We start from the raw sequence: 72,089 nt of genomic DNA, 5'->3' as shown, positions 1-72,089 counted from the left end.
AATATGTAATAAGCTCAAACAACTCAATACCAAAAAACCTCCAGAAAACCAAAAAGAATCTGATTTAAAAATGAACAGAAGATCTGAATAAACATTTTTTGACACATGGAACTAATGGAACTCTCTCAGCCCCTGCTAGAACTAGAATTCAGAATGGCCACTATGAACACCTCTTAGGCAATGTTCCTACATTCATGAATGAGAAAATACATCTAAACCAGAGAAGGCCTCAAGATAACCTCCAAGGTTCTGACAATCCTCACCGCCTCTGGCTCTCTTACTGGCTCCCTGGCCAGCAGCCTAGGCCTGGACCCCTCCCTCAGGACCACAGGAGGTGAAACTCTTGATAGTGCACCCAACCTGCTCCCCACCATGGGCAGCGCATCCACAGATAGCACCCCTAACCAGTTGCCCCACCCCCCGTGCCCTGGATAGCACCCCCAACCCACTCCATGCTGCAGGCATTAGGTGCCCCCAAGCCACCCCCCACCACAGGCACTGCAGCCTCTGATAGCGCACCTACCCCACCACCTTTCTACCACCCTGGCCATGCTGCAGTCTCTGTCGCAGCCAGCAACTGCAGTGAGGTGAGCCGTGATGCCGCAGGCTACAGCCTCTAGGGTGTGGCAGATGGTTCCTCCTCTTCCTCCTCTAAGCCAGGCACAGAGTAGCTGGGCTACACCTGTAGAAGAGCCTGGAATGGTGGGACGCCCCCTTAGCATCCTTCACATTCTGAAAATATGCAAATGAGGTTCCTGGACTACATGTTCTGATTGGGTGAGACAAAAACCTCTAGGCCTATGCCCCATGGTGGGGGACAGGTTAGGGATGCTACTGGGGGCTATACTGCCTGTGGCAGGGTGGGGGTGGGGGTGGGGGTTGGTTGAGGGTGCTATTGGGGGCCAGACTGCCCCTGGCAGGGGGCTGGTTGAGGATACTATCTGGGGTTGCACTACCCACGGCAGCTCATCAGGGAGTGGATTGGGTGCAATAACTTGGGCATAATTGCCTGAGGCAGATGTTGGGCTGGGGGTGCTATTGGGGGCTACGAGGATTAAGGGCGCTATCAGGGACTGCATCGCCAGTGGTGGGTGGCAGAGGCAGCAGTGACAGCAGTGGCCTCCAAGGCAGGGGCTGTTCTCCTCTCCCCAGACTCCAAACTCTAGAGGCTGACCTCCTCCTGCTGCTGCTGCTCGAAGCCAGTGGGGTGCATAGCATTTCCATAGGAATCCTGAGCATGGCAGGGCCCCCACATCTGCTGTGGGTCCAGGGTTTGTGCCCTCTTCCTCTGTGTTGCAGAGACAGCCTGGGATCTCTGGGCATGGAGTCAGGGGGATCACAAGGGGACAGGGCTATACCCATTTACCCTGTTATCAACAATGCATGAGAGCTCCAGGGATCTCCATTGTCTATATTTAATATTGTCAGGTTTTTCCCCCTTCATTTTGGCTATTCTGAGTGTGATGCCATAGCTTCTAGTGGTTTTAATTTGCATTTTTCTGAAGACTAATGAGGTTGAGCACCTTTCCATGTATTTATCGGCCAGTTGAGATACTATCTGTTTTGTGAAGTGCCTGTTCAAGTCTTTTACCCAATTTATTTCTACTGGGTAGGTTTACCTTTTTCTCATTGGTTTGTTAGTATTATGTTGCAAATACCTTTCACATCCTATTGGCCTCCCCCGAACTCCTTTAATGTTGTTTCTTGATGACAACTGTTTCTTGATGACAGCTTCTTATTTTATGCTTAGTGCCTACATCCTATTTTAAACAATAAATGTTGAGGATAATTCTGCTTGAATTTAACAACCCCCCCAAAATGAAGTAAAATGATAGAAACTGCTGAATTTCAGAGAAATATTTCCTCATCACAAAATATACTAGTGGTCCCAGGTACTTGGGAGGGTGAGGCATGAAGATCGCTTGAGCTCAGTAGTTCAGGACTGGCCTGGGCAACATGGCAAGACCTTGTGTCTAAAAAAAAATAAAAATAAAAATAATTAACCAAGCATGATGGCACGTACCTGTAGTCCCAGCTACTTGGGAGGCTGAGGCGGGACTGCTTGAGCCCAGAAGGTTGTGAGGCTGCAGTGAGCTATGATTGCACTGCTGCGCTCCAGCCTTGGTGACAGAATGAGACCCCGTGTCAAAACAACAAAAACAAGAAAAAAGAAAAAATACTAGTTTCTAAAAATAACCTGCTAAAATTAAGGAGTTTATGAAAAATATTAATAAGTAGTAATTATTTTATGTGTTTTAATTACAGATGGTATCTACTAACTCCTTGTTATGAATAAGGAAATTGACATTCTTACATTGCCTCTTCCCTCCTCTCCTCGGCCCCCTGAGTTTGCTAGCTTTCTCCCGTCAAGATTTACATTTTATTCTGAAACCACAATTTCTTCCATAGTCTAGCTTTAACTATTTGCTTACATGGAGTCATCTCTCTTACCAGTCTTTTCCCCATGGCTTCTCCCTCACTTCATTTCTCATTTTGCTTCATCTCTTAGTTGGCCAGACTTCATTTTCAGCTACTTTTTTTCTTTTAGAGACAGGGTTTCTCTCTGTCACCGAGGCTACAGTGCAATGGTGCAATCATTGCTCACTGCAGCTTTGAACTCCTGGACTCAAGGATCCTCCCACCTCAGCCTCCCAGTAAGCTCGACCACAAGCATGTGCCACCATGCCCAGCTAATTTTGTATTTTTACTTTTTGTAGAGACAGGATCTCACTATTTTCAACTACATTTTTAAAGGGCCCTGGGTGCTGTCTCCCTCTGCCTGATCTTGGAGAATGTTTGTCTATCACAGTTATACTCAAAGGACAGCTTGGCAAAGTGCAAAGTTCTCGGACCAGGCTCACAGGCAAGGTCTTCCTGGTATACTAACAGCACCACTTTCTGAATTGAATCCGCAGAGGCAGAGGCCAAACCCTTAGCAGAGATGGAAACTGTGGCAACTGGCCAGGTGCAGTGGCTCATGCCTGTAATCCCAGCACTTTGGGAGGCTGAGGCAAGTGGATTGTCTGAGGTCAGGAGTTGGAGACCACCCTGGCCAACATAGTGAAACCGCATCTCTACTAAAAGTACAAAAATAGCTGGGTGTGGTAGCAGGTACCTGTAATCCCAGCTACTTGGGAGGCTGAGGCAGGAGAATCTCTTGAACCCAGGAGGCGGAGGTTGCAGTGAGCTGAGATCGCACCATTGCACTCCAGCCTGGGCAATAAGAGCAAAACTCCATCCCCAAAAAAAAGAAAACAGAAAATGAAAAAAAGAAACCGTGGCAACCTCAGTTGTAGCCCAGGCCTCCTTCCTTCCTTTGCCTTTCTCGCCCTGCCTCTCTGCTGAGGGTGGGTCTGTTTGACAACTGTGGAGCCGAACGACCTTAGGCGGCCCCCGCCCTAAAGCACACTCCCGTCCTCACCCCAGGGTGTGTCTGGGAGGGCCCAGAGAGCTGTTGTGAGGTTCCACCTCAAAATGGACTGTTTGGTTCCTGTAAGAACAGAGGGAGCATGTGGATCAGTGAGATCACCATAGCCAGTGAGGAAGCCTGGATCTATGCACCCGCGCTGTCCACACTTTCATTCCTTCAACAGACACCGGCATGCAAGGTGGCTCCTCAGAACATCCATCAGTCTTGCTTTGTGTGTGAAGTGCTCATAAGAAGCCTTTCCCAACCAGCTGGTAGGACCAGAGCCAGAGGGCCCCCATGCCCTTCCCTCTTCCAGCCCCAAGCCCATGTGCTGAGAGAAGCCCTTGCTTTTTGCTGACTACCATGTCCACCCACATGCCCTGGAAGGTGTGGGTGAGCCTGGGAGCCGGGCTCTCCGTTAGCACCTCCATCACCCTTTAAAGGGCAGCCTTTCCCAGTGCCTGCCTCCACTGTCACAACGAAAGTACTCTCAGGCCCTCCAACTCAGTAAGTAATTTCGCAGAGTGCCCTGTAATTGTCCTGAACGCAGAAGCCAGATGTACCTGACAAGTGCAGACACATTCAACGCACCCATCCGCGGGGCGGGCTGCTCAGTGTTATTGAGCAAACTTTTTCCTAGTTCAGCACTGCCAGGTAGAAGGGCCGGCTTTGCCTGCACCCTGAGATGACACTGAGGCAGAGCAGACACAGGGAAGCTGGCAGACCACCTCGGGGCAGCCATCACAGGCCGGGAAACTTGAAGGAGGGGTTGTGCATTGCCAGGGACAAGAAGTAGGTTTTTGTCTCCCTGAAATAAGGAGGCAAGCCAGATACTATCAACACAAGTGCTTTGCAAACTGACTCAGCAGGCCAGATAGCACAGTGTGAATTCTGAAAAGTTCAGTCCTTCTGTGAGCTCTGCCATGCCCAGCATCAGAGGCTGCTCTGAGAACACACTCTTAGACAATCTTCTTGCGAGAGGGTAACGGGTTTCTCTTTGGTATCTGTTTATCCATCCAGCCGTCATCTATTTCTGGAGACGGCACCACTTTTGAAGTAGACAAGGCCATCTGGTGTAAGATTTGAATTTGAGAAAAAAATGTATTTTTTTCCCGAAGCTGGGATGTCATGTCTGAGGTTTTCCACCTTTGCCCCACACCTCACTAAATAACAACTTCTTCATGTTCAGAGGTTTGACACCCAACGGGCAGATGGGCCCTTGCTCCCTTTGCTTGGCTGGAGCCCTCTCATCAGCACCTCCTCCTGTCTCCTCCTGCAGGAGTTTGCTTGGCATCACCTCCTCTGGGCACCTTTCCCTGCCTCCCAGGTAGAACTGGAAGCTCCTTCCCTCACTTTTGTCACCAGAAAGCCAGGAGTCAGTGGGGGCTCCCCACCCTTCAGATCTGGATAGGACCCATTCAGATCCCACTACTCAGCTTCTCAGACTGGAATCAGTGCCCTGCCAGATGTTTCTCTGAATTTTGGGGGCAGGGGGTTTGTGTTCTCAAGGTCACCTTTGTGCCAGTTTTCAGCCTTGGTCAAGCTGTTCTTTGTCTCTATCGGTGGCTTTTCCTTGACCTCTGCCCTGGCATGAACCCAACAGAGCCCCTTCTCTTTGATCACTGCTTCTGCGGTAACAGTGAACAGAACTCTGCTGGGAGCCACAGAATGTTTACTGAAGCTGTATGGGTCACCAGAGGTACTTTTAAAAGCAAAGCACTTAAAAATCCATATCACTCTTCAAAGCGGTCCTCCAGCCAGACTTTCTCACAGCTGGGCCACCTGTGTACGTCCTGCTTTCTCTTCCCCTCTCTTTCAGGAACTCCAACCACCAATTCCTGTCTCTGACAACATCTATGCCCTCGTGAACCAAATTGTCGTGCTCCAGAAGTTTATCAAGATCTTTCCTAAATAAAGCCAGTGCCCTCCTGATGAAGAACTCTGTGGTCAACTGTTGAGATGATACAGTTTTTTGTTTGTTTCTGTGTCTCACTCTAAACCAGGCTGGACTCCCGCTGAAGGCAGAGACCTCAACTCTGGATTTCTGTATCCCCGGTTCCTGGTAAGGGGATTTGTAGGCGCTCAAGAAGTCCAGCTGTCGCAAGAGTGAATGCCTGTGACCAGAGGGGAGTGAAATGGGCATCAGGCAGTGTACCCGCGGTGGCTCCCGCAGCATGGGGGTCGCACCCCACCGCCTGTTGCTAGGAGATGATGGGCTTCGGAAGGATGTGCGGTGTTGCTTAGCAACACCTCCCCACTGTTCCATCACTCAGAATGGACAGCACCAAACAATTCTTACAGCAAGAGTTTTTTGACCTATTTCAGCTAAAAGCAGGAAAGATCTTTCTGTCTCGGCTCAGATTACATAATTTTTTAAAGGATCACAAGAGTAAAAAATGTGGAGGATCCCCAATATTCACACCCAAGAACTACTCTGTTGTTAGCGGGTTAACCTGTGCATCAGGGGACATTAGGAGGATTGCCAAGAGTTCACAGCCTGCCTTCTGGGGACGCTGGGAAGCCTTCCTGCAGGGACCCTTCACTTAGCTGTAGCCGGCTATCCACTGGGCCTGGGGTGCTTCCCACACCCCTCCTGCATGCTGGCTTGGCCCTACCAGGGATCGCAAAGCCCAGCTGGTCACCAAGGACAGAGGTGCTCTCTCGATGTGGCTGACATTTCTCTAACCAGCTTAGCCCAGAAAGAACGTTTGGATTCCTTGCCCATCTGTAACGCAGAAAACCTTCGTATGAACTTAAGTTCCTTGAGATATTTGCACTGAAAAAGGCACATACGAATTTAAGAGTCATAAATGGGCCCGATTTCCCTGAATTGTGCCTGAGAATGCACAGTGTACGCTCCGTGACTGTTTTTCCTTCCCTTCTAGTTCCTACTAGCTTCCACACGGGAGAGGGTTCACAGGGGTGGGGTGTCCAGGCTGCACGAGTGGCTGAAGAAGAGCTCCCTGCTAGTCTCTGTGGGTACAGAGAAGGCCATATGTGGCCGTAGAGCCCTTGGAAGCTCAGCCTGCCGAGAGTGGTGCTCACCAGGTTCCGCTGAAGTTGAACAGCCCTGGAGCTATGAATGCAGGAAGGAGGCGCTGCCCACACCCTGAGCTCTCAGTCTGGCTGGGAAGCCGGCAGTAGCTGTGTCCTATAAAGGCATCTCGAACACTGGACAACACTGTAGCTCACGCTTGAATGAAGGTTCTCTAACAAGTGTGTTTCCTCTGGAAGGCACATCACAGCCTTCCTGCACTTAGGAACAATTAGACAACACTTCAGCACTATGCCTGGGGACCACGTTAAACAGCAAAATCACCACCCAAAAGCACAAAATGCAAAAAATGTGGCACTAAATAGACCAAGAAAAGACCCTGTGTGTAGAGAACAAGAGGCAGAGCTTTGCCTTGTTTGACCATGGCAGGGAACTGCGTGTCAGGTAACTCACATTTTTCACGGCTTTGCACGTCTGCAAATGACCACAGAGGAACCACGAGTACTCGGTTTTGGGGTTACAGATGCGTTTTAGAGAGTAGGTGAATTTGCAAATGTGGAATCCATGACTAATGTGGATCACTATATTATGTATGTATGTGCATACATATATGGCATTGTCTATGAAACTTGAACATGTACACACATACATTTCTGTGCATATGTGTGTATTTAAAAAGTAAAACTTAAATGCATTTACACCCACCGGCTGCAGGATAGATGAGGAGGCATGACCCTAAGGCTCTCCTCAGTGCTGCCTTTTCCAGCTGCCTGCAGCAATCTCTGGTTACTTGGCTTCAAGACTCCTTAGAGTAGAAATTTCCAAACCCCACATTGCCTCAATCAGACCATCCTTGCTTATATAGCAATTCCCAGGGGACCTTGTTACAAATGGGTCCTAACTCCATTCCTGACCTACTCAAACAGAATCCAAGGGAGGAAAGGCTGGAGCCTTGGAATGTGAATGTGTACTTGACACAGTTTACAAAGCTCACAATTCAAGTTTGAGAATCACTGAGAGATTCAGTGGCTGACACTGTTTGACCCTGAGACAAGAGGCAAATCGCCAGTGTGGACCACCCTGCCCCTCTTGTGAGCAGATGAAATCAGTCAAAAGTGTTGTATGCTTCGTGAAAGATGGCAGGCAGTTTCATTTAAAGCTGGGTAACCTAGAGAGAAAAAATAAAAATACAAATAAAATAAAAGAGGGCCTGGTGTGGTGGCTCATACCTGTAATCCCAGCACTTTGGGAGGCTGAGGCAGGCGGATCACGAGGTCAGGAGATTGAGACCATCCTGGCTAACACAGTGAAATCATCTCTACTAAAAATACAAAAAAAAAAAAAAAAAAAATTAGCTGGGCATGGTGGCGGACGCCTGTAGTCCCAGCTACTCGGGAGGCTGAGGCAGGAGAATGGTGTGAACCCGGGAGGCAGAGCTTGCAGTCAGCCGAGATCACACCACTGCACTCCAGCCTAGGCGACAGAGTGAGACTGTCTCAAAAAAAATTTAAAAAAACTAAAAAAATTTTTAAAAAGATAAAAAAATAAAATAAAATAAAAGAATTGTGTGTGCTTAATGAGAGGAAAAAAATAATTAAGCTGGACACTCAGGAAAGGCTAGGTAACATCCCTGTGTCTCATATGTAAAGTGAAAGTAATAGTAGTTACCTCTTAAGATTGTCAAAAATGTTAAAAATGTGTGTTGAGCAGCACGTCCTATGTGGGAACAGTTAACAACCACATATTATTATCACCATCACCTGTTTCCCCCTGGACCTGAGCTGACCCCAGGGGCATGCTCTTTCCTCATTCTCACTTTCTCAGCCACCAGAATCTCACCTTTTTTCAGACCTTCCCTGTTTCAGTCTGGATGTTTCTTTTTCAAGTGATTACTTTGCAAAAAATTGTATTTAATAGAGAAGTAGGATGGTGCACCCAGCTGGATGGCTACTATAAAAATGACAGCACCCAGTGTTGGCAAGGATGCAGAGCAAGTGGGGGCTTTGCTGCTGGAAATATAAATTTCACTTTGTCAAACTTTTTGACATTATCTATGAAAGTTAAACATTCACACACACTGTGACCCAGCAATTCTCCTAAATTCATAGATACAGTCCCTGAAAGACATGTACAAGAATACGATTTGTAAGAATAAAAAACTAGAACCAAACTAAATGTCCATCAACAGCAATGGGGGACAGTAAGCAGCTAGCACGCAGTAACTGCAGTCTTCTCAATGCAGAGGAATCCCATGAACACAAGGTTAGGTGGGAGGAGACAGACACTAAAGAATGCATACTGGGTGGTTCAATTTATGTGAAGTTCAAAAAGAGATAAAACTACTAATGTATGAAGTTAGGACTCCAGAGGAGGGTCTCTCAGAAGGGGCGCTCGAGACTACAAAGGGGGTACTGAGGGTTTCCGGGTTGTGCTCAGCAATGTGCTGCTTATACGCATGCCTGTACCTTGTGAAAATTCTTTTTATTTGTACATGTATTCAAGCACTTTGCTAAATTTACATTATATTTCAGTAAAAGTTCACATTAAAAAAGAAAGGCAGGATTATGAAGATGTCTTTGGTTGGAGGTGGGGATAGATGTTTAAGATGGAGAGTAATGAACTAGCATTGAAAAATAGAGGAGGAAACTTTTAGAGGAGTTTAAAAGAACATTTTATCTTTAATGATTTTTAAAAGGCTAAGCACAGAAACCCAAGAATTCAAAGAAAAGTGGCAAGGAGTCCCACAGCACCGAGACTGGAGAAGCATAAGGGGGAGGCAGAGCCCTGGGTGGTCTCAGGAGACAGCAGTGAGGCCAATAGAGGTCATTTGTGGGGTCCTGGCATCCAGTTGGAGGGCAACTGGCCCCAACATGTCCCCACAGCCTGAGCTGTGTGTGTGCTCTTGCCCAGCATTCAGCCCACAGAGCTTCATGGAGCACTTACCATGAGCCAAGAGGCTCTTCCCGCTCAGTGGACACCAAACTCCCTGTGGGACTGATCTACTGTGTTCTCTGGGGCAGAGAGGTGGCCTCTCTTCCAGCATTTCCCAGACTTGCCTGTGTGATGGCATCACTGAGGCACTTGCCATAAACATGGGTTCCCAAGCCCATTACGTGGAGGTTCTGATCTGGTTGGTCTGAGGTGGGGTCCAGGACCCCAGGCTCTTCTTTCAACCAGACTAGTTGAAGAAACAGTGCTCTCATGCAAGGGGATGCTCTTTTAAAAAGAATAAACACATTACTGTAAATGGTGAGATAATGTTTTGAAAATAATCCAAGATATTGTCAAAATATAATTTCCTGTTGGGAAAACGGAAAAGGGGGAGGGACCCTGACAGTGAGCCTGGCAGTAACGTTGCTGGATAGAAACACAGGATGCCCAGTTAAATATGAATCTCAGATACACAATGAATAATGTTTTCATTTAAGTATCTCCTAAATATTGCACCAGATGTACTTACACTAAATTTCTTGTTTGTCTGAAATTCAGACGTAGCTGGATACTCTGTATTTGTATTTGCTAGATGGGGCTGCCTCTCCAGGAAGGGTGGAAAAGGCTTTGGAAACTTGCTCCAGCTGTCTGTGAGTGGTGGCGGGGCACAGGGAACTTCATCCAAAATATGGCTCCCTGGTATGGTATTTTGAATTAAATGCCCTTAGGGATCAGCAGACGGTAGAAGACACTTTTTCCCTACCTACATGAAGACGGGACAGACCTGCCAAGGAGAAAAATTGTTCCTCAAGTACCTCTGGCCCCATCCCTTTGTTTTCATTAACTGAACTCATAGCAAGGCGTGATGGCTCACATCTGTAATCTTAACTGTCTGGGAGGTCGAGGCAGGAAGACTGCTTGAGGCCAGGATTTCCAGACCAACCCGGGCAACATGGCAGGTCCCATCTCTATTATTTACGTATATGCATCAAAGGAAGGAAGGAAGACTGAAGACTGTTAACAAGCCTGGACATTTTGTCACAAAGCACTGTCCGCTCCCCGGCCCTGACTTTGTCACAGACCTTTGCGTGTTCTTCAAGCCCACTGAATTCCCTTAAAAATCATTTACCACCTCCCGACCCTGAAATCATCCACACTTCCCCATCTCCCTTTTCCCTAAGAAGAAAGGTGTATACTTTTCTTTTTTTTTGGAGATGGAGTCTTGCTCTGTCGCCCAGGCTGGAGTGCAGTGGCGTGATGTCGGCTCACTGCAACCTCTGCCTCCTGAGTTCAAGCAATTCTCCTGCCTCACCCTCCCGAGTAGCTAGGATTACAGGTGCCTGCCACCAGGCCCAGCTAATTTTTGTACTTTTAGTGGAGACAGGGTTTCACCATATTGGCCAGGCTGGTCTCGAACTCCTGACCTCAGGTGGTCCGCCTGCCTCGGCCGCTCAAAGTGCTGGGATTATAAGAATGAGCCACTGTGCCCAGCCTAGAAGTAGGGTATATAAGAATCTGTACCCACTAGGATGTCAGGCTGTCACTGTGATTCTCCGGTGTGCACGGTGATGATATATTTGCATGCCTTTTCTCTTATTAATCTGCCTTTTTGTGAGTTGATTTTTCAGTGAACCTTCTGGGGGTGAAGAGGAAGCCTCCCAGCTGAAATGGCCATGGGCAGGGGGTCTTAGGTAGACTCTCAGGAGGCCAGACACAGAGTAAATATGACTTCCAATACATGGGCCAGTCACTTCCCGTGTTCATGTTGGCTGGGGGCCTGGGCTCCTCTGGTCAGTGACCATGCGCCTGGCCGGCTGTACTGCTCCACCGAGCGCTGAACTCGTAGTCTCCACTAAGCACACTCCCTGTCTGGCTGGCCTTGCAGGACCCTTTGCCCAAATCACTTCCAGGAACCTCCTGCCCAGGCCCGGCATTCTCCACCTGACCTTTTGTGACTTCTCAGGGCACTGTTGCTTGGGGGTCCCTTTTTGACAATTCACTGTGTCTTTACTGGTATTGTGTGCCAACAGTTATTCATCATTTTCACTCATATTTTTCTTTCATCTGGTTTAAAGTTTAATAATGCTTTTAGTTTCCCCCATATATTATTAGAAGCAAAACCCTATTTTTTTTTTTTTTTTTTTTTTTTGATAGAGTCTTGCTCTCTCACCCAGGCTGGAGTGCACTGGCAAGATCTCGGCTCACTGCAACCTCCACCTCCCAGGCTCAAGCGATTCTCCTGCCTCAGCCTCCACACTAGCTGAGATTACAGCCACGCACCATCATGCCTGGCTAATTTTTGTATTTTTAGTAGAAATGGGGTTTCACCATGTTGGCCAGGCTAGTTGCCAACTCCTGATCACAAATGATCCACCCGCCTTAGCCTCCCAAAGTACTGGGATTACAGGCGTAAGCCACCACACCCGGTCTTACTTTTTTTTTTTTTTTTTGAGGCAGCATCTCCCTCTGTCGCCCAGGCTGTAGTGCAGTGGCATGATCTCAACTCACTGCAACCTCTGCCTCCCAGGTTTAAGCCATTTTCTGCCTCAGCCTCCCAAGTAGCTGGGATTACAGGCATGTGCCACCACACCTGGCTAATTTTTGTATTTTTAGTAGAGATGAGGTTTCACCATCTTGTCCAGGCTGGTCTTGAACTCCTGACCTCGTAATCCACCTGCCTCCGTCTCCCAAAGTGCTGGGATTACAGGCGTGAGCCACTGCACCTGGCCTTTTTTTTTTTTTTTTTTTGAGATGGACTCTTGCTCTGTCGTCCAGGATGGAGCGCAGTGGCACGATCTTGGCTCACTGCAGCCTCTGTCTCCCAGGTTCCAGCAATTCTCCTGCCTCAGCCTCCTGAGTAGCTGAGATTACAGGCACACACTACCACACCTGGCTAATTTTTGTATTTTTTAGTAGAGACAGTGTTTCACCATGTTGGCCAGGCTGGACTTGAACTCCTGACCTCAGGTGATCCGCCCGCCTCGGCCTCCCTAAGTGCTGGGATTACACGCAGAGCCACTGTGCCCAGCTGGCCTTACATATTTTCAATATTTAATTTAATTAATTAATTAATTAATTAATTTTTTGAGATGGAGTCTCTGTCACCCAGGCTGGAGTGCAGTGGTGCAATCTCGGCTCACTGCAGTCTCCACCTCCCGAGTTCCAGCAATTCTCCAGCCTCAGCCTCCTGAGTAGCTAGGATTACAGGCACCCACCATCATGCCTGGATAATTTTTGTATTTTTGTAGAGACAGGGTTTTACCATGTTGGCCAGGCTGGTCTTGAACTCCTGACCTCAGATGATCCTCTTGCCTCAGCCTCCCAAAGTGCTGGGATTGCAGGCATGAGCCACCATGCCCAGCCCTCTTTCTTTTTTAATAGCTGCATACTGTTCCATTGTGCAGATGTGTACATGATCATTTAGCCAGGCCACCATTGACGAACATGTGGAACAAACAGTGTCACAATGAATACGCTCATGAGTACATAGGTTCGCACTTACACCAGTATATCTAGGATAATTACTGAAGAATAGAATCCCTGGATCTAAGGGTACATATGTATATTTCAAATCTTGGCCAATATTATCAAATTGCCTTTGTAGAGGTTGTACCAATTTACGTACTGACAAGCAACATATGAAGTGTCATGTTTCTCACACCCTCAGAAACCTAGCATGTGTTTTGATCTTGAGGCAAAAGCTGTTTGCTGAACACTCATCCTGTGCACAGCATTCTGCTGGGCGCTGCAAGCATGTGGAAGCCTGTGATAGGAGCAGCCCTTGCCCCCTGCACAGCCTGGTGGACCTCCCCTGCTGGGCAGAGCAGCCCCATGAGATCAGCCGCAATGTTCAAGTCAGTGAGGTTCACAGAGGGCATGTGGATTGGGGATGTTGGTTTGCTGTGGTTCTGGTTTATTTTAAATGGCTGTCAGTTTGTGGGAAGGGTTATACGAAGGTCACAAAACAAAGGAGGAAATGGTTCAGATTCAGACGGCAAGGGAGGGACAGGGACGGAGTGAGGATGAATGGTTTCTGGAGTCGTCAGCTGCTGGAGAGTCGGGAAGAGCATGGAACATAAGGAGAGAGAGTTTTGGGTAAACCCCCCCCCAAAAAACAAAATCTAAACCATCAGGGAAGATATATGGGTGTTTAAAAACGCCTGGAAAATTTCACAGAACAGTTATTTTTAAAGGGGCTTGTAGTTAATTTCATAAATTTTAGAATTTCCTTGTCTCCCAGACACTGGCTTTCATATCTCAATACCTTTTTATTTTTAGTTTTTAGGTGGTTTTGCCACTTTGCTCAATCACATCGGTATCTTGGGGAGCACTGGCAGTGTTGTGGGGAGCTGGGAGAAGCGGGGGAAGGCCCTGGGTTTGTGATGAAGCAAGTTAAGCCCTGAGCCAGTGGCCACTGGAAGTTCTATGGGAGGCTGGACACTTCTTAGGTGAAACTGGAGCATCAAGCTCAAATCATGTTTGAGTCAATTGGTTTTAGTACTTTTTTTTTTCTTTGAGATGAAGCCTTACTCTGTTGCCCAGGCTGGAGTGCACTAGCAAGATCTCAGCTCACTGCAACCTCCGCCTCCCAGGTTCACGCCATTCTCCTGCCTCAGCCTTTCGAGTAGCTGGGATTACAGGCGCCCGCCACCATGCCCGGCTAATTTTTGTATTTTTAGTAGAGACGGGGTTTCACCATGTTGGTCAGGCTGATCTTGAACTCCTGACCTTGTGATTTGCCCGCCTTGGCCTCCCAATGTGCGGGGATTACAGGCGTAAGCCACTGCGTCCAGCTTCTTACTATTTTTTTTAAGACTGAGTCTCATTGTATTATCCAGGTTGGAGTGCAGTGACATGATCTCAGCTCACAGTAACCTCTACCTTCTGGGCTCGAGCAATCTTCCTGTCTCAGCCTCCTGAGTAGCTGGGACCAGATGCGTGTGCCACCATGCCCAGATAACTTATTGTATTTTTTTGTAGAGATGGGGTTTCACCATGTTGCCCAGGCTGGTCTTGAAATCCTGAGCTCAAGCGATCTGCCTCCCAAAGTGCTGGGATTACAGGCATGAGCCACTGTGCCTGGTCAGTTTCAGTACTTTCATTTAAACTCATTGTAGATGTGATAAATGTACATAAAGTTGTTTTCATTTCTAATCGTAAAGTTGCTGGCTTGAACAGGAAAGAGCTTACCTCTTAAATATGCCTATGTAAATAAAATAATGCTCACAGTCCTATAAATGTTTTATAAAAGATATTTGTCCTTTAAATGCAGCCTCTTCTCCCACATAGAGAACATTTGACTTTTTTTCACTCGGGAGGATTTTCTTTGTGTAGCTGCCATGATCCGACACATCTGGGGCTGTGTGCCTTGCCGGCCACTTATAGGGCTCAATGCACTCAGTTAAGTGGCTCATTCAGTTATTTATTTGTATCAACAAAGACTTTATTTGGGGGGTTATAATTCAGAGCATCATGAGCTCCTGCATGCTGAGCCCTGTATCCTTTTGAGAGTCCCCGTTTGATTTTTGAGCACTTCTTGTATTTTGGCTCCATAAGACGTTCAGGCCCATCTTGTATTTTCCCTGCCCCATCCCTAGAACCAACTCCTCTCTGAGGAGCCCTGGTTTCTCTTCTTGGAAATGGGCTCTAGAAACAATATCTGGGAGCAGGGCGTGCTCGTGTTACTAAGGTGTCACTGCTAGATTTTCTCAGTCAACAGACCTAGCAATGCCTGTATCTACAGTGACTCATGCTCACACATCTGTGTGCACTTCTGTCGTTTCTAAGTATGTATGTCTGTTTTTTGAGATTAATACAGAGACACGGTCTTGCTATGTTGCCCAGGCTGGTTTTGAACTCCTGGCCTCAAGCAGTCCTCCCACCTTGGCCTCCCAAAGTGCTGAGATTACAGGTGTGAGCCACTGAACCTGGTCCATGTATATCTATTTAAACCTCCATGAATTCATATCCACACCTGTGAGGCCGATCTCACACCACAAGTTCAACCTAGCCTCATTTGTAACTTATTTCTCCAGTTGTGGGAAACCTGGCTGTCCTCAACCACAGTACATTTACTGTCTTCGACCCGAGTGTACACCTGCCTCTGTGAGGAGAAAATCCACACCTGCTCTGTAGCAACTGTGTGCCATTCTTATGGTCCTGGCCTGATGGGATCCAGCCACAGAACTGCCTTCCAAAGTTCTTTAGGTCAGGGGATTTTTTTTTTTTTTTTTTTGAAAAAGGGTCTGACTCTGTTGCTCAGGATGGAGTGCAGTGGTGCGATCATGGCTCACTGCAGCCTCAGACCTCCTGGGCTCAGGTGATCCTTCCACCTCAGCCTCCTGGGTAGCCGGGACTACAGATGTGCGCCACCATGTCCAGTTAATTTTTCTGTATTTTTTACAGAGATGGGCTTTTCACCATGTTGCTCAGGCTGGGTCAGGAGATTTTAATGATGACACAAACAAACCAGAAAACAGAAAAATAGTGATAGGAAAGGACAGCCTGGGTGGGAGAGGGTGGCAAGACAGAAGGAAAATGACACCACAGGGTCTTGGGACCAGCAATGCTTGGCTGGGAAACTGCTCCGCATGTGTGGCTGCGACCTGTCTTGTTGGAGTGTACGTTCTGTTTGGTTTTCAGTCCCGAGGAGTCACAGAGCTGCCTATTTCTCGGGGCAACAGCAGGAAAGGCCCTTCTGAGGCCTGTGGTGCCCTGTGGATGAGATCTTGGGGTCTAGGCCTTTGCAACCCCTCCCTGGGACAAGCTGCTGTATAGACCGGGCCTCGTTCCTCAGAGGACACTCTCTGATGGCTTTGGCTCTGTGAAGGCTCTCCAGTGAACACTTGTCCTTCCTGGGCACACTCTCAGGAGCGCGACCCCTGCAGTCCCCTGACAGGGGCAGCCTCCTGTGAGCTGAAAAGAGACTCTGTTGGAGCCCTACTTTTCCTTTAGAATCAATGTAAAATTGCCGGGCATGGCAGCTCACGCCTGTAATCCCAGCACTTTGGGAGGCCGAGGTGGGTGGATCATGAGGTCAAGAGATCAAGACCATCCTGGCCAACCAACGTGGTGAAACCTCACCTCTACTAAAAATACAAAAATTAGCTGGGCGTAGTGGCGCACACCTGTAGTCCCAGCTACTCGGGAGGCTGAGGCAGGAGAGTCTCTTGAACCCAGTGGGCGGAGGTTGCAGTGAGCTGAGATTGTGCCACTGCACTCCAGCCTGGGTGACAGAGCGAGACTCCGTCTCGAAAAAAAAAAAAAAAAAAAAGAATGGATGTAAAATTGTTTCCTCTTCCTCAGTGCTGTCTATAGCTTCCTTTCCTGGCCTACATTTATTTTCTTTCCTTCCTTCCTTCCTTCCTTCCTTCCTTGTTTGAGACGGAGTTTCACTCTTGTCACCCAGGCGGAGTGCAATGGCGTGATCTCAGCTCACTGCAACCTCTGCCTTCTGGATTTAAGTGACTCTCCTGCCTCAGCCTCCCAAGTAGGTGGGATTACAGGCACCCGAGACCACGCCCAGCTAATTTTTGTATTTTTAGTAGAGGCGGCGGGGTTTTACCATATTGACCAGGCTGATCTTGAACTCCTGACCTCAGGTGATCCACCCGCCTTGGCCTCCCAAAGTGCTGAGATTACAGGCGTGAGCCACCGCGCCCGGCCTGGATGACATTTTCTAAGAACGTGTTACCTCTGCCTGAAAATCTGGTAGGCAGTTAGGAACAGCCCTGGGAGCTGCAGACAGGCTTTTCGAAAGACCCAGAACAGCATGCCTGGGCAGCAGAGAGAGCTTGCCAAATAGGTGCACATGGGTTGGGGCACATGTGACATTCCATAGGCCTCCTAGATGGACCTTTGCAGCCTGAATTCTAACACCTTTTTTCAAATCCATTGAGGACATATAACAGGGTTGAACTTACATTTAAACTGGGCACCTTTATCTTGTGCTAGCATCTGGGGTCAGCAGGCATAGAAGAGCAGAGAGGTCAGCAGGCAACAATTCCTGGTGAGATTTGCAAGGAGCTGTAGCATATTTTCATACCTGCTTCTCATTAGCAGTGACAAAATCCAGCCAGGCCTTCAACTGAGATTTTTTTCCCACTACATTCTGGTTCAGCAAACTCTAAAATTCCTTCTGCCAAATGCTCTCTTCCTTCCTTCCCCCCTCATCTCTGCTCAATTTCTAAAAGCATAGTCAAGCACTTAAAGGGAAATTTCATCCATATGAGTTGGATTATCTACACTTAACTCATAAACGCTGCTCTTTTGTAAGAGTTATTCCATTGCCAAGTGTCTCTGAACAACAAAATGTTTTTCCAAAAAAAAGTGATAACTGAACTCCAAAAATTAGTATCTGCGTTCACTCTGTCTCCTTACCTAAATTGTATTCGATGTAACCAGCATTTATGAAATTTCCTGAGCTGGATTATGTACCTATTGGGGGTATGCACGTAGGGCACAAAGATCAAAGCTCTTTGGTGCCTGTTCTCTAGGAGTTATTGGTCCAATGAGGGAAACAGCTACCCACCATGGTACTGTGAACCCTGAATGTATCTGAGACAGGTCTCAGTCAATTCAGGAAGTTCATTTTGCCAAAGTTAAGGATGCATGCCAGTGACACAGCCTCACAAGGTCCTGCTATGTGCCCAAAGTGGTCAGAGCACAGCTTGGTTTTATACATTTTAGGGAGACGGGAGACATCAATGAACGTATGTAAGATGAACATTGGTTCAGTCTGGAAAAGCGGGACAACTCGAAGCAAAGGTGGGACAACTCGGAAGTGGTGGGAGCACTTCCAGGTCATAGGTAGATGAGAGACAAATGGTTGCATTCTTTTGAGTTTCTGATTATCCTTTCCAAAGGAGGCAATCAGATACGCCTTTATCTCAGTGAGCAGACAGGGATGACTTTGAATAGAATGGAAGGCAGGTTTGCCCTAAGCAGTTCCTAGCTTGACTTTCCCATTTAGCTTAGTGATTTGGGGGCCTCAAGATTTATCTTCCTTTCACGGTACCATTATTAATTAAGTTCTTAGCATGCTCCTGGCACGTGTGACAAAGGAGGCCACCCAGGGGCAGAGGAATCCCAGAGTCCCTTGAGAATGAGCAAGTTGCTTAAGGCAGCACAGCCAGTGAGGGACTGAGCCAGGCCTGCCTTCCTCACCATCAGTAAGCTCCTGAGAAACACCTTGGGTATGGAAGGGGAGTGCGGGGCAGGGCTGGGGTTGCGGTGGGGGGTGGGTAGAATTCTGCTAAGCCTAGGCCTGCCCATTCCTGATTTTGTTTTTTCCCTTTGCCCCACCTTCTTCCTTCATGTACACTCAGTAACCAGGGAGTTCTGGACATTGACCTTGTGATTATCTCTTCTCAGCCTAGTCCTGGCTTTGTTTTCTGTTTCTCATGTCACTGATGGGGCACCTCCTAGGTCAGCGACAGCCAGATCTGCAGGTTTGACAATGTTCAACCATAAACACCAGAGCAATCAGCTCTGTCCTGCTGCAAGGCAGGTTCTTTACAAATGACAGAGCAAAGACCTTGGGTCTCTCCTGGCGCTGCAGAACTTGAGGCTAAAAATACCTAGGAATGATGGGAAGTGTTTACGATAGCCGTTGCCAGAAGCCTAGCAAGTGTGTTTAAAGACAAATGGAAAAATGCACTGATGTTCAAGTAACACAACCGGGCCCCATCAGCTGTGGATTGTTGGGAGAGAAATTTCTCTTAGATGACAGGTTTTTAGTGGATACCACATTAGCAATAGTGGTCTCAGTCTATCCAAACGTGGGGACATGTGGACAGAGCCACCCAGAGCCACAGGTCGGTGATCAATCAGTGCTGCCAGGCATAAGGCTGGGTTGGACCGGGGCCTGGTGGGGCTGGTCTCTGAGCTCACTCAGGCCTGTTTCTAGGGCTCTGCTCTGAGCTGGATCCAAGCAGGTACTCCCAGGACTACCCTGCGTTTGGCTAGGGCAGCTTAGCTTCAGGGGCCAGGCTAGGTCTAGAATGAATTTCCGAGAGTTCTGCCAGCCTCCAGAAAGGGGACTTGGGGGTACCTCAGGTGATCTCCTGGGTTGCAAGCTCTGGTTCCTTCTGCCCCCAGAAGGGGTAAGGAGGGGATAGGGAGGGACAAGCAACCAGAACACAAATCTATAGAGTAAAACAGAGCCTCTGGACACATGCAGCCCTGTTTCCACCCCCAACTTTAGGCCCCCTGGAAAGTTCATTACCAGTTTTTTTGGTTTTTTTTTTTTTGAGGCAGAGTCTTGCTCTGTCACCCAGGCTAGAGTGCAGTGGCACGATCTCGGCTCATTGCAAACTCCACCTCCCGGGTTCAAGCAATTCTCCTGCCTCAGCCTCCCAAGTGGCTGGGATTACAGGCGCCCGCCACCATGCCCAGCTAATTTTTGTATTTTTTAGTAGAGACGAGGTTTCACCATCTTGGCCAGGCTGGTCTTGAACTCCTGACCTCATGTTCCACCCACCTCGGCCTCCTAAAGTGCTGGGATTACAGGTGTGAGCCACCATGCCCGGCCCGTGATCAGTTTTCAACTTCTGCCTATCAAACCCAAATCCATCCCTTGCACATTTTAGGTTTTTGTGTTCTGAATCAGGAGTGGATAAAATGTGGCAGCAGAAAAAAGCTAGACACAAAAGGCCACATGGTACATGATTCTATTTAGGGGAACTGTCCATGATAGGCAAACACACAAAACAGAAGGCAGAGAGGGGGTTGCCTCAGGCTGGGGGCGGTGGGGAGGGTGCTGGGTTTACAGCAGAGGGGTGGCAGATCTTGGGGTAATAAAGTGTTCTAAAGTGGTTATGGTGGCGGCAGATGCACAACTCTGAGAACAGACTCTAAACCACTGAGTTGTTTACCTTAGGGGGTGGTTTTTATAGTATGCAAATTATATCTCAATAAAAATCAAATGTGAGAGCAGAACTGAGAGAAACAAAATCCAAGCTGAGAGGCCGTCTGCTTCTCTCCTTGTTAGGAAGGTCCTTAGGTTTTTGTTTGGTTTTGGCTCAGCTGGAGGCCGAGGCCGTGAGGGAGAAAGCAAGGAAGCCTGTGGGAGGGAGGCCCACTTCCCCACTGCGGCCCAGTGCCATTTCTCCTTTCCCTAAGTCAATCATTTGGTTTCCCAAGAAGCAGCCAAATGGCTGCCTGCATAAATTCACCTCTGAAATTGCAGAGTGAAGGGCCCACATGCGCCTCATTCCTCATCTTTTAACTGTCACTCATTCAACTTGTATTTCTTTTTTCTTTCTTTCTTTTTTTTTTTTTTTTTTTTTGAGATGAAGTCTTGCTCTTGTCCCCCAGGCTGGAGTGCAATGGCGCGATCTCAGCTCTCTGCAACCTCCACCTCCTGGGTTCAAGCGATTCTCGTGCCTCAGCCTCCTGAGTAGCTGGGATTACAGGTGCCCAACACGGCGTCAGACATGTCTCATTATACTGTCTGCCCTTTTGGAATTCAGGCACAGCTTACCAGCATTAACATCAACACAGAGACCTTAAGACTGATAGAGCAGACTCTTTAAGTCTGATAAGAAACATTTGTAGTCTGTTCTCTCTGAAGCCTGCTACCTGAAGGCTTTGTCTGCTTGATAAAACCTTGGTCTCCACAACCCCTTATTTTTATTTTTTATTTTTTGAGAGGGAGTCTCACTCTATCGCCCAGGCTGAAGTGTAGTGGCACGATCTCAGTTCACTGCAACCTCCACCTCCTGGGTTCAAGTGATTCTTAGGCCTCACCCTCCCGAGTAAGCTGGGATTGCAAGTGTGTGCCACCATGCCCAGCTGGTTTTTTCTATTTTTAGTAGAGACAGGGTTTCGCTGTGTTGGCCAGGCTGGCCTCAAGTGATCCACCGGCTTCGGCCTCCCAAAGTGCTGGTATTACAGGTGTGAGCCACCACGCCCAGCCCACAACCCCTGGTGGGAGATAATTGAATCATGGGGTGGTTTCCCCCATACTGTTCTCGTGGTAGTGAGTAAGTCTCACAACATCTGATGATTTTATAAGGGGTTTGCCCTTTCACTTGACTCTTATTTCTCTCTCTTGCCTGCCACCATGTAAGACGTGGCTTTCCCCTTCTGCCCTGATTGTGAGGCCTCCTCAGCCATGTGGAAATGTGAGTCTGTTAAACCTCTTTTCATTCACAAATTACCCATGTCAGGTATGTCTTTATCAGCAGCATGAAAACAGACTAATATACCAATGTTCATGTTAAATATGTTGATTGATGTCTCATGTCTCCCTAAAATTTATAAAACCAAACTGTGTTCTGACCACCTTGGGCACATGTCTTTAAGACCTCCTGAGGCTGTGTCATGGGTGCGCATCTTCAACCTTGGCAAAATAACTGAGACCTGCCTCAGATATTCAGGGTCCACAGCAGGGTTGCCACAAACCTTTAATTTGTAAAAAATGTAATAGCTGCAAAGTGCAGTAAAGCAAAGCAAAACGAAACGAGGTATGCCTGTGTGTGTGCGCAGGTGTGTGTGTACAAACATTGAGTATCTCTTATAATGTGGTTTGGGTCTGTGTCCCCACCAAATCTCATGTTGACTTGTAATCCCCAGTGTTGGAGGTGGGGCCTGGTGGGAGGAGATTGGATCATGGGGGTGGATTTCTCATGAATGGCTTGGGACCATCCCCTTGGTAATTTCCTCAGGATAGTGAGTTCTCTCTATGTTTGTTTAAAAGTGTGTGGCATCTCCCCTATTCACTCTCTTTGCTCCTGCTCTGGCAATGTGACAGGTAAGCTTCTTCTTTGCCTTCTGCCATGACTGGAAGCTTCCTGAGGCCTCCCCAAAATCAGAAGCCTGCTATGGTTCCTCTACAGCCTGCAGAGCTGTGAGCCAACTAAACGTCTTTTTTTTTTTTTTTTTTTTTTTTTTTGAGATGGAGTCTCACTCTGTCATCAGGCTGGAGTGCAGTGGCACAATCTTGGCTCACTGCAACCTCTGCCTCCCAGGTTCAGGCGATTCTCCTGCCTCAGCCTCCCGAGTAGCTGGGACTACAGGCACGCATCACCCACGCCCAGCTAATTTTTGTATTTTTAGTACAGACAATGTTTCTCCATGTTGGCCAGGATGGTCTCAATCTCTTGACCTTGTGATCTGCCCGGCTCAGCCTCCCAAAGTGCTGGGATTACAAGCGTGAGCCACTGTGCCCAGCCTGAAACCTCTTTTCTTTATAATTTACTCAGTCTCAGGTACTTCTTTATAGCAATGTGAGAACAGCCTATTATCCCTTATTTGAAAAGCTTGAGACCACAAGTGTTATTTTTGGATTTTGGAATATTTGCATTATGCTTACCAGTTCAGCATCCCTAATCTGAAAATCCGAAATGTGAAGAGCTCCAATGAGCATTTCCTTTCAGCATCACGTTGGCATTCAAAAAGTTTTGGATTTTGGAGCATTTTGGATTTGAGATTTTCTAATTAGGGATACTCAATCTGTATGTGTATATCCATAGGGATGTGTGTGTGTGTGTGTGTGTGTGTGTGTATCTCCAGATTTGGGAAGTTTTTGGCCATTATTTCTTCAAAGACTTTTCAGTCCCACTCTCTGTTTCCTTCTATGACTCCAATAGCAATATTAGCTCTTTTGTTATTGTCATATGGGTCCCTGGTCCCCTTCTTCTCCAGTCTGTTTTCTCTATTGCTCAGATGGGGTAAATTCTACTGATTTGTTATCAGGATCTCTGATTCTATCTCCTCTCATTTCCTTATACTGTTGAGCCCACTCAGTGAGTTTTAAAATTTCACTTCTTGTATTTTCTTGTTCCATCATTTCCATTTGAATCCTTTTTATAACTTCTCTTTCTTTGCAAAGAATTTTTTTTTTCTTTTTTTTTTTTTTTTTTTTTTTTGCTTAAGGGACTTCTTAATTGCTTGTTGAAACATTTCTATATTGGCTGCTTTAAAGCCCTTGCCAGATAATTCCAACATGAGATTCATCTTGGTGTTAATGTCTATTGACTTTTCTCATTCAGGTTGTGATTTTCCTGCTTCTTGGTTTGATGAAAAATTTTCAACTCTACCCTGGATATTTTGGATACTAATTTTGAGACTCTGGATCCTCTGTAATCTCTTTGTATTTACCCAGTAGTCCCCTGCTGAGATGCAGCATGAAAGCTTATGATTGTGAATTCTGTTTCCCATGGGTCCTGCCAACACCATCTCAGCAAACATGGAACCAGCAGGTGCTACCGGTGGGGGTGGTGGTTCAGCTTGATTGATGCTGGACCCCACTGATACTACCTTGGTGGGAAAATCGGGGTATCACCTGCTTCTATCAGATAGGAGATAGATAGAAATTAATGACTTTTGCTTCAGCTATCAAATCTTTGCTCAGCTCTGCTGACACCACTAGACGGGGAAATTGGAGCACTGGCACCTGCTTCCATGGGACAGAGGTATAGGGGGAAAGACCAGCTTCTTACTCAGTTTTGCTAAAACTGCTGGGGGCAGTTTTTCCATTAACTTTTAGCTGGAGTGTGGTCGAATTTGCCAAAAAGGTTTTTTGGTTGTTAGGCCAGTTTTCTCAGCACTTTAGTTAGGGAGGACAGGATTTGGGGGGAATTTCTCTTCCTTCTCCTTCAGCTCCTTTTCTTTTCTCTTCCCTCTCTTCCCCTCCTCCTCTCTCACTTTTTCTTTTTTTTTTTTTTTTGAGATGGAGTCTCACTCTGTTGCCCAGGCTGCAGTGTAGTGGCCTGGTCTCGGCTCACTGCAACCTCCACCTCACACGTTCAGGTGATTCTCCTGCCTCAGCCTCCCAAGTAGCTGCGATTACAGGCGCCTGCCACCACGCCTGGCTAATTTTTTGTATTGTTAGTAGAGACAGGGTTTCACCATTTTGGCCTGGCTGGTCTCAAACTCCTGACCTCGTGATCTGCCTGCCTCAGCCTCCCACTGTCCTGGGATTACAGGCATGAGCCACCATGCCCAACCAAGATCATAAAGACTTTCTCCCTGATTTTCTTCAGAAGTTATATAGTTTTATATCTTATATTTAGGTCTATGATCTATTTCAAATTACTTTTTGTATATATGTGAAATAAGGGTTGAGTTTCATTTTGCTTCCTTATGGATATCTGATTATTTCATCACCATTTGTTGAAAAGACTATCTTTTGCCTATTGTGTCACCTTGGCATAATTGTCAGAGATGAAATACGTGGGTTCATTTCTGGAATCTGTTCTGTTCCATTGATTTACATGCCTACTCTTATGCCATTCCTAAAGTCTTGACAACCTTAGCTTCTTGGTCTTAAAATTGGTTAGTATAATTCCTCCAACCATTGTTCTTTTTCAAACTTGTTTTGGCTATTTTAGGTATTTTACATTTTCATACAAGCTTAAGTTTAAAAATACCTGCTGAGATTTTATTGGAACTGTATTAAATCTATATAGCAACTGGGGAGAATTGACATATTAACAATAGCGAGTATTGTAATTCATGAACATGGTACACCTCTCCATTTATATAAATCTTTTTTTTTGAGACAGGGTCTCACTCTGTCACTCAGGCTGGAGTACAGTGGCATGATCACAGCTCACTGCAGCCTCAAACTCCTGGGCTCAAGTGATCCTCCTACCTCAGTCTCCTGAGTAGCTGAGACCACAGGTGCACACCACCATGCCCAGCTAATTTTTAAATTTTTTGTAGAGACAGGATCTTATTATGTTGTCCAGCCTGGTCCAGAAGTCCTGGACTCAAGCAATCCTCCTGCCTTGGCCTTCCAAAGTACTGGGGTTATAGGTGTGAGCCACCACACTTGCCCATTTATGTAAATTAAAGAAAAGTTTCTCTCAATGTCTTGAAGTTTTCAATGTACAGGTTTGCACTTCTTTTGTTTGATTTATCCCTAGGCATTTCATATTTGTGTATGCTAACATAAAAGGCATTTTTTTTGGCTGGGTGCAGTAGCTCATGCCTGTAATCCCAGCACTTTGGGAGGCTGAGGTGGGCAGATCACCTGAGGTTGGGAGTTCGAGACCAGCCTGACCAACATGGAGAAACCCTGTCTCTACTAAAAATACAAAAATTAGCTGGGCATGGTGGCACATGCCTGTAATCCCAGCTACTCGGGAGGCTGAGGCAAGAGAATTGCTTGAACCTGGGAGGCGGAGGTTGCGGTGAGCCAAGATTGTGCCATTGCACTCCAGCCTGGGCAATAAGAGCAAAACTCTGTCTCAAAAAAAAAAAAAAAAAAAAAAGGCTTGCCTCCCCTGAATTTAAAATTCCAAAAGTTAGTTGCTAGTATTTAGAACTACAATAGATTTTTGTATAAATATTTTGTATCCTGTGATTTTGCAAAATTCAAAAGTTTAAGTATCTTTTTTGTAACTTCTTTGGAATGGTTTATATAGACAATCATGCCATCTGCAAATTAGGATATTTATTTCTTCTTTCTGATCTGTTTACCTTTTGTTTCTTTGCTTTGCTTTATTATACTAGGTAGGACCTCCAGTAAAATGCTAATTAGAAGTGGTGAGAGAAAACATCCTTCCCTTATTCATTATCTTAGGAGGAAAGCATTTATTCTTTCATTATTAAGTGTGATGTTAAAGTTTTTTTTTTTGTTTTTTGTTTGTTTTTTTTTTTGAGATGGACTCTCGCTCTGTCATCCGGGCTGGAGTGCAGTGGCGCAATCTCGGCTCACTGCAACCTCCGCCTCCCGGGTTCAAGTGATTCTTCTGCCTCAGCCTCCCAAGTAGCTGGGATTATAGGCATGTGCCACCATGCCCAGCTAATTTTTGTATTTTTAGTAGAGACAGGGTTTTGCCATGTTGCCCAGGCTGGTCTCAAACTCCTGACCTCAGGTGATCCACCCGCCTCAGCCTCCTTGTGCTGGGATTACAGTCGTGAGCCACTGCACCCAGCCTGTACTTCACTTTGGATCTATTGCTGTGTCTATAAATTAACCCAGTTTTTTTTTTTTGTAGTGTTTAATCTGCTGTTAATCTCACCTAGTGTATTTGTTCATTTTAGACCCTGTATCAAATGGTCCACTTACATCTTTTAAATTTAAACATTTTATTTCTCTTAGCCAGGTGTGGTGGCATAAGCCTGTAGTCCCAGCTACTCAGGAGGCTGAGGCAGGAGAATCGCTTGAACCTGGGAGGTAGAGGTTGCAGTGGGCTGAGATCACGCCACTGCACTCCAGCCTGGACGACAGAGTGAGACCCCATCTCAGAAAAAAAAAACAACATAAATAAATAAATAAAAATAAAAATTGTATTTTTCTATTTATGATGTTTTTCTATAGATCCTGAATATATTTATAATATTTAGAGTTACCCATTTTAAGGTTCTTGTATGCTCATTCTATCATCTCTGTCAATTCTTGATGTGTTTGTATTAATTGAGATTTTCCTTCTAGTTGTGGGTCACAATTTTTACCTTCTTTGCATGACAGCTTTTTTTTTTTTTAAATTTAGGTGCTGTATTTGTGAATTTTACATTGTTACATGCTGGAGTTTTTTTGCATTCTTTTAAAGAGCATTAATTAGCTGGGCGTGGTGGCACGCACTTGTAGTCCCAGCTACTTGGGAGGCTGAGGCTGGAGAATCTCTTGAACCCGGGAGGCAGAGGTTGCAGTGAGCCAAGATTGTGCCAGCCTGGGCAACACAGTGAGATCCGTCTCAAAAAAAAAAAAAAAAAAAAAGCATTGTACTTTGTTTGGCAAGCAGTTAAATTCCCTGCAGATATTTTTGTGGGTTGGTTGGAAAGGTTTGTTTGAGTGGGTGTAAGGCGGCCTTTGTTCTAGAGCCACTTTAACCCCAGTTGTAAGGTGTGCCCCTTCTGAGGACTCTGTGTCCCAGGTTGTGAAGCCTCCTTACCTGCCTATGTGGGTTCTGGCAGTCTTGTCACCTACTGCTCTCTGGCGATTCTTTCTCGTGACCGTGGAATGTCATTCCACGCGTGCACTAGTCAGTTCTCAAAGGATCAAGGGCATGCCTCTGCAGAGCTCCGAACGCCCTTCCTTTGCGCGTTTTCTTTAGTACACTGCTCTGTGTATTCCAGTTGTCTTGGCCTCTTCATTCTACAGTTGACTCGTGAACAATGAGGGGGCTAGGAGGACTGACCCCCACCCGCCTCCCTGTGCAGTCAAAAACCCACATATAACTTTTGATTTCCTCCAAACTTAACTAATATAGCCTATTGTTGACCAAAAGCCTTACCAATGACCAGAACAATCAGTTAATGCATATTTGGTGTGTCATATGTGTTTTATACTGTAGTCTCACGATAGAGTAAGCTAGAGAAAAGAATCTTCTAAGAAAATCATAAGGAAGAGAAAATATATTATTTATTAAGCGGAAGCGGATCATCATAAAGGTCTTCACCCTCATCATCTTCATGTTGCATAGGCTGAGAAGGAGGAGGAGGAGGGGTTGGTTGCGTTGTCTCAAGGGTGGCTGAGGCAGAAGAAAATCCTTGTATATGTGGCATGCACAGCTCAAACCCATATTGTTCAGGGGTCAACTGTTAGCTGTGTAGTGATTTTCTCTCAGCTTCTCAGCTCAGTGAGACCTCGGTGGGGGACCAGCGGAGGGGAGGGCTTTTCAGCTTCTCCGCCCTGTGCTGCAGCCCAGACTTCGCCTCCAGGAAGTAAGCCAAGGCAATCGTAGGGCTTATCTGGTTTGTTTCTCTTCTCTCAGGAATTGCTTCCTTTGCTTCCTCGCACTGCCTGTTGCTCAGTCTCTGAAAATAGCACTCATTTATTTTGTTTGTTTAAGTTTTTATGGCAGGAAGATAGTTCCTGTAGCAGATTATCTTCCATGGGTGGAAGCTGACGTTCTGGATAATTTTTTAATGGTTACTTTTATATTGTTTTCCCCATTTAAAAAGTTCTTGCCAAAAAGAAATCTTAAGTCCATTTATAGTTAAGTAGTGTGTAGCATCTGGAATGTTTTATAATACATTCAAGGTCAGAGTAAAAACATTAATGATCATACTTGTGTGGACCCAGAAAATCTGAGACAGGTCTCGGTTAATTTAGAAAGTTTTATTTTGCCAAGGTTGAGAACATGCGCCTGTGATACAGCCTCAGGAAGTCCTGATGACGTACCTAAGGTGGTTGGGGCACAGCTTGATTTTATACATTTTAGGGAGATGCGAGACATCGATATATGTAAGAAGTAGATTGGTTCGGTCTGGAAACGTGGACAACTGCAAGCGAAGGCAGGAAGACTGGATGGAAGTGGGGAGGGGGCTTCCAGGTCACAGACAAATGGTTGCATTCTTTTGAGTGTCTGATTAGCCTTTCCAAAGGAGGCAATCAGATATGCGTTTATCTCAGTGAGCAGAGGGATAACTTTGAATAGAACGGGAGGCAGGTTTGCCCTAAGCAGTCCTCAGCTTGAATTTTCCTTTCAGCTTAGTGATTTTGGGGGTCCAAGATATTTTCATTCGCATTTGCAAACAAATGTGAATACTTGCAAGTCTTATGGGGGATGCTGGTAAACCTTGTGGAGCCCATGCGAATACAAAACTTCTAATGAAGACATGGCAAGCAGAGAAGATAAGGAAAGACTCAACAGATCTGAGGAGTCAATGTCATTAGAGGGCAGATGTGGTGACTTCTCCCCCGAAGGACATGGCCTAGCAACAGGTGGGAAGGTGATTGGGGAGGAAAGCGGGGGTTTAGGGAAAGGCAAGGGCAAAAGAGCGTTTGTGAATGACACAAACTTTAGAAACTACAAAGGAGGGAGGTTCAGCCTCACGGCCTCTCTCGTGACGGAGGGAAAGCAGTGGAGCTGAAGGTGCAGGAGACGCGTTCACAGGAGATGGGCTTTGGGCTCAGCCTTGCTGCTTGCTTTATAGATGGAGAGACTGGGAAGATCGGTCCCCTTGTGCAGAGGCAGCATGCAAGCACACGAGCCCAGACCCCATGAGTTGCTCCTCCTGCAATTGGGGGCAGTTTCTTCATAAAAGGCAAGTCGGAAAAAAACACATTATTTTCTCTCATAGGGATTTTCCCTTCGAACCTTGTTAACCCAGAATATCTGAGACAGGTCTCAGTCAATTTAGAAAGTTTATTTTGCCAGCGTTGGGGACACGCCTGTGACACGGCCTCAGGATGTCCTGACAACATGTGCCCAAGGTGGTTGGGGGTACAGTTTGCTTTTATACATTTTAGGGAGACATAAGACATCAATCAGTATGTGTCAGCTGTAGGGTGGTTTGGCCTAGTAATGCGGGAAGTGGGGGGCCTCCAGGTCAGAAGTAGATAAGAGACAAAAGGTTGCATTCCTTTGAGTCCTTGATTAGCCTTCCACTGAATACGCAGTTTAGTCTGGCTCAGTGAATCTGCATTTTTACATAAACAATAGGGCAGAAGAAGCAATCAAATACGCATGTGTCTCGGGTGAGCCTTAGAGGGATGACTTCTAGAGTTCTGTCTGCCCTTTGTCCGCAAGGAATTTCCTGTGGGCAAATTGTGAGGGAGGTATCTTTGTAGCTATCTTAATTTAGGAATAAAACGGAGGCAGGTTTGCCTGACATAGTTCCCAGCTTGACTTTTCTCTTGGCTTAGTGACTTTGGGGTCCTTAGATTTATTTTCCTTTCACAACCTTTACTTGAGTAAAAGTTTCTCCTTTAGAAACCACAAAGGCCAGTCAGTCCCTGAGCTTCTGATTCTTTTGTCTCCTTAGTGTGCCGTTTCACCACACACCTTTGAATCCCTTTAAATTCCGCTGAGGTACAGTAAACAATCACCTACCTACGTGGTTTGACCGGAGGGATCCCCAGAAGAGTGGTCTTCTGAAATGCTGCTGCCATGTGTTTGCCTCAATGCCAGGAGTCCCTCTGTGTGGTGCCTCCAGGCAGCGGCAGGGGACGTGGCAAGCCGGCCACCCTGCAGCCCCACGTGAGTGTGACTTGGTGTGTTAGCTTCCAGTCCTCATGACAGTGACAGAGACCAGGCCATGGAGGAATGGGAAAAGAGTGGAACCTGGGTTGTGGAAAGCCCTGTAGAGAGAACAAACTTGGAGGGTTAAAAAACCCCAGTGGTAGAGGGCATTAAAGCAGGCGATCAGAGAGAGGAGATGAAGAGACTACACAACCAAACTCTGCCCATACCATTCCTTGTGTCAGGTTGGGATCAGTGGCTCATGCTTAGTCACTGCTTTGCATTCGTACATCTTCTGTGCAACCTATGCTCCACGGCTGACCTGCTACCCACCACCTGAACTCTGGTCCGAAGGCGTCCAGCAGCAAGCCAGAGCATGTTCCATGTCGCCTGATTGTGCAGACGTGGTCTGGGCACCACCCTGTCTACCTTCTGTACTCCACAAAGGGATAACAAACCACCAGCCACACAGTAAGACATACCCTTGTACTCAGATTTTATTTTGGAGCGTTCCTTCTATTCTGACCTTAGCTTTCTGTACTTCCTGTCCTCTGTAACATCGGAGGGTTTGTATTGCTGGGAGTTTTGAAAGTGCTAGGCTGAGGGTCACAGCCAGTTTATTTCCCCACATCTTTCCTTCTCTCAGCCGCATTCTTTGGGTTCTGAATCAGTCTTTCTTTTTTTTTTTTTTATTGCAACTACGTCATAGGTATATTGTTTTTTCCTGGAAACAGAGGTGGGGCTGCTTAGGTGATGATGACCTGTTCATTCCCAGACCTCAGCTCCGGTATGAGTATGTCTCACTGAATCCCAACCCACACCCTACATCCTAACCTCATAATAGCATGATAATTATATCACAAAAATAGCAAACAAGGACGATGAAATTTGGGGGTGGGGGCTAGGAGAGGAATGTTCAAAAAGATTTGTCATTCTGAGTTACAGGGTTTCCGAATTAACAAAAAATAACCACTTGAGAGCTAAAGTAATAGGAAAAATAAATACATATTAACCAAACAACATTAGCACTAATTAAGGTCCAAATGTTTAAAATAATTGGCCAGAGGGGAAACTGCTGAGCTCCCAGGCATTTACCAAGCGCTGAGATTTGCTGGCTGTTGTTATTAATCACTGAGCTTTGAGTTGTAAGTATTTTATATCAAATTCTGCCACTGAGCTGTGTTGTGCAACTCTAATCGAACAGCAGTGTGTCTTTGGAGCCACGTCTGTTGCCTAACATGGTATGTTCACGTTCACTCAGACACTGCATAAATTTAAAAACGTTTTTATTTTCTGTATTTTATTTATTTATTTTTCAGATGGAGTCTCGCTCTGCCGCCCAGGCTGGAGTTCAATGGCACGATCTCGGCTCACTGCAACCTCTGCCTCCTGGGTTCAAGCAGTTCTCCTGCCTCATCCTTCTAAGTAGCTGGGATTACAGGCACATGCCACCACGCCCAACTAATTTTTGTATTTTTAGTAGAGATGAGGTTTCACCATGTTGGCCAGGCTGGTCTCAAACTCCTGACCTCAGGTGATCCACCCGCCTCAGCCTCCAAAAGTACTGGGATTACAGGCGTGAGCCACCACGTCCAACCTATTTTCTGTATTTTAATTGTACTTCACCTTGTAGTTTGTTTTTCCAGCTGTTTTTCCAGTGTGTTTTATCTAACACACACTGTCAGAATTATGTTCCTAAAACACCACCTTGCAAACGTCCTCCCTCTGCCCAAAAGTGGAGGTTGCCAATTACCTGTTGATGAGGTCCACGCCACGTAAATCGGCTCTTGTCATGGAGAACTGGTGGACACCATGAATAGCAGTGCTGTAAAATGGACTGGAGCTGCCAATCACTTCTCCCACTGCCAATCACTTCTCCCACCGAGGGAGAGACTACGTAGGCTGAGGGTGGTGGGTTAAATTAAATGACCCCTCTGCCCAGAGTTTTATTGGCCCTGGGGTTGAAACCTGAAACTATCAAGTCAGTCAGATGATACCTCCCCCACATCTGGAAGTGGGCTGAGAAACCCCTTTTTAGTGAGCCTTGAACAGAGGGGCTCAGCAGTTTTACCTGCTCCCTGTTCCCCGCTGAGCTTTTCACAGCACAGAGAACTGCTCTAGAAAGGAAAAAATAAAGCATGGACCAAGCATGGTGGCTCGCGCCTGTAATCCTAACACTGGGAGGCCGAGGTGGAAGCATCACTTGAGCCAAGGAGTTTGAGACCAGCCAGGGCAACACAGCAAAACCCCATCTCTACAAAACATTTAAAAACCTTAGCTGGGTGTGGTGGCACGCGCCTATGGTCCCAGCTTCTTGGGAAGGCTGAGGTGGGAGCTTGAGGCTGCAGTGAGCTATGATCACACCACTGCACTCCAGCCTGGGCAACAGAGAGAGACCTGGTCTCAAAAAAATAACAAATAAAAATAAAAAAATTAAAGTAAGTCAGGCGCAGTGGCTCAGGCCTGTAATCCCAGCACTTTGGGAGGCCAAGGCAGGTGGATCACCTGAGGTCAGGAGTTTGAGAACAGCCTGAATAACATGGGGAAACCTCATCTCTACTAAAAAATACAAAAATTAGCTGGGCATGGTGGCAGGCACCTGTAATCCCAGCTACTCGGGAGGCCGAGGCAGAAGAATCACTCGAACCTGGGAGGCGGAGGTTGCAGTGGGCCGAGATTGTGCCATTGCACTCCAGCCTGGGTGACAGGAACGAAACTTCATCTCAAAAAGAAATTAAAGCAGACATGTATAAAGGGCATCAAAGACTCAATAAGAGAAACAGCAGCAATTCAGTCTAAGTCAGAATCATACAGGATGCTCAAACCCCTTTAGGAATTACAAAATGAAGCAATGAGAAATCATTTTTTGGCCAATGATATTGGCAAATTAAAAACAAACTGGAGGCCATTGCACTCCAGCCTGGGCAACAGGGCAAGACTCCATCTCAAAATAAATAAATAAATAAATAAATAAATAAATAAATAAATAAATAAAAATAAAAATGGGGCCAGGCACAGTGGCTCACGCCTGTAATCCCACCACTTTGGGAGGCTGAGGCGGGCGGATCGGGAGTTCTAGACTAGCCTGACCAATATGGAGAAACCCTGTCTCTACCAAAAATATAAAAATTAGCTGGGCGTGGTTGTGCATGCCTGTAATCCCAGCTACCCGGGAAGGCTGAGGCAGTAGAATTGCTTGAACTTGGGAGGCGGAGATTGCGGTGAGCCGAGATCGCGCCATTGCGCTCCAGCCTGGGCAACAAGAGCAAAACTCTGTCACAAAAAACAAACCAAAAAAATCCCGAAGTAGAATATATGCAGCGAGGGTGGGTGGGTAGGCAGGAAGATGCTTAGTTAGACCCAAATAGCGTGGGGCTTCCTAGTGGCTTTCTTGCCGTCTTCTGGAGTGGCGTCGAAGCTTGCTCTGGCTCAGTCCCTGTGTGCGTCCGTGAGGTCATAGTTCCATGAGGTTCCATCCAGCTCAAGCTCTGTGGCTGGGCCTGAGCCCCAGGGCGTTGTGTGGAGCCACTCCCGAGCCAGGACTCAGGCAGAGCCATCCCTGGGTCTCAGGCAGAGCCATTCTGGTTCAGTGCAGTGGACTCCCAAATATGAACTTGGGGGTGGGAGTTCGGGTCTCAGTTCCCAAGGAGCTCTTGGACTCTTACAGAATGGAGCCACCGCCTCCACAGTTCTGCCAACCCAGGTTTTAGGAAATGGTTATCCAATGGACATCTCAAATCCAAACTTCTAAAGTGGAAATCTTGATCTCAGCCCCCCACAAAAAATAACAGTTTCCACCTGCACCTTTACCAGAGATGGGGCAGGTAAAGGTACCCCTAGTTGCTCAAGAGACAAACCAGTGACCAGAAGCTTGGTGTCATCTGGGTTCCTCTTTCTTAGATTCATGCCCCACGTATTAGAATATTCTTCCAAATGCATTCAAAATCCAGCCTCTTCTCATGACCAACACCTGGTGGGAGCTGCTACCACCTCTCATCTGGGCTGGGCCGGGGCCTCCTGTCTGTTCTTCTGCCCCTGTCCCCAGTTTATTCTCAGAGCAGCAGACCAGGAGCTCCTTGTGTGGTATCAATTAGGCCATGCCACCCCCTGCTCACACCGGCATTGCTGCCCATTTCACCCAGATGCGGAGCCAAAGTCTTATTGGGAAAGAAGTGAAGAAAGGCCACATGACTTCTCCAGTGTCACTTCCACTTCAGCCCACTGGCCCTGCCAGTCCTTGGAGAGGCCAGGCTCCGCCCTGCCCTAGGGCCTCTGCACTGGTCATTCCCTCTGCCCAAGATTCCCTTTGCTCAGAAGTCTATGTGGCTACATCCTTACCTCCTTTAAGACTTTGTTCAAGTCTTCCTGCTGATGCCTGCCCTGACCGCTGCCCTCCCCAAGGCCTCCAGTCCCCTGAAACCTGCTCTGCCCTCTCCCATGGCACCAATTCCCTCTGATAGCCCTTATAATTCTGTTATTTATTATGGGCATTGTCTGTCCCCCACTTCTTTGACTTATGAAGACAAAGGTCATTCTTTTGTCCACTGAGGGGTTCTAAGCACTAGAAATGATGCTTGGTGCACAGTAGGCACTCAGTAAGTATTTGTCTGATGAGTGAATGAATGAATGAATGAGTGAATGAGCAATGGCTGTCAGGTTACTTCAGATACGAGGATGGAGCACCCAGGGGTTCTTCACAAAGATGGGGTGCCCAGGGGACTGCCCCTCACTTTCCACAGCAGGAAGCCTGGTCCTGCATTGATGCGAGTCCCCTAGAGGTGCCCAGTTTCAGCTCCACCGAGGGAGGTGTGCCACCAGGGCCATATAGTGCTGTCACAGACATTGAGTTGGAGAGGGAAGACCCACCAGCTGCTCACAGTACAACTGCCAGGAGAGAGAGGGCTGGAGGGACAAAAGGAGATATTACATCTTTCTCTATTTTATTCTGAATTGCTGGGATTTTAACATTTAACAAATATTACTTTTTTGATAAAATAATTCACAATTTATTTATATAAACATATTTTAACTTCAGATCTACTGCCTAGTAACCCCCTTGCAGGAAATTGATGTTTACTCTAACCAGTGACATGTTTTGCAGTGCTTTCTTAAGGTGAAATTCACATTTCAAACCCTTTAGAGGCTGTAGCACAACTGCTGACAAAAAGAACCCAACTGGTTCTTTTCTTGCCTTCTATCCCCTATGACTGGCGTCTGCTTCCACTTAGATTTGACACAGCACCATTCCTTCTCCCAACTCATCCTAAAGAAACCCAGGGGAAGCAGTGCTAAGATTATGGGCTTATTGGAAAGCAATCTACTCTGATTATACCCTTAGCCAGGCTGACATGCAGTTGTAAATACCCACGTTGCCAAATGGATTATAAAACACCGCTACAATTCTGTATTCATAGGTACCCTGCTGCAGCTCCTAAGCTCTCCAGATTCCTCCACCACCTGCCCTGCCCTCCCTATCCTCCCATGACCCAGCCACTGAAGGGAGAACAGGGCCCAGCAGGGATGGCTTTTAGGCCAGCACCCGCCTGTTCTGACTGGTTAGCGCCCATGACGGGCTGCTTGTTCAATAGTTTGAATAGCCTTCTGCCCATTTAACCCCCCTTTTCTTCTAATATTCAGAGCTCTTTAGTCTCATACCTTTTTTCTCTGTCAACCACACCACTTTAAAGTGTTGAATAAGTACCTAAATGTTTAGATGTAAATAAAAAAATGCAGAACTTCTTGTTTGAACCTCTCAGATAAGCTCTCCTTGGCTGTATTGCAAAGCCCAAAGCCTGCCCTGTGGAAAGTGGCATAGAGGGTGTGGCCTAGACCACAGGTGCCAGCACCTCAGCAGTGCAAGTACCATCCTGTACTGAGGGAACATTGGTCTGGGGTTAGATAAACCTACTTGGCATCAGTTCTGAGAAGGTTTTCCTTTGTACCTCTAAAGCAAGACCCCAGGCCAGGCTCAGTAGCTCACACCTGTAATCCAAACACGGAGGGAGGCTGAGATGGGAGCATCACTTGAGCCAGGGAGTTCGAGACCAACCTGGGCAACATGGCAAAACCCCATTTCTATAAAAAATTAAAAATTTCTTTTAGATGAAGAAAATTAGAAAATTTTAGCTGGGCATGGTGGCACACACCTGTAGTCCCAGCTACTTGAGCCTGGGAGGTTGAGGCTGCAGTGAGCTATGATCACACCACTGCACTCCAACCTGGGCAACAGAGCAAGATCCTGTCTCTAAAAAACAAAATAAGGCCGAGTGTGGTGGCTCACACATGTAATCCCAGCACTTTAGAAGGCAGAGGCGGGCGAATCGCTTGAGTCCAGGAGTTCAAGAGCAGCCCGGGCAACATGGCAAAACCCCATCTCTACAAAAAGTAAAAAAATTAGCTGGCGTGGTGGTGCATGCCTGTAGGCCCAGCTACCTGGGAGACTGAAGGTTGCAGTGAGCCAAGATTGTGCCACTGTACTCCATCCTAAGCAACAGAGTGAGACCCTGTCTCAAAATAAATAAATTAATTAAATTTAAAAATAACAAAACAAGGCTGGGCACGGTGGTTCACTCCTGTGATCTCAGCAATTTGGGAGGCTGAGGCAGGTGGATCATCTGAGGTCAGGGGTTCGAGACCAGACTGGCCAACATGATGAAACCCTGTCTCTACTAAAAATACAAAAATAAGCTGGGTGTGGTGGTGGGCACCTGTAATCCCAGCTACTCGGGAGGCTGAGGCAGGGAGAATCACTTGAACCCGGGAGGCAGTGGTTGCAGCGAGCTGAGATTGTGCAATTGCACACCAGCCTGGGCAACAGAGCAAGGCTCCCTCTCAAAAATAAGTAAATAAATAAATAAGTAAATAAATAATAAAAAATAAAAATGAGGCCAGGTGCAGTGGGTCACGCCTATAATCCCAACACTTTGGGAGGCCAAGGTGGGTGGATCACCTGAGGTAGGGAGTTCAAGACCAGCCTGACCAACATGGAGAAACCCCATCTCTACTAAAAATACAAAAAAAATTAGCCAGGCATGGGGGTGCATGCCTGTAATTCCAGCTACTCGGGAGGCTGAGGCAGGAGAATTGCTTGAACCCGGAAGGCAGAGGTTGCAGTGGGCCGAGATCACGCCATTGCACTCCAGCCTAGGCAACAAGAGCGAAACTCTGTCTCAAAAATAAAATAAAATAAAATAATAAAAATAACAAAACAAAACAAAACTTTAGATTTGCTGCCAGCCAGGGAAGCAAGCAGCTACTGCCACCGTGCAGTGTGGGGTTTGGAGTCTGATGCCCCGCTCTGGGAGCCAGTGCCAGGGCTTTGCAATCCTGCTGCCCCTCACTCTGTCACCCTAGACAGAGCACTGAGCCTGGCTGCGCTGCAATTCCTTATCTAGAGGTGGAAATCATCACAGCACCTACCCTCTAGGGTTGTAAAGATGAAACAAGATGATGCATGCAATGCCCTTGGCACTGTGCCTGGCACAAGGGAAGGGCTCATAAAAAAAGCCCTCAGCTCTAGCACATTATCATTTATATATGGCGGGAAGGTCTTTGATAATATTTAAAACAAATACTTGTACAATAAAAGTGGGCAAATTAGAGAAACAAAATGATTTTAAAAGTGATTTACTCGCTGGGCACGGTGGCTCACGCTTGTAATCCCAGCACTTTGGGAGGCTGAGGAGGGCAGATCACCTGAGGTCCAGAGTTTGAGTCCAGCCTGACCTACATGGTGAAAGCCCATCTGTATTAAAAATACAAAATTAGCCAGGGGTGGTGGTGCATGCCTGTAATCCCAACTACTCAGGAGGCTGAGACAGGAGAATTGCTTGAACCTGGGAGATGGAGGTTGCAGTAAGCTGAGATCATGCCACTGCACTCCTGCCTGGGTGACAGAGCAAGACTCCATCTCAAAAAAAAAAAAAAAAAAAAAAAAAGCCAGGCGCAGTGGCTCATGCCTGTAATCCCAGCACTTTGGGAGGCCGAGACGGGTGGATCACTTGAGGTCAGGAGTTTGAGGGCAGTCTGGCCAACGTGGTGAAACCCTGTCTCTACTAAAAATACAAAAATTAGTCAGGGGTGGTGGCACATGCCTGTAGTCCCAGCTACTCGGGAGGCTGAGGTGGGAGAATTGCTTCAACCCAGGAGGTGGAGGTTGCAGTGAGCTGAGATCATGCCATTGTACTCCAGCCTGGGCAACAGAGCGAGACTCTGTCTCAAAAAAAAAGAAAGGGATTTGCTCTATCAGTTATATGTGGATTCCGTCCCCCATTGCCTATTTCGAACAGGAATTTGTGTGAAACCGTGGCTTTAAAATGAAATTTGGAGACACTCAAAAGTATGCCTGGGCCAAGCCTGGTGTTGGCACAAGGTGGGGCTGAAGGCTCACCTCTGCGAGGTGCCAAAGCCTCAAGGAAGCCAGAAGCAGTGGCCATGTGTCCAGACCCCACCACCAAGGCCCTGGCCCGCGAGGTCCTGGTGGGCAGCCGTGGCTTTGGAGAGCGTTCCAGGTGCATCTGGTGAGTTCTACCTTCAACTACCAACAGCAGAAAGCACAGAGTCAGGGAGAAGTGAGCAGAGCATGGGAAGCAGGGAGTGAGGGAGGGGTGAGAGGAGACCTGGGGAAGGATAGGCTGAACCCCCTGGGCACTTTAGCTGTGTCAAGGCAGCAGCCTTGGCATGGAAAGTGGGATGGTTGATGATTCCCAAGACAGCAAGATGTGTTCGTAATAGGAAGGGGATTCAGCTCTGCTAAGGTGGCAAGGTAGCTAGTTTATGGGACATTCTCTCGGGTGGAGATGCCTGTGCCCTGCGCTGAGATCTCCTCCCTATGCCCTCTCTCTGCCTGCCCACATCCAGCCCCAGGGCTTCAAATGCTGTCTGTAAGCTGGTGACACATTTGCATAGGTCTTCTGAGTTCCAGCTTCCTATCTGCCCCTGGGGACCTGATATCTCCTCAGTGACAACTGAAAGGCAGCACAACCTTGACACGGCCAAGTGAGAACTTCAACTGCCCCGGCAAGTCCCCTGCAACTGTCTTCAGCAGCACTGTCCCTACGCCCAGTAACTTAGGCCGGCATTCTCTCTGTCCTTCTTGAGCCCACCTCTCCTCCCACCCTGTAAACATCACCATTTCCAAACCCCTCATGTCCAGCCATTCCTACCAATGCCAGGCGTGGGACGCAGCAGACCACTCTGTCCCTCCCCTGGGACCCTGCAGTGGCTCCTCACTAGCCTCCCACACTGCCCTTGCCCCCATAGCTTCTCTGCACAGCAGCCAGGAGAGTCTTACCAAGTCAAATAAGCCACTCTCTTGTTTCACAAGCCTCCAGTGGCTTTCACTCTTGATAAACCCCCAAATCCTTGCCTGCACGGTTCTGAGGCTTGCAGGACCAGCTTACCATCATCTCTGTGCCCCATCGTTCTACACTCTGATGCCCACTGGCTATGCAGAAGCCTGAGGAAGCCTCGCTGGCCTGGCCTGCCCTCCAACAAGCCGTGCACCAGCCTGTCCTGGCCTCTGCTTGAAGGGCTGTCCTGGAGACCCCTCGGCCTGCCTCCTCCTTGCTCAAATCACACAATTATGAGGGGCGTTTCCACACTCAGAGTGAAGCAGCCCCCTTTGTTTCGGTCTGTTTTCTCTTCTGCGTGGCACTGAGCACCTGAAAGTGTCTGTTTTGTGTTTATCATCTGTTAAGCCCACTTCAGTGCAAGCCCTTCATGGCTGCCTGCAGTCTAGGCTGCTGCTCGCTTCTCCCTGCCTTCCCACTCACCACTAGGCCATGTGCCTCAGGGCCAGAGTCTACACTGCGGTGCATCCTGCCTGGCTCCTTCCTTGTCATCAGGGCTGATGCAACCAGCTGGTCCAGAGCTCGGGAAGAGGGTGATTCGCAACACCACGCTCCATTTTGGTTTTGAACAAATTGCTGTTGACTGCTGGATTTTTCTTTCCTCCTCAAATGAAAGATTCCATGTCCAGGTAGGCTGTTAAAACAGGCCTCCTAGAAATCTTTTCCCCAGTGGGCTCAGGGCTGCCCTGGCCGGCTGTGTCAAGTGACAGGCCTGGAATGGAGAAAACCAGGGTCAGTGGTCAGATGGATCCTGCCGGCCCTGCCTGACTCTGGCCACTCATTCTCAGGCTGACACCAGAGCCTTGCCCTCTCTAGGGCCTATGCGTCCTGTGCCCTCACTCTCAGGGCTATGTAGAACTTTCATGGGTCCTAGGCATTTTTGCCTTCCTGGGCCTTTTCCACTATAAAAAATTATTTATTTTATTTTATTTTTTTGAGACTGAGTCTTGCTCTGTCACCTAGGCTGGAGTACAATGGCACGATCTCCGCTCACGGCAACCTCTGCCTCCTGGGTTCAAGCGATTCTCCTGCCTCTGCGTCCCAAGTAGCTGGAATTGCAGGCGCGTGCCAGGAGGCCCTGCTAATTTTTTGTATTTTTAGTAGAGACGGGGGTTTCACCATGTTGGCCAGGATGATCTTGAACTCCTGACCTCGTGATCTGCCCACCTTGGCCTCTTAAAGTGCTGGAATTACAGGTGTAAGCCATCAAGCATGGCCTAAAAAATTATATTTTACAATGATATTGGCATAAAGGCAAATATAATCTAGGCTGATTCATGATTATATACTCATTATTATATCTACTCATTTTTCTTCTGATTTTAAAAGAAATGAAAATCAAAGTCATATTCACGGCCCCTAAAACGAGTCTCATGGGTCCTGTGCTGTGTGCCAGAGCGAGAGTGGGCGAGAGTGGGCTCTGCTTCGCTCCTCTGCATGGCCCTGCATTGGGGGGATGGTATCTGAGACAAGGAGAAAACTTCTGTTTGACGGAATGTGAAAAAAATCCAACTTGAGGGTACAACCAGGGGAGGGCCAGCCCAGCCCTGCTTTAAACTTCAGCAGCCTTCCTCCACCTAGGTCTCTTGAAACCCTCCCTCCCCTTGAACTGGCCACCTGACATTTCACATTCAGACCACCTTTCCTCCAGAGCAGGGTTTCTGGAAGCACGGTGCAGACCCACTTGGGGGAGGAGAGATGGTGAACTGCAAATTCTGAGTCCCACCCAGTTAGAAATCTCCAGGACAGGTTCAGGGTTCTGCATCATTAATAAGCCCTCCTGGTAAGGCTTAGGGCCACTGAAGTTTGAGAAAAACTCCCTGAAGTCTAAATACAAACATCACTTCATCACCCACAAAGGACAGCCTTGATTAGGAGGTAGAAGCTAAACAGAAGCAGATGGGCCAGAGGGGCCAGCAAGGGCTGAGTGTCAGCTCCAGAATGTGCCTCTGAGCTGAGTGACAACGAAACCCACGCAGCCTCTCAGCGCTCCAGCTTCTTCAGCTGGAAATTGGGAATAACAGCACCCACTTCACTGGGTTGGAAATCAATTGAGACCATGAATTTGTGTTTGGTAAGCTGTGAGGAGAATGTTAGGGACTAGCTCTGCAGCAGTGGTCATGGTCTTGGGGTTCTTGGCCTGCAGGGGTCCGTGATCCTTGTGCCCAGAGAGTCCATGAGATCAGGATAAAAACACTCAACAGCTAGGAATGAAAGAAAACTTCCTCAGGCCATTAAAGGGCATCTGCAAAGAGCCCACAGCTAACATCATGATTGAAAGCTCTCAACAAATGATTGATTGAATGATCGAAAGCTTTCCTCCTAAGATCACTCTGTTTTTGCTACTCTCACACTCAACATGATACTTCCAACAACAGATGTGTGGGTTTTCCCCATACAACAATTTTCCAGGGGACACCAGCTGGATATCCTACAATTTAACTCAGTTCTGACACTGTCTACCTGGAGTTGGAGTCAGATCCCACAGGTTAATGGCTCAGGCCCACAGGACTGCCCCCACTTCAGATGCCAATCACAAGTAGTAGGTTACCCACAACTACATGGAGGTTCTTTTTTCTTTTTTCCATAGGGTCTTTCTCTATCACCCAGGCTAGAGTACGGTGGTGTGATCTCAGCTAACTGCAGCCTCTACCTCTGGGGCTTAAGTGATCCTCCCACCTCAGCCTCTTGAACAGCTGGAACAATAGGCGCGTGCCATTATACCTGGCTAATTTGTGTGTGTGTGTGTGTGTGTGTGTGTGTGTGTGTGTCTTTTTCTCTTTTTTAAAAAGTTTTTATTTTATTTTATTTTTCTGAGACACAGTCTCGCTCTGTCACCAGGCTGGAGTGCAGTGGCATGATATCGGCTCACTGCAACCTCTGCCTCCCAGGTTCTAGTGATTCTCCTGCCTCAGCCTCCTGAGTAGCTGGGACTACAGGCACTCACCACCACACCTAGCTAATTTTTGTATTTTTAGTAGAGATGGGGTTTCACCATGTTGGCCAGGATGATCTTGATCTCTTGACCTGGTGATCTGCCTGCCTTGGCCTCCCAAAGTGCTGGAATTACAGACGTGAGCCACAGTGCCCGGCCTTTATTTTATTTTTTTTTTGAGACAGGGTCTCTCTGTATTGCCCAGGCTGGAGTGCAGTGGTGTCATCTTGGCTCATTGCAACCTCTACCTCCCAGGTTCAAGTGAGTCTCCTGCCTCATCCTTTGAGTAGCTGGAGTTAGAGGTGTGTGCCACCACCACCCGGCTAATTATCGTAGTTTTAGTAGAGACAGGTTTTCACCATGTTGACCAGACTGGTCTCGAACTCCTGACCTCAGGTCATCCACCTGCCTTGGCCTCCCAAAGTGTTGGGATTACAGGTGTGAGCCACCACGCCTAGGCTTGTGCTATTTTTAAAAATTTAATTTCATTATAAATCCCATAGTAGGTTTTTTTTGGGGGGGCGGGGTATGGAGTTTCGCTCTTGTTGCCCAGGCTGGGGTGCAATAGTGTGATCTCGGCTCATTGCAACCTCTGCTTTTGGGTTCAGGCGATTCTCCCGCTTCAGCCTCCCAGGTAGCTGGGATTACAGACATATGCTACCACATCCAGATAATTTTGTATTTTTAGTAGAGACGGGGTTTCACCATGCTTGTCAAGCTGGTCTTGAACTCCTAACCTGAGGTGATCCTCCCACCTCAGCCTCCCAAAGTGCTGGGATAACAGGCATCAGCAACCGTGCCCGCCCCATAGTACTTTTTGTATTTTTTTAGAGACTGGATTTCATCATGTTGCCCGGGCTGGTCTCAAATTCCTGGCCTCAAGCAATCTGCCTGCCTCAAGCTCCCAAAGTGCTCCCACCATGCCTGGCCTCCTTTTCAGGTTTGATTAATTTCCTAGAGTGGCTCACAGAACTCAGGGAGACACTTAGGCTCACTTAGGCTATTGTAAAGGACATTACAAAGGATACAAGAACAGCCACATGAAAAGGTGCACCAGGCAAGGTATGAGGAAAGAGCACGGAGCTTCCCTGCCCTCTCCTGGGAGCCACTCTCCCAGGAGCCACTCTCCCAGCACCTCCACGTGTTCAGCAACTCAGAAGCTCTGAATTCTGTTCTTTTGGGTTTTTATGTAGGCTTCATTACCTAGGCATGATTGATCAGATCACTGGCCATTGGGGGTCAGCTCAACCTTCAGCTCTTCCTCCTTCCCTGGAGGATCAGTTTCAGAAATGAAAGTTCCAACCCTCTAATCACCTGGTTGGTTCACCTGGCAGCCAGCCCCCATCCTGAGGCTACCCAGGGGCCCCAGCCATTTGAGCTATGTGCCAGGAAACAGGGAGGAAGACAATATATATATATTTATTACAAATTACAAATCACAATATCATAATCACAAACAAGATAAACATATCCCTTCTTGCCACTTCTATTCAACATTGTCCTGGAGTTTCTAACTAGGGCAAGTAGTGTAACCAAAATATGTCTGAGACAGGACTCAATCAATTTAGAAGTTCATTTTGCCAAAGTTAAGGATGTGCCCAAGAGAAAGGTATAGCTTTCCCCAACGATTATTTTGAGGTCTTCAATATTTAAAGGGGAAAAGTGGGCTGGAGGAAGGAGAGGGTCTCATGACTGAATCCACATGTTACAAGAGAAAGGGAGTAGGTAGGGGAATAGCCAATTATGTGTTTGTCTGGCACTCAGTAAATCAGCATTTCTTTTAATTTTATTATTATTTTATTTTATTTTTTAAAAATTTTATTTATTTATTTTTTGAGATGGATCTTGCTCTGTTGCCCAGGCTAGAGTGCAGTGGTGCAATCTCAGCTCACTGCAACCTCTGCCTCCCGGGTTCAAGCAATTCTCCTGCCTTAGCCTCCTGAGTAGCTGGAATTATAGGTGCCTGCCATCGCACCCGGCTAATTTTTCTATTTTTAGTAGAGACAGGGTTTCACCATCTTGGCCAGGCTGGTCTCAAACTCCTGACCTCGTGATCCACCCACCTTGGCCTCCCAAAGTGCTGGGATTACAGGTGTGAGCTACCCACCTGGCCTTATTTTATTTTTTGAGACAAGGTCTCACTCTAGTTGCCCAGGCTGAAGTGCAGTCGTGCAATTTCTGCTTACTGCAGCTTCCACCTCCCCGGCTCAGGTGATTCTCCTACCTCAGCTTCCTGAGTAGCTGGGACTACAGGCACGCACCACCATGCCTGGCTAATTTTTTGCACTTTTAGTAGAGACAGAGTTTTGCTATGTTGCCTAGGCTGATGTCAAACTCCTGGACTCAAGCAATCTGCCCACCTCTGCCTTCCAAAGTGTTGAAATTACAGGCATGAGCCACCGTGCCCAGCCTAATCAGCACTTTACATAAGATAAGGTGAACATAGAGTAGCTACTTGTAGAGATATTTAACCTTTTATCTGCAGCTATCTGCTTAGGAACAAAAGGAAAGGCAACTTCTTGCAGGACTCAGCTTTCAGCTTAATTTTTTTCTTTTGGCAGAGTGAATCGAGGTCCCAAATTTTATTTTCCTTTCACACTAGACAAGAAAAAGAAGTAAAAGGCATCCCAGTGAAAAAGTAAGAAATAAAATTTGTCTGTATTCACAAATGACATGATCTTATATACGGAAAATCCTAAGAAGTTCACTAAAAAGTTATTTGGACAAATAAATGAGTTCAGCAAGGCTGCAGGATAGAAGATCAATATATAAAAATCAAATGTATTTCGATGTGCTTGCAAACAACAATCCAAAAATGAAAATTAAAAACAAACAAACAAACCAAAAAAAAAAAACAAAAAAAAACAACAAAAAAAACCAGTTCCACTGGGTGCGGTGGCTCACGCCTGTAATCCCAGCACTTTAGGAGGCCGAGGTGGGTGGATCACTGGAGGTCAGCAGTTCGAGACCAGCCTGGCCAATATTGTGAAACCCCATCTCTACTAAAAATACAAAAATTTGCTGGGCATGGCAGTGGACTCCTATAATCCCAGCTACTCAGGAGGCTGAGGCAGGAGAATCGCTTGAACCCGGGAGGCAGAGGTGGCAGTGAGCCAAGATCTCACCATTGCATTCCAGCCTGGATGACAAGAGCGAAACTCCATCTCAAAAAACAAAAACAACAAAACAACAACAACAACAAAACAGTTCCTAGGCCAGGCACGGTGGCTCACACCTGTAATCTCAGCATTTTGGGAGTCCAAGGTGGGTAGATCAATTGAGGCCAGGAGTTCAAGACCAGCTTGGCCAACATGGTGAAACCCCATCTCTACTTAAAATACAAAAATTAGCTGGGTGTGGTAGCAGGTGCCTGTAGTCCCAGCTTCTCAGGAGGCTGAGGCAGGAGAATCGCTTGAACCCGGGTGGCGGAGGTTGCAGTGAGCCGAGATCGCACCATTGCACTCCAGCCTGGGCAACGGAGCAAAACTCTGTCTCAAGAAAACAAAAACAAAAACACAAAACCATTTCCATTTACGATAACATTAAAAGGCATAAATTACCTAAACATAAATTTAACAAAATAAGCAAAACTTATACTTTGAGAACTGCAAAACTGAAAGAAATTTTAAAAGATCAGAAGAAATGGAAAAACATCTCATGTTCATAGATCAGAAGACTTAACATTGTTAAGATAGCCATATTTCCCACATTTCTCTACAGATTTAATGCAATCTTTGTCAGAATCTCAGCTGGCTTCTTTGTAGAAACTGACATGCTGATCCTAAATTTCACATGGAATTTAAAGGGACCTAGAAAACCCAATCTTAAAAGTGAAGACCCATGTTGTAGGACTCATACTTCTTGCTTTCAAAATTCACCACAAAGCAACGATAATCAAGACAGTGTGGTACTTGCACAAAAATAGACTTATAAACCCATGAAATAGAATCAAGTGTCTAGAAATAAACCCATGCATCTGTGATCAATTGATTTTCAAGAAGGGTGCCGAGACCATTCAGTAAGACAAGAATAGTCTTTCCAGCAATGAAGTTGGACACTTAGCTCACACCAGAAACAAAAATCCATTCAAAAGGCATCAAAGACCTAAATGTTAGAAGTGAAACAAGAAAACTCTTAAAAGAAATTACCTTGGATCTGGGCATGGTGGTTCACGACTGAAATCTCAGCACTTTGGGAGGCTGAGGCAGGCAGATGGTTTTTAGCTCAGGAGTTCAAGACCAGCCTGGGCAACATGGCAAAACCTTGTTTCTACATAAAATCCAAAAACTAGCTGGGCGTTTTTGGTGACTTGTGCCTGCAGTTCCAGCTACTCAGGAGGCTAAGGCTGGAAAATCTCTTGAGCTCTGGAAGCAGAGGTTGCAGTGAGCCAGGATCACGCCACTGCTCTCCAGCCTGGGTGACAGTAAGACCCTGTATGAAAAAATAAATAAAAATTAAAAAAAAAATTATCCTGGATTTGGCAAAGAACTCTTAGATATGACCTAACCTTAGGTATGATTTTACAACCTTGGATTTGGCAAAAGATTCTTAGATATGATACCAAAAGCACTACCCTTCCTCCCTCCAAATAGACAAATTGAATTTCTTAAAAATTAAAAAAAAATTGTGCTTCTAACGATACCATCAAGAAAGTGAAAAGACAACCCACAAAATGGGAGAAAATATGTCAAATAATATATCTGATAAAAGAATTTTAGGCAGGGTGCAGTGGCTCATGCCTGTAATACCAGCACTTTGGGAGGCCGAGGGGGGCGGATCATGAGGTCAGGAGATGGAGAGCATCCTGGCCAACATGGTGAAACCCCGTCTCTACTAAAATATAAAAATTTACCTGGGCTTGGTGGTGCACACCTGTAGTCCCAGCTACTTGGGAGGCTGAGGCGGAAGAATCATTTGAACCCGGGAGGCAGAGATTGCAGTGAGCCAAGATCGCACCACTGCACTCCAGCCTGGTGACAGAGCGAGACTCTGTCTCAAAAAAACAAAAAACAAACAAAAAACAAACAAACAAACAAAACCTTTCTTCAAACCAACCATCAAAAGACAAATAATCTAACTAAAAATGAGTAAAGGATTTGAATTGACATTTTTCCAAGATATACAAATGGCCAAGAAAAACATACAAAGATTATTGACATCATTAGTCATTGGAAAAATGCAAATCAAAACCACAATGACACACTACTAGTGTATCTGCTAGGATGGCTGTAATTTTAAACAGTGGAAAATAATAGGCATTGGCAGGAATGCAGAGAAACTAGAATCCTCACATATTGCTGGTGGAAATGTAAAATGATGCAGCCACTTTGGAAGACAGTCTGGTGGTTCCTCAAATAATTAAACAGAGTTACCATCTGGCCCAGCACTGCTACTCTGAAGGTACGAACCCAAGAGACATAAAAGCATATGACCACGTAAAAATTTGTACACAAATGTTTTATAGTAGCATTTTTCATAATAACCAATAAGTGGAAATAACCTAAATGTCCATCAACTGATGAATGGATAAAGAAAATGTGGTATATCCATACAATGGCATATTACTTAGCCATGAAAATGAAGTACTAATACATGCTACAACATGGATGAACTTAGAAACATTATGTAAAGTGAAAGAAGCCAGTCACAAAAGACCGTATATTATAGGACTACATTTATACAAAAGTGCAGAATAGGCAAATCTATAGAGTAGATTCCTAGTTGCTCAGGGTTGGGGATGGGAGGTAGAGAGAGGGATCAAGGTACAGGAGGGTGACAGCTAACAAGTACCAGGTTTCCTTTTGAGATGGTGAAACGATTCCAACATTGACTGTGGTGATTGTTGCCACATCAACCCCGTGACTTAAAAACAATTTAATTACAGCCAGGCACAGTGGCTCATGCCTGTAATCTCAGCACTTTGGGAGGCCGAGGCAGGCAGATCATGAGGTCAGGAGCTCAAGACCATCCTAGCCAACAAGGTGAGGAGATCAAGACCATCCTGGCCAACAAGGTGAGGAGATCAAGACCATCCTGGCCAACATGGTGAGGAGATCAAGACCATCCTGGCCAACATGGTAAGGAGATCAAGACCATCCTGGCCAACATGGTGAAACCCCACCTCTACTAAAAGCACAAAAATTAGCTTGGCGTGGTGGCACATGCCTGTAATCTCAGCTACTCGTGAGGCTGAGGCAGTAGAATTGCTTGAACCAGGGAGTCAGAGGTTGCAGTGAGCTGAGATCATGCCACTGCACTCCAGCCTGGCAACAGAGTGAGACTCCACCTAAAAAAGAAAAAACCAGAAACAAAAACAAAAAGCAATTTAATTACATGCCTGAGTGGGTAAATTGTGTTGTATGTGAATTATATCTTTTTTTTTCTTTTTTGAGATGGAGTTTTCCTATTGTTGCCCAGGCTGGAGTGCAATGGCATGATCTGGGCTCACCGCAACCTCTGCCTCCCAGGTTCAAGCGATTTTCCTGCCTCAGCTTCCTGAGTAGCTGGGATCACAGGCATGTGCCACCACACCCGGCTAATTTTTTTTGTATTTTTACTAGAGATGGGGTTTCTCCATGTTGATCGGGCTGTTCTCAAACTCCCGACCTAAGATGATCCTCCTACCTCGGCCTCCCAAAGTGCTGGGATTACAGGTGTGAGCCACCTCACCCAGCTGTGAATTATCTTTTTTTTTTTTTTTTTTTTGAGATGGACTCTTGCTCTGTCACCAGGGTGGAGTGCAATGGTGTGATCTCTGCTCACTGCAACCTCTGGCTCCTGGGTTCAAGCAATTCTCCTGCTCAAGCCTTCCAAGCAACTGGGATTACAGGTGCGCACCACTACGCTCAGCTTATTTTTGTATTTTTAGTACAGATGGGGTTTCACCGTGTTGGCCAGGATGGTCTTGATCTCTTGACCTCATGATCTGCCAGCCTCGGCCTCCCAAAGTACTGGGATTACAGGCTCGAGCCACCACACCTGGCCCATGAATTATATCTTAATAAAGCTGTTAAAAAAATTGGAAGGACTGGGGGGAGTCCATAGATACCTCAGATCAACAAGGGGTCTGCTTAGAAGACCTTTTCAGAAGCATTGACCAAGGCGATTCCACTGGGCATCATGAATTTCAAGGCTTGGCCACAGTGATGATTATTCTTTAAGCAAAAATTCATTTATTTCTCTTCCTTGACCAACATTTATGTAGATCAAAATTTGATGTCAAGCCTCAAGCTGGGAGTAACAGGAGGAAGTGAGCCTCTGGAAACTGCTGTTCTACCGAGGACTCGTGATTGGCTGCACCTGGCTGGATTCTGGACCATCAGTGCCCTTACCAGCCAGCTTCGGCCAGCTAAAGTCAGCTGCTCTTTGTGGTTGACATAAATTTCATTTGACATTTCTACTGACTTCAGAAACTTTTGCCAATAGAACATGCGATGGGGAGACCAGTATGAAATACTGAACCTCCTCCCACACGCCTCCAAGCCCTTGTGTGACATTCTGATCATTATATATATACACACACATATATCAATCTTTATACACGCACACATACACTCGCACACATATATATATAGTCCCTTCAGTGACACAGCATCACTGTGACAGCCACTATAGCAGCACTTGCAACCTATCAGTGGTTCTTAATTCTGGCTACATCTTAGAATCACCTGAGGAGCTTTAAAAAAAAATGGCAACATGTGGGCTCCATCCCAGACAAATTGAAACCAAATCTCTTTCACAGGTAAGACCTGAGTATTCGAGTCTTTTAAAAGCCCTAGAGGTGATTCTTATGCACCATGCGGGGCTGAGAATCACTAGGCAGGCAGTGAGGTAATGCAGTTCCCCTACTGAAGTGCAGGCCTATAAGAACTTGGCGTGCCAAATGTAAATTCTCAAGGCAGGGATCCAGGCACTAAATAATGCCATCATTGTTTACAGTTCTGATGGGACCTAATCCGTCATTTCATCCAATCTCCTTAGTTTTCACATGTGTAAATAACTCCAAAGATGTGAGTTGCCAAGGTTACCTGATTTGCTCTTGTCCCCAGAAGATCTGGGAGCCCCTTCAGGCTGGGACCTCGTGGCAGGGCACTGCTTTCTGGCAAAAGCCCTCTGTCTCCTGATTGTCACTGGCGCAGCTCCAAGGGAGGGCGGCCCTTCTAGCACAATGCCAGATGTGGGCACCTTTCTAGCTAGGCCTGTCTTCACCCAGCTCAGCAGCCTTGCTCACCTGAGATGAATGCCTATCAAGTCACAGACGCCACCAAGAGGGCTAGCGCAGCATCACTAAGATCACACAGAATGTGCCGCTGTGATCAGGATGTGAGCTGCCCCAAAACAAGATGGGGCAACGGCATTTCTGGAACTGCCAGAAATATTAATTCATATCATTACTACAAGTTCCTTCTTGAAGACTTCTGAGTAGACACTTGTTAGTATTTACAAGGACATTAAAAACCTCCCTTGGAAACACGAACTTTCTTTTTTGTACATGCTGCGGCTTTCTTCCTTTGCACCCTCTCCCAAGGAAGCAAAACCAGACATGTGTACTCAGCAGCTAAATGCTGTTATACCAGAAATTCCACACTGTGCCACAGGCTGATGGAACACGGGACGTGTGATTTGTTTCCAAAGTGGCAGACTCATAAAAGCTAAGCCTGTGCAGAAACACGCTGGGCATGCATAAAAAATAATGAGATCAGGGATGCCTCAGCAGGCAAGTATCAGAGCAGAGATGGAATCAGAATTGCTGTGCTGGAATTTGCTCAGAGGGTGCCTTTTACTGGTCCATTTAAGGCCCAGAGATAAAAAACAGCATTGATCTCCAAGGCCGCACGGCTAGAGGCAGAAGCAGGATGAGGCCATCAAAAAGGGTGGTGGCTGTTTTGGTCTTCCAATTCAGTGTTTTCCTCACAAATATCAATCCACCGGTTTTTAACTTTTCCATTTCTTTCAGTATTTTATTTTATATATGAATATGTCACCCTCAGCCCTAGGTGCTGGATGCCCGCTAGTGTCTGCCAGTCAGAGGGAACACCATGGCCGCATGGGTGCAGCTGGCAAGGTGGCCCTACAACTAGGGGTCTCCTGAGTGAGCAGCCACCTTGCCCCGATTCCCACCAGCCTGCCCCTGGGCCACTCCTCTCTAGGTGGGCTCTAGGTGGTCTCCACGGAGCCCACTTGGCCTCAAGAATCCTTTGCAGCCAATTGGCTCATTTAGGGATTTAGGCAACACGTTTGCTTCAGTGGGAACACAAGGAAGTCCTATTGCTCAAAGTCAAATGGTCTACAGTGCTTTAGTGAGGAGTGTGTGTGTGTGTGGAGTGGGGTGAAGAGGAGGATGGCAGGCTAAGAGGCCATCCAGGTTAAAACTGATTTTAGAGTTGGCTGAGCTGAGAAGGTTGCAGCCACCCTGCCAGCACCAGGTCCTGGGGCCCTGCGGACTTGTTTGTCGGCATCCTGGAGCATAGCCCAGAGAACTTGTTGAAGAGCATCTTGATTCTGCTTGCAGGACACCTCCCCTTTCATAGAGGAGTTAATCTACACTAAGACCTGCTGGCCACAGGCCAGACACGGAAAAAGGCAGAGCCTGGGACTGCTCCGGCTCAGTGTGAACATGCTCATAGCTGGAAAGGAGGGTTCACAGCCCACAGCTCTCTAGTGTTTGTAAAACTCTCTCCCATCTCTGTACTGTTCTCAAGGACAGCACATTCCCCATTGGTCCTTCTCTTTTTTTTTTCAATTTTTATTTTAAGATCCAGGTTACATGTGCAGGATGTGCAGGTTTGTTACATAGATAAACGTGTGCCATGGTGGTTTGCTGCACAGATCAACCCATCACCTAGGTGTTAAGCCCAGCATCCATTAGCTATTCTTCCAATGCTGTCCCTTCCCTCACCCTCCCCACGACAGGCCTCAGTGTGTGTTGTTCGCCGCCATGTGTCCTTGTGTTCTCATTGTTCAGCTCCCACTTATAAGTGAGAACATGTGTTTGGTTTTCTGTTCCTGCATTAGTTTGCTGAAGATAATGGCTTCCAACTCCATCTATGTCCCTGCAAAGGACATGATCGTGTTCCTTTTTATGGCTGCATGGTACTCCATGGTGTATATGTACCACATTTTCTATCATTGATGGGCATTTGGGTTGATCCCATGTCTTTGCTATTGTGAATAGTGCTGCAGTGAACATACAGTCATGTATCTTTATAATGGAATGATTTATATTCCATCGCGTCTATACCCAGTAATGGGATTGCTGGTTCATATGGTATTTCTGCTTCTAGATCTTTGAGGAATCACCACACTGTCTTCTCCAATGTTTGAACTAATTTACACTCTCACTAACAGTTTAAAAGTGTTCTTTTTCTCCACAACCTCACCAGCATCTGTTGTTATTATTGCCGTTCTTTTTTTTTTTTTTTTTTCTAATTTTGAGACAGAATCTCATTCTGTCACCCAGGCTGGAGTGCAGTGGTATGATCTAGGCTCATTGCAATCTCTGCCTCTCAGGTTCAAGCTGTTCTACTGCCTCAGCCTCCTGAGTGGCTGGGACTACAGGTGTGTGCCACACGCCTGGCTAATTTTTGTATTTTTAGTAGAGACGTTTCACCCCATGTTGGCCAGGCTGGTCTCAAACTCCTGACCTCAAGTGATCCACCAGCTTTGGCCCCCCAAAGTGCTGGGATTACAGGTATGAGCTACCACACCTGGCCAATAATCGCCATTCTGACTGGAATAAGATGGTATCTCATTGTGGTTTCAATTTACATTTCTATAATGATCAGTGATGTTGAGCTTTTTTTCATATATTTGTTGGCTGCATGAATGTCTTCTTTTGAGAAGTATCTGTTTATGTCCTTTGCCTACTTTTTAATGGGGTTTTTTTCCTGTAAATTTGTTTAAGTTCCCTGTAGACTCTGGACATGAGACTTTTGTCAGATGGATAGACTGCAAAACTTTTCTCCCATTCTGTATAGGTTGTCTATTCACTCTGCTGATAGTTTCTTTTACTGTACAGAAGCTCTTTAGTTTAATTAGATCCCATTTGTCAATTTTTGATTTTGCTGCAATTGCTTTTGGCATTTTCATCATGAAATCTTTGCCCATGCCTATGCCCTGAATGGTATTGCCTAGATTTTCTTCTAGCGTTTTTATAGTTTTGGGTTTTACATTTAAGTCTTTAATCCATCTTGTGTTAATTTTTGTGTAAGGTGTAACAAAGGGGCCCAGTTTCAATTTTCTGCATATGGCTAGCTGGTTTTCCCAGCACCATTTATTAACTAGGGAATCCTTCCCCCATTGCTTGTTTTTGTCAGGTTTGTCAAAGATCAGATGGTTGTAGGTCTGCAGTCTTATTTCTGAGTTCTCTATTTTGTTCCATTGGTCTATGTGTCTGTTTTTGTACCAGCACCATACCGTTTTGGTTACTATAGCCTTGTAGTATCATTTGAAGTCAGGTAGTGTGATGCCTCCAGCTTTGTTCTTTTTGCTTAGGATTGTCTTGGCTTTTCAGGCTCCTTTTTGGTTCCATATGAATCTTAAAATATATTTTTCTAATTCTGTGAAGAATGTCAATGGTAGTTTAATGGGAATAGCATTGCACCTATAAATTACTTTGGGCAGTGTGGCCATTTTCACGATATTGATTTTTCCTACCCATGAGCATGAAATGTTTTTCCATTTGTTTGTGTCCTCTCTGATTTCCTTGAGCAGTGGTTCTTGAAGAGGTCCTTCACTTCCATCAATCCTTCCCTTATTGGACACAGTTATTCTCAACATGGAAGGGGGACAGGTGGCGGGCACACCCCTCAGAACACTGTTGGATTTGGGTGGGTCTTAGGTGAGTTTTAAAAGCCAAACCCCAAGGGTGCACCTTGTACCCCACCACTGAGCTTAACCTGGGTCCTGCAGTGAGCTGGCAAGGCACCTGCAGTGAGATAAAACCTTGAAACTCAAATTGCCGGTTTTCTCACCAGCTTTTGCACCCCTCCTCCCAGAAGCTTCAGGAAGCCAGCCTGCCTCCAGGGAAGTCAGGACTTTGTGGCAGGACTACAAAGATAACAGAAGAGGGAATGTATGGTCTTTACTTCTGAGACTCCAAAAGTAGGGAGGGCACGGAGGTATGCCAGGCCAGAGGCAGTTGGGTCTGGGCACCCCACCCCCAAAGGGGTTCTTGGACTAGGGTAAGTGAAAGCAGTGTTAGGCCTCCCCTTGGGGGAGGTGAGGCAAACCTGAGTCAAGCAAGGTGGGAGAACAGGGTGATCAGAGGCTGCTGGCACCTTGGTGGCAGTGCTTACTCACTCATGGGCTCCTTCTGTAACTACTTGCTGAGTGGCCACCGTGTGCCAGGCTGCTGTAGATACTGGGGATTCTGCAGTGACAGAACAGACCAAAGCCCCTGCTCCCCTCAGAGCACATCCCAGGTGGGAGGACGACAGTGAACACAGGGGTGACTTAGCCCTCCCCTCCCTCTTGGTTGTTCCTCACTTGCAGGAGGAGGTCTTCCCACCTGCGCCCAGATACCTCTTGGGGCCCAAGTGTACTCCTGGATGCCTGTGAGCTCCACATCCACTCCACAGGGTGAGGGTCTCGATGCCAGAAAGTGGAGGGGGTGGAAGAGAAGGAGCTAGTGCCTGGTCACGATGGCCTAGACAGGGGAGAAACCCATGGTGCTTGGGTATCAACAACCACCTTATCTAAATTGCACTTCAGCATGGTGCCATGAACTTTCATTAGTGGGGAGATGAACTCCCTCCCTGTGGGCTGGCATTTCTTGCTGCTGTCATGCCATCCTGGGGCTCTGTGGGAAGCAGTGGTATTTTTAACTGGGACCATGTTCAGGACCTCTGTCACCTCATTCTGTCAGTCTTCTTGCTGAGGACTCTCGGGAGAAAAGTCAGTGTTTACGGTGCCGGAAATGGTACTTTTTCTGAACGCTGCTTTGAGTTTCATATTTTTACACTGCAAGTTACAAAACTGAGGTTGTATCTTTTTTTTTTTTTTCTTTTTTGAGATGGAGTCTTGCTCTGTCACCCAGGCTGGAGTGCAGTGGTGTGATCTTGGCTCACTGCAACCTCCGCCTCCCAGGTTCAAGCGACTCTCTTGCCTCAGCCTCCTGAGTAGCTAGGATTCCAGGCATGTGCCACCACACCTGGCTAATTTTTGTATTTTTAGTAGAGACAGAGTTTCACCACATTGGTCAGGCTGGTCTCAAACTCCTGACCACAGGTGATCCACCTGCCTTGGCCTTCCAGAGTGCTGGGATTACGGGTGTGAGCCACTGCTCCCAGCTGAGGCTGGTTTTTGTTTTTGCTTTTGGGGTGTGTGTGTCTGTGTGTGTGTGTGTGTGTGTGTGTTTCCCACCTGCAGAACGGAGGTGGCCAGGTGCAGTGGCTTATGCCTGTAATCCCAGCACTTTGGGAGGCTGACGCAGGCGGATCACTTGAGGTCAGAAATTCGAGACCAGCCCGGCCAACATAGCAAAATCGTGTCTCTACTAAAAATACAAGAGTAGCGGGGCGTGGTGGCTTGCATGCCAGTAGTCCCAGCTACTTGGGAAGCTGAGGCAAGAGAATCGCTTGAACTCTGGAGGCGGAGGTTGCAGTGAGCCGGGATCGCGCCACTGCACTCCAGCCTGGTGACAGAGCCAGACCCTATCTCAATAAAAACCCCCAAAAAACAAAAAACAAATGAACAAACAAACAAAAACAAAACAAAACTGGAGGTGATGATGCCCCCTCCAGGATCCCTTTGTGAAGGGTGAAGATTATACAGGCAGGGTCCATGTCACAGAGGAGACCATTTCCAAGGATGCTGTGTGATTATTAACCACTTTCGCTACTAGGCTGCTAACAAGCTGCATGATCCTGGTCAGCTTCCTAACCTCACCAGTCCTGCTAACCAAGGAGTCTTCAAGTTTTTTTTAGTTTTTGTGTTTTACATTTTCCCAAAGGCCTGTGGCTAGGAAGGGGCTGAAACAGGGCTAAATGTGCAAGTGCTCTGGAGAGTGGGGAGCCACACCCTCTGGCCCACCGCAGGGAATCCACCACTGAGAGGGAATGTGGTCGAGGACAGGCTTGGAGAACCTTTGGGGCCTCCCAGTAGATCCCAGTGGACAGAGGCAGGGAGGTGCTCTCACACTGGCTGCGTGCCACTACATGACATGCCCTGTCAATCAATTACCTTAGGAGATGGTGCTTGGCTCCTGCCAACCTCAGGGCTGCATGCTGGGACTGAATGAGAACCAGCTAGATGGAAGCCCTAACTTCAGGGGGCTACAGTTGGGGGCGCGTGGGGTCAGGCACCATGTACTGCCCTGGTGCTTCCTAAACCACAAGCACTGTGCACCACCTTCATGGTTTCTGCTCTGATACCGAAACTGGTAGTTTCTAATACCTCCCTTGAAATCAACTCACATCTTTTACTATGAAAAGAAAACAAGCAATGTTCTAATACATTAAGAAAACACTTAAGTATTAAAACAACAACAAACTGTTTATCTATGGGGTAGTCTGCCCCATATCTTACTTGATAAACACCAGAGATACAAATAACCTGTGGGAAACAATGAACTTTTTGAAGGGATGCTCACCACAGTCCCTTGAGATCGGTTTTATCTTTCCCATTTTTCAGATGGGAAAATGAAGATCAAGATTTGAGGTCTTACTTAAGGTCACCTAGCTAGTAGTGGATGGAGCTGGGACTGCAAGCCAAGTCTGTATCCTGGAAGTCTGTGTCCTTTTCACTACGTGCACCTGCTCAATGGATCCTTTATTCCTGAAACCCTATTTCACATAACACACCTGCACTTGGGGTGGGATGACTGATTTGCCCTCTCACAAACTCCCAACACAACCGGAGGCTCAGGTCCAGCGAGTCAGTGATGGCCACCCCTCCACAGAGAGCACATCTGATGATGCCCTGGGGCACAGAGGGCGTCCAATGCTCAGAGTGGCCTCATGTTGACTGAGGACTTAGTTGTTTTTTTGTTTTTTGTTTTTGTCTTTTTTTTTGAGACGGAGTCTCGCTCTGTATCCCAGGCTGGAGTGCAGTGCTGCATCTCCGCTCACTGCAAGCTCCGCCTCCCGGGTTCACGCCATTCTCCTGCCTCAGCCTCCCATGTAGCTGGGACCACAGGAGCCTGCCACCACGCCCGGCTAATTTTTTGTATTTTTTTAGTAGAGACGGGATTTCATGGTGTTATCCAGGATGGTCTTGATCTCCTGACCTTGTGATCCGCCCGCCTTGGCCTCCCAAAGTGCTGGGATTACAGGCGTGAGCCACCGCGCCCGGCCAAGGACTTAGTTTTTAACATCTCTGGACTCTTCAAGGCAGAATAATTAATCCAGATGCCTGCTTACCCAGGGCTTCCCCTTGGCCATGGCACTAAGCATGACCTCTTAAAAATACCTACAGTTCAGCTGGGTGTGGTGGCTCATGCCTGTAATCCCAGCACTTTGGGAGGCTGAGGCGGGTGGATCACAAGGTCAGGAGATCGAGACCACCATGGCTAACATAGTGAAACCTTGTCTCTACTAAAAATACAAAAATTAGCTGGGCGTGGCAGCGTGTGCCTGTAGTCCCAGCTGCTGGGGAGGCTGAGGCAGGAGAATGGCGTGAACCCGGGAGGTGGAGCTTGCAGTGAGCTGAGATCATGCCACTGCACTCCGGCCCGTGTGACAGAGCGAGACTCCGTCTCAACAACAACAACAAAAAAACCTAAAGTATGTTATTATGAGAAATACTAACTTCCAAAGATGTCTACAATGTCTACAACAGTATGTCCCAGCCCACATGCTCCCTAGAACCTTGCCACTCCCTTATCAAGAGGTAAAGTCTATGCTCCTTCCCCTTGAAAGAGGGCAAACCTCTGTGCTTTATAGACCAAGAGGTTACTGAGGAACTGACACTGACTTCCAAGGCCAAGCTATGAACCTACCATGCACTTATGTCTTACTCTTTAGGGATGCTTGCTTTTGGAACCCAGCCACCACGCTGTGAGGAAGCTCAACAGCCTGTAGAGAGGCTCACATGGAGAAGAAATAAGGCCCTTGTCCCACAACCTCTGTCTTGCCTCAGAAGCCAGCAGCAACTTGTTAGCTATGTATGTAAGCCATCTCTAAAGTGGCTCCTTTAGCCCCAGTCAAGTTCCCCCAGATGACACAGCAGGTGGTAGAGATGAGCTGTCCTCACTAAGCCTTGTCCAAACTGAAGATTCATTAGCAAAATAGATGATCGTTGTCATTCTAAGTTAGTATGTTGTGGGGTAACTTGTTAATCAGCAACAGGTAACTGATACGGATACTACTAAAAACAGTAAATAATACAAAAATAATACTATTTTTAAAAAATTTATTATTTTTTTTTATTTTTTGAGATGGAGTCTCACTCTGTTGCCCAGGCTAGAATGCAATGGCATGATCTCGGCTCACAGTAACCTCCGCCTCCTGGGTTCAAACAATTCTCCTGCCTTAGCCTCCCGAGTAGCAGGGATTACAGGTGCCTGCCACCGTGCCTGGCTAATTTTTGTATTTTTAGTAGAGAGGGGGTTTCACCATCTTGGCCAGGCTAATCTTGAACTCCTGACCTCATGCTCCACCTGCCTCGGCCTCCCAAAGTGCTGGGATTACAGGCATGAGCCACTGTGCCCAGCAATACTGTATTAAAATACAGTATATATATACAGTGGTGTGCTAGTAAAGGTTTGGTTCTCTAGATTGAAAAGGAAAAAAGCCCCAATTACTGATTTCTGTGGTGTAAATGCTCCCACCATAGCTGATTTCAAGCTTTCAGTGGTTTAACAGTCAGCTTGCTAAATTCCTGAAAATTGAACATTTGGTACTATCTGGCTCAAGCACACCACTGTATGTGTAGTAAAAGGATTAAAAAATGCAGGGCAGACAAAATCCCCAAATGGCTGGAGAGCATTCAGCTGTTACTGGCCTTTTTGGACAGAGCACAGATTTAACAGCTCTGCCATGTGAAGACGGCTGCTGACTTTGCAAGAGGGAGGAGCACACTGCCCTGGGACTCCCAGTCCAGCAAAGCCAGTGCTGGAAGGCCATGACTTTCCAACTTATTTTTTCATCTCTGACCAGCAGACGTTCCTTCACGTAGGAGAAATGAACTCTATTTTGTAGACGGGTTGAAAACATCAATATAAAAGATATTTACTTCTGGTTCCAAATGGCACACACCCAAACATGTTTTCATGACAAAACAATTTCTCTAATTCTATTTGTATTTTTCTTATTTAAAAAATACAAAGCTGGCTGGGTGCAGTGGTTCATGCCTGTAACCCCAGCACTTTGGGAGGCTGAGGTGGGCAGATAACTTGAGGTCAGGAATTTGAGCCCAGCCTGGCCAACATGGCGAAACCCCATCTCTACTGAAAATACAAAAATTAGCTGGGTGTGGTCACTAATCCCAGCTGTAATCCCAGCTACACGGGAAGTTGAGGCAGAAAAATCGCTTGAACCTGGGAAGTAGAGGTTGCAGTGAGCCGAAATCACGCTACTACACTCCATACTGGGTGACAGAGCGAGACTCTGTCTCAATTAAAAACAAAAACAAAAACAAAACACTATTGGAGATGTGGTAAAGGTAACTGAAGACCAGAAAGGAAAACTCCCAGGTGTCCTGGCTGAAGGAAGGAGGGAAGTGCAGTGCGGTGGTATATTAATCTGTTTTCACACTGCTATAAAGAACTTCCCTGAGACTGGGTAATTTATAAAGGAAAGAGGTTTAATTGACTCATAGTTCCACATGGCTGGGGATGCCTCAGGAAACTGACAATCATGGCGGAAGGGGAAGCAGGCACCTTCTTCACAAGGTGGCAGGAGAGAGCATGTGAAGGAGGAACTGTCAAACACGTATAAAACCATCAGATCTTGTCAGAACTCTCTCAGTATCAGGAGAATGGCATGGGGGAACTGCCCCCATGATCCAATCACCTTTCTCCCTCAACACGTGGGGATTACAGGTCCCTCCCTCAACACATGGGGATTACAATTTGAGAAGAGATTTGGGTGGGGACACAGAGCCAAACCATATCAGGTAGATTGTGAGGTTGACACCTAAGCCCTGGCCAGGAACACGTTATATCATTTTGAGGAAAGGTTCAGAGAAAGAGACACCTTGTTGTCCATCACATGGGCTTTGAAAAGCTGTTTCTTTGAATGGGTTGAATAAACCTCTTGCTGATCTGCTTGTGTTTTCTAAGAGGTGTTCCTTGAAAGATGTAAGAATAAAAAGTGAGTTTACTCCAGAGAGCATCCAGTTGACTTGGTCCCCTTTGAGGCTACTTCAGAAAGAAGAATGACTAGCTTCAGACCTTCCTCCAGTGTCTGCATGACCACAGAGGAAGGGATGTGTAAGATGGACAACTGGATGACTTGTAAAAGTTAATAGAGGTGAAGCAGAGATAGAGAGAAGTAAAATGCATTCATGAGGTAGTCAGTCTGGGGACTGCCTTAGTTCAGGCTGCGATAACAAAGTACCACAGATTTGGTGGCTCATGAACAACATATATCTCTCACATTTCTAGAGGCTAGAAGTCTGAGATCAAGGTGCCAGCATGGTCTAGTTCTGGTGATAGTCCTCTTCTGGGTTGCAGACAGCTGACTTCGTGTGTCCTCACATAGTGGAAAAGTTGAGGGATCTCTCTGGGGTCTCTCTCTTTTTCTTTTTTGAGACAGAGTCTCACTCTGTTGCCAGGCTGGAGTGCAGTGGTGCGATCTCAGCTCACTACAACCTCCGCCTCGTGGATTCCAGTGATTCTCCTGCCTCAGCCTCCTGAGTAGCTGAGACTACAGGCATGTGCCACCACGCCTGGCTAATTTTTGTATTTTTAGTAGAGACAGGGGTTTCACCATGTATGTCAGGCTGGTCTTGAACTCATGACCTTGTGATCTGCCCCTCGGCCTCCCAAAGTGCTGAGATTACAGGCGTGAGCCACCATGCCTGGCCAGGGGCCTCTTTTTTTGTTGTTTGTTTGAGACAGAGTTTCACTCTTGTTGCCCAGGCTGGAGTGCAATGGCGCAATCTTGGCTCACCACAACCTCTGCCTCCCAGGTTCAAGCGATTCTCCTGCCTCACCCTCCCAAGTAGCTGGGATTACAGGCACGCACCACCACGCCTGGCTAATTTTGTATTTTTAGTAGAGACAGGGTTTCTCCACGTTGGTCAGGCTGCTCTCCAACTCCCGACCTCAGGTGATCTGTCCACCTTGGGCTCCCAAATTGCTGGGATTACAGGTATGAGCCACCTCGCCCGGCCAAGGGGCCTCTTTTATAAGGGCACTAATCCTTACCACTTTATTACCTCCCTAAATGCCCCACCTTCTAATATCTTCACCTGGGGTTTAGGATTTCAACATATGAGTTTTTGGGGACACACTCACTTTATTTGCGGCAACCAAAGGAGAAATTAAAAATAAGTGTAAAATTTTAAATTTTGTGTATCGGGGGTTGGTCCAATAGTAGGAGAATTAGTTGGAGTAAATATTGGAAGATGACCCAATATTTGAAACATCCTCCAATGGATTCCATGTGTCCAATTCAAATAGCTCAATTTTTTATATATATTTTTTTGAGATGGTCTTTCTCTGTTGCCCAGGCTGGAGTGCAGTGGCATGATCTCAGCTCACCACATCTCCGCCTCCCAGGTTCAAGCAATTCTCCTGCCTCAGCCTCCTGAGTAGCTGGGACTATAGGTGTGCACCACCATGCCCAGCTAATTCTTGTATTTTTAGTAGAGACGGGGTTTCACCACATTGGCCAGGCTGATCTCGAACTCCTGACCTTGTGATCCGCCCCCTTTGGCCTCCCAAAGTGCTGGGATTATAGTTGTGAGCCACTGCGTGCGGCCACCAGGCTGATCTTGAACTCCTGACCTCAGGTGATCCCTCAGCCTCGGCCTCCCAAAGTGCTGGGATTACAGGCAGGAGCCACCACGTCTGGCCTGTTTCATTTCTTAAGCTGGAGGGTTTGATACTTAAGTATTTTTCTTCTTTCTCTTTTTCTTTTTCTTTTTTTTTGGCGGGGAAGGCAGGGTCTCACTCTGTCACCCAGACTGAAGTGCAGTGGCACCATCATGACTCACCACAGCCTCCACCTCTCAGGGCTCAGGTGATCCTCCCACCTTGGCTTCCCAAGTAGCTGGGACTACAGGCTGACACTACCATGCCCAGCTAATTTTATTTATGTATTTATTTTTTGTAGAGACAGGGTTTTGCCATGTTGCCCAGGCTGGTCTCAAACTCCTGGGCTCAAGAGGTTCACCCGCCTCAGCCTCCCAAAGCGTTGGGATTAAAGGCATGAACCAGCATGCCTGGCCATAAGTGTATATATTATTGTTTATTCTCTTTTGAATGCTGTGAGTAAAGTATTAATTAATTGCAGACCTAGATCCTGGACAGACCTAGGCCGCCTTCTCACAACACTGTTTCCTTGAAAATGTATCAAATTCAGTGTGGAATAATGTATGTTGGGAACTGGTCACCTGCTTTGTTTACTGTGAAGCCCTTGGTCTGTGGCACTGTTCCTGCCCTGGGAATGCGCACAAGCCTGGAGTCTCCATCACAAGGAGAATATAAAAGACTCATGGGAAACCAAGGCAGGGACTTCCGTCTGTCAACACAAACCACATACATCTTCATCTTTTTTTTTTTTTTTTTTTGAGACAGAGTCTTGCTCTGTCCCCCGGGCTGGAGTGCAATGGCGTGGTCTCGGCTTACTGCAACCTCTGCCTCCCGGGTTCAAGTGACTCCTGCTTCAGCCTCTCGAGTAGCTGGGACTATAGGCATGTGCCACCGCACCTGGCTAATTTTTATGTTTTTAATAGAGAACTGGGTTTCGTCATGTTGGCCAGGCTGGTCTCGAACTCCTGGCCTCGTGATCCGCCTGACTTGGTTTATGTAGGTTTATGCAGGCAACCTTGGAAACAATGGCAACAAGACTGAATTGGAACGGACTTTTGGCTACTATGGACCACTCTGAAGTGTGTGGGTTGCTAGAAACCCTCCTGGCTTTGCTTTTGTTGAATATGAAGATCCCTGAGATGCAGCTGATGTGGTCTGAGAACTAGATGGAAGAACACTACGTGGCCGCTGTGTGGGAGTGGAACTGTCGAACGGTGAAAAAAGAAGTAGAAATCGTGGCCCACCTCCCTCTTGGGGTCATCGTCCTTAAGATGATTATTGTAGGAGGAGTCCTCCACCTCGTCGCAGATCTCCAAGAAGGAGAAACTTCTCTTGCAGCCGGAGCAGTTCCCTTTCTAGAGTTAGGAGAAGAGAGAGATCGCTGTCTTGGGAGTGAAATTACAAGCCATGTGATCCTTCTCTAGGTTTCGTAGCCCATCTAGGTCAAATGAAAAAAAAAAAAAGCTGACTCCATCAGCTACTATAAGGATTATTCACAATCAAATGGAATTTTACCATGGAATGCAAAGATGTTTCAACAGAAGAAAATCAATCAATGTAGTACATCACATTATTTGAACAAAAGAAAAAAAATCACATTATCATCTCAATTGACATGGAAAAAGCATTTGAGGAAATAACACCCTTTCATAATAAATACTCTCAGCAAATTAGGAACAGAGGGAAAATTTCTCAACATGATAGAGTGTGTTTCTGGAAAACTTACAGCTAACATTATATTCAATGGTAAAAAACTGAATGAGTTCCCCTTAAGACAAGGGACAAGAAAAAGATTCCCACTGCTATTTGACACCGAATTGAAAGTTCTAGCCAGACAAGAAAAGGCATGGTGGCTCGTGCCTGTAATCCCAGCACTTTGTGAGGCCAAGGTGGGCGGATCCTTTGAACTCAGGAGTTTGAGACCAGCCTGAGCAACATAGTGACACCTTGTCTCTACAAAAAATACACACAAAAAAACAAAAAATAAAAAACAAAACTGAGCATGGTGGCACAAACCTGTAGTCCCAGTTACCCAGGAGGCTGAGGTGGGAGGATTGCTTGAACCTGAGAGACTGAGGTTGCAGTGAGCCAAGATTGCACCACCGCACTCCAGCCTGGACAACAGAGCCAGATCCTGATTAAAAAAAAAAAAAAAAAAAAAAAAGTCGGCTGGGCGCAGTGTCTCATGCCTGTAATCCCAGCACTTTGGGAGGCCGACGCAGGCCGCGGGCGGATCACCTGAGGTCAGGAGTTCAAGACTAGCCTAGCCAATATGGCGAAACCCTGTCAGTACAAAAAATGCAAAAATTAGTCTGGCATGATGTCGGGTGCCTGTAATCCCAGCTACTCGGGAGGCTGAGGTGGGAGAATTGCTTGAATCTGAGAGGTGGAGGTTCCAGTAAGCTGAGATCATGCCATTGCACTCCAGCCAGGGTGACAGAGAAAGACTCCATCTCAAAAAAAAAAAAAAAAGTCATCCAAATCTAAAGGAATAGGTGAAACTATTTCTATTTATAGATGACATAATCCTTTGTATACAAAACCCCAGAGAATCCACAAGAAAGCTCAGAGCTAATAAATGAATTCAGCAAAGTTGCAGTGTACAAAATCAACACACAAAAACAAATTGTTTTCTATATACCAGAAGGAAATTAAGAAAGAAATTCCATTTACAATAGCATCTAAAAAATTACTTAGAAATAAATCTAACTGAAGAGGTGAAAGATTGACACACTGAAAACTATAAAAGATAAAAACTACAAAAAAATTAAAAAGATCAAAGTAATTGAAAATACATTCTGTGTTCGTGGATAGGAAGACTTACCGTTGTTAAGATGTCAAAACTACTGAAAGTGATCAGCAAATTCAATACAATCTCTTCTAAAATTCCACAGCCTATTTTTTTCCCACAAATAGGGAAGCTGATCCTCAAATTTACATAGAATTGAAAGTGACCCTGAATCTCCAAAACAATCTTTATAAGGAAGAATAGAGTTGGAAGACTCATACTTTCTGATTTGAAAACTTACTACAAAGCTACAGTAATTAAAACAGAATAGCATTGGCATAAGGACAGACATATCCAATGAAATAGTATAGAGACTCAGAAAAAGTCTCATATATATGGTCAATGGATTCTTTCTTTTTTATTTTTAATTGACACGTAATAATTGCACATGTATAATTGTACATGTGCAATTTTAATTGCACACATAATAATTGCACAATAATTATGGGGTACAGTGTGATCTTTTGATACATGTATACAAAGTTTGATGCTCAAATCAGGGTAATTATCATATCCATCACCTCAAACATTTACAATTTCTTTGTGGTAGGAACACTAAAAATCTTCTGTTCTAGCTATTAAAAATATACAATAAATTATTGTTAACTATAGTCACACTACAATGTTATAGAGCATTAGAACATTTTCCTCTTATCCAGCTATAATTTTTTGTCCATTAACTAACCTCCCACTATTCTTCCCACCTCCCTGCCTTTCCTAGCCTTTAATAACCACTATTGTACTCTTTACTTCTATGAGCTCAACTTTTTAATCTTCCACATATAAGTGAGAACATGTGGTATTTACCTTTCTGTGCCTGGCTTATTTCAGTTAACATGAAATCCTCTAGTTTCATTCATGTTGTAAATGAGAGAATTTTATTTTTTATGGCTGAATAGTATTCTATTGTGGTTATAGACCACATTTTATTTATCCATTAATTTGTTGGTGAGCAGGTTGATATCATATCTTGGCCATTATGCATAGTGTGGCAATAAACACAGTAATGCAGATCTCTCTCTCTCTCTTTTTCTTTTTTAGTAGCCATGTGTTAGCCACTTTAACAGAAAATGTGATCAAAACTTGATTACAAGAGTTCAAAAAGAGAAAAACCAGTGAGTTTCAATTTTATTACAAGTTTTTAAATCTGGGACTAGTTTAAAAAAAATTTTTTTTTAACTTAAGTGCTAACTTCAGCCCAGGGTTTTTTCACAATCAAACTAAAAATTACTTACTACATGGGAAAATTAATGCAACAAATAAGTAAAATTTGTAAACTCAAGCCACAAACTTATAGTTAATAATCAAGGTAAGGGACATTGCCAAAGAGCAACTGATGCCTCAGTGAAGTTTGAAAGAAACTCTGCCTTCTGTGAAGGCAGAGAAGAAGTATGCAAGCAATTCTGCTTCAAAGAAATTTGCATAGAAATGGAAAATGCTAGAACCTTTAACACAAGTGAAATTGCAAAGCCTCAACATGTTCAGCTCAATCCACAGAGCACCAAATGTTAAATTGGAGCCAAGGTAGGATTAAACATTGAATTTCCAGCTATGCAACTCGCAGAGCACAATTTCAGGTGTGGAAACCATCTGTAAGCAAGTTCTTTTAAAAACATGAATTTCATACACCGTAAATTCTAAAACACACCCTTCTGCATTATTGTTCAAATTTCAGAAGGGCACCACAAGGCATCAGGGTCTTTCAAAGTCACTCACGGCAACAATTGCATCTTTTTTCCCAGCCTTGGTAGCCCCCTTCCGCGGTTCTCTAGCCTCTGCACGAACTGCAGCACACCACTGTTTGTAGAATGACTTCTGACATTAAATCCAGTCATGGCCTAAGTCGCATGAGGCAGCTATTTCCCAGGCACCTCCCATCTCTTTGGCATGGGAGGCTTCTCAGCCACTTACTTCTTCAGGCCCCACACAGGAGGCCACATCTGGAAGCACTATTCATCCAGCTCCCTCTGCTGGAGACCAAAGTGACAGATTGTTGCAAAGACTTGTAGAAACAGATTACTTACGTATTCATTTTCGTACACATTTAGTTAATTTAGAACCTGGGACTTTTACAATTGATTCCCCAAACCCCTTTATGGAGAGTGACGGACTGTGCAGCAATGCTGAAGGAGCACAGTTTCTCTCTCTACGAGGAAGAGGATTAGTAGACATAACTGTGTGCATCAAGAGAAATTTGTATTAAAAAAATCAAAGTAAGACGAATGGCCCAGAAACCTGCGTTTTATTAACACTGTCATTTTTCCAGAAAATCTTAGAAAGATGTCACATTTTCTTTTAATGAATGAGAGGAGCCCACTTGTATCCCTGAATCATTCTTTGGGAAAAGCCACAGAAATGATTGACAGTTAAATTTTTAAAAATAAAATGGTCACTCCCTTCAGCCCACACCTCCACACCCTCATCTGCCTGCCCAATGGCTGTCAGTTCCGTCAAGTCACCCTCTCCTTCTACTCTAGTATTACCACAAGAACTGACATTTTCAAGCAGAAAAAAAAAAAGAAGTCATGTCACAAATAAGTGAGTGGAGGTCCAAAGGAAGCCCTTTGACTATGATTTCCAATTTTCTCTTCAATCAATACTGCAGAGATACAAGGATAAACCACCATTTTGGTTCCCAAGTTTTATTCAAGAACTCACACAAAATATTCCAGATAAATGAAATTTAATCCTCGTCTTCCTCTTCTTCTTCGTCCTGGTTAATTTGGAAGGAACGTAATTTGTAACTCTCTTTGCTGTTAGCAACTATGCACAACCAATCACGAAGATTATTCTTCTTCAAATATTTTTTGGTGAGATATTTCAAATACCTTTTGGAAAACGGCACCTTGGATGTCACGGTGATCTTGCTCTTGCTCCTTTCGACGGTCACCACCCCTCCACCAAGGTTCCCAGCTTTTCCGTTCACTTTGATCCTTTCTTGCAAAAACTGCTCAAAATTGGCAGCATCCACGATTCCATCTTCTACGGGGTGGGTGCAACCAAGAGTGAACTTCAGAACCTGCTTTTTTTGCCCCCCTTCACCACAAGCTTTCTCACGGGCACCGTGGCAGCAGCGGAGGCAGAAAGCCAGATATCTCTCTAACATACTGATTTTCTTTCCTTTGGATGTATGTCCAGTGGTGGGATTGCTGGATCATATGGTAGTTTAATTTTTAGTTTTTTGAGGAGCCTCCATACTGTTTTCCACAATGGCTGTACTAATTTACATATCCACTAACAGTGTAAAAGAATTCCCTTTAATCTGCATCCTCTCCAGTATTTGTTATTTTTTTTGTCTTTTTGGTAACAGCTATTTTAACTGGGGTGAAATGAAGTCTCATTGCAGTTTAGATTTGCATTTCCCTGATGGTTAGTGATATTAAGCATTTTTTCTTATGCTTGTTGGCCATTTGTAGATCTTTTGAGAAATGTCTACTTAGATCATTTGCCCATTTAAAAACATTGGGTTATTTGTTGTTGCGTTTTATTTGCTGTTATTTGAGTTCTTGGTTTATTCTGGATATTAATCCCTTGTCAAATGAGTAGTTTGTAAATAGTTTTTCCCATTCTGCAAGTTGACTCTTTACTCTTTGATTGCTTTTCTGTGCAGAGGCTTTTTAGTTTGATATAATCCCATTTGTCTATTTTTGTTTTGTTGCCTGTGCTTTTGTGGTCTCATCTATAAAATCTTTGCCCAGCTCGATGACCTAAGCATTTTCCTCATGTTTTCTTCCAGTAGTTTTGTAGTTTTGGGTCTTGCATTTAAGTCTGTAATCCATTTTGAGTTTATTTTTGTATATGGTGAGAGATAGGGGTCTAGTTTTATTCTTCTGCATATGGACATGCAGTTTTCTCAGTACTACTTATTTATTGTTTATTTATTTATTTTGAGACAGAGTTTCACTCCTGTTGCCCAGGCTGGAGTGCGACGGCGCAATCTCAGCTCACCACAACCTCTGCCTCCCGGTTTCAAGCGATTCTCCTGCCTCAGCCTCCCGAGTAGCTGGGACTACAGGCATGAACCACCATGCCCAGCTAATTTTGTATTTTTAGTAGAGACAGGATCTCTCCATGTTTGTCAGGCTGGTCTCAAACTCCCGACCTCAGGTGATCCACCTGCCTCGGCCTCCCAAAGTGCTGGGATTCAGGCGTGAGCCACCATGCCCGGCCTTCTCAGTACCATTTAGTGAAGAGGCTGTCCTTTTGCCAATGTGTATTCTTTTGTCAATGTATATTCTTTGTTGAAAATCAGTTGGCTGTAGATACTTGTATTTATTTCTGGTTTCTCTATTCTGTTTCAGTAGTCTATATATCTGCTTTTATGTCAGTACTATGCTTTTCTGGTTACTATTTTATAGTATATTTTGAGGTCAGGTAGTGTGATGCCTCCTGCTTTGTTATTTTTCTCAGGTTTGCTTTGGCTAGTCAGAGTCTTTTGTGGTTCCATATGAATTTTAGGATTTTTAAAAATTTTTTTGCAAAGAATATAATTGATATTTTGATAGGGATTGCACTTAATCTGTAGATCACTTGGAATAGTGTGGTCATTTTAACAATATTAATTCTCCCAACCCATGAACATGGAGTGTCTTTCCACTTTTAGGTCCTCTTTAATTTTTTTCATCAGTCTTTTATTGTTTTCAGTGTAGATGTCTTTCACTTCCTTGGTTAAATTTATTCCTAGGCATTTTTTGGTAGTCTTTTAAAATAAGATTGCTTTCTTGATGTTTTATTCAGAAAGTTTGTTATTGGTGTATAGAAATGCTACTGATTTTTGTATGTTGATTTTATATTCTCAACTTTACTGAATCTATTTATCAGTTCTAAGACTTTTTGGTAGTCTTAGACCTTGGCAAATAAACTTTTTTATTTTTTTATTCTTGAGACGGACTCTTGCTCTGTTGCCCAGGCTGGAGTACAGTGGCGGGATCTCGGATCACTGCAAGCTCCGCCTCCTGGGTTCACACCACTCTTCTGCCTCAGCCTCCCGAGTAGCTGGGACTACAGACACTCACCACCACGCCTGGCTAATTTTTTGTATTTTTTAGTAGAGACGGGGTTTCACCGTGTTAGCCAGGATGGTCTCGATCTCCTGACCTCATGATCCGCCCGCCTCGACCTCCTAAAGTGCTGGGATTACAGGCGTGAGCCACCACAACTGGCCAGCAAAATAAACTTCTAAATTGATTGAGACCTGTCTCAGACACTTTTCTGGTGTATGCTTGCTTTGTGAAATGAATTTAGAATTCCCTCCCTTTCAATTTTTTGGAGGAGTTTGAGAAGAATCAGAGTGAGTTCTTTAAAAGTTTGGTGGAATTCAGCAGTGAAAGTTTTTCTTCATATGCATGGGGAAAATTCTCTCCTCAAACCATGTTTTCCTCTACTCTCCCATCTCAACAATCATCTACACAGAAGAAAACTTCTATGACTAGATGTATGGGGATCTTTCCCCGCAACCAAGCAGCAGACACCAGCTGAATGTTCTTCAATTCTGTTCTAACACTATTTACATGGAGATAGTGCCAGATCCCACAGGTTAAGGACTCAGTCCCCAGGCCTCTTCTCTCCTTCCCCTCAACCACCGGTCCCAAGTCCAGGTCTTTGGAACTTGCGACTGATTGCCTTCAAGTTGAAGTTCCCACAACACCCTCTTTGGATTTAATTAATTTGTTAGAGTGGCTCCCAGAACTCAGGGAAACACTTATATTTACTGGTATACTATGAAGTATATTTTAAAGGATACAGATAAACAACCAGATGAAGAGATATATAGGATGAGGTCTGCAAGGGTCCCAAACGCAGGAGCTTCTGATCCTGTGGAGTTGGAGTGCGCCACCCTCCCAGCATGTGGGCGAGTTTTTCTTCACCTTCCTGTCGGCCTCCATGTGTTCAGCTATCAGGAAGCTCACTGAACCCTGTCTTCTTGGATTTTTATGGAAGTTTCATGGCAGCAGCATTCCTCCCACAGAGGTATAGGGTGAGAGCCTCTCAAGACTCACAATCAGAAAGGCGGGGGAACATTAAAGTGAAAGGAGGGCAGGAGAATGTCAGAGGCATGTCCCTGAGACTTAATGCTCCCAACATTATAACAAAAGTCTGTATCAAGGGCTATGGGAATTATGATCCAGAAACTGTGGATGAAAACCAAACAGGGACAATTTGACTTCCTCTTTTCCAACTTGGATTCATTGATTTCTTTCTCTTGTCTAAGTGCTCTGGCTAAGACTTACGGTGCTATCTGAGTAAGAGTGTAAAAGTGGGCATCCTTGTCTTGCTCCAGTTCTTAGAGGAGAGGTTTTTAGCATTTTCCTGCTCTGTATGACATTGGCTGTGGGTATGCCATCTATGGCTTTTATTATGTTGAAGTATATTCCTTCTATACCTAATTTGTTGAGGGGTTTTATCATGAAGGGATATTGAATTTTATCACATGCTTTTTCTGTATATATTGAATATTATTTATTTATTTATTTTTGCGTCAGGGTCTGGCTCTGTCATCCAGGCTGGAGTGCAGTGGTGCCATCTCAGCTCACTGCAACCTCTGCCTCCAGGCTTAAGCGATCCTCCCACCTTAGCCTCCCGAATAGCTGGGACCACAGGCACTCGCCACCACACCTAGCCAATTATTGTATTTTTTGTAGAAACGGCTTTTACCACATTGCCCAGGCTGGTCTCCAACTCTTGAGCTCAAACAATCCACCTGCCTTGGCCTCCCAAAGTGCTGGGATTACAGGCATGAGCCACCGTGCCCAGCTGAGTTATCGTTTTTGTTATGGTTTCTATTGATGTGATGTGTCACATTTATTGAGTGGTGTGTCTTGAACTATTTTTGCATCCTTGGAGTAAATCCCTCTAGGCCATAGCATATAATCTTTTTGATGTTCTGTTGGATTTGATATGCT

At 45.9% G+C, this 72,089-nt stretch overlaps 1 pseudogene; it reads left to right on the top strand.

The window, feature by feature from the left end:
• The first annotated feature begins 38,536 nt into the window (after window positions 1-38,536).
• LOC105740804 lies at window positions 38,537-67,725 on the top strand (annotated as a pseudogene).
• Window positions 67,726-72,089: the final 4,364 nt, after the last annotated feature.

The sequence above is a fragment of the Nomascus leucogenys genome, chromosome 14 (genome assembly GCF_006542625.1).
Source record: "Nomascus leucogenys isolate Asia chromosome 14, Asia_NLE_v1, whole genome shotgun sequence".
Taxonomy (NCBI): Eukaryota; Metazoa; Chordata; class Mammalia; order Primates; family Hylobatidae; genus Nomascus; species Nomascus leucogenys.
The sequence above is the reverse complement of the archived record's forward strand: the minus strand, read 5'-3'. Positions and strand labels throughout refer to the sequence as shown.